A 70,825-nucleotide genomic window follows, 5' to 3' on the forward strand; every position below is an offset into this window, starting at 1 on the left:
AAGACGAGCCTGCATTGAAGTCACTGCAGGGATATCAGGCCTTATTTCGAGTCAGGGCATTGCGGTGTCCATTCCACTTGAGGCCCCAAACTCAGGGTCCCTCTCACATACCTAGAGCTGAGAGAAGCCTCCTCTTGAGGTGCTTGTCGTAAGGTGGTATTCCTCTGGAGACGAATCCAGGGACTAACCTGTCTTTTCGAGTTGATTTTTGGTCCACAGATTTCTTTCGTGTTGCTACAGTGACCTCAGGATCCCTCTATCCTTGAAACAGTGTTCTTGGGGTTTCTCTGGAGTGCCATCAAGGAAATCAAGGCTCCTTTCATGTGTGATGTGCAGGACGGAATTGCTCTGCACGCAGTACAGGGGAATCGGGCCTCATCTCGCATCGAGGGGGAAGTCTCATGGTTTTTCTCGAGTTGCGGCGGGAACCTGGGGTATATTCACGAGTTACGACGGGGATGGCCCTTCCACACACGTGTTTGTTCAGCCACGTCAGGACTCTTGCCTAGTTGCGAGACACAACTCGGGATTCTCCTCGAGGCTTGGCAAGGCAATTGGGACGCCTCTCCAGCTGAGGCGGGAGACCAAGGGTCCCTTTCCACGTGCCACAGGAATCCTGGGACTCCTATCAAGTTTCACGAGGAGTCAGGCATCGTCTCCTTTGGAGGCACTGATCTCCGCGTACCTCTGGAGTTTTCAAAGGATGTGAGGCCTCCGGTCGCGATGAGGTGGGGAACTAGGTCTTTCTCTGTGGTCTCCACAGGGGATTCAGACATCCTTTCATCTTGGGAGATGCAAGACGAGCCTGCATTCAAGTCACTGCAGGCATATCCGGCCTTATTTCGAGTCAGGGCATCGCGGTGTCCATTCCACTTGAGGCCGCAAACTCAGGGTCCCTCTCACATACCTAGAGCTGAGAGAAGCCTCCTCTTGAGGTCCTTGTGGTAAGGTTGTATTCCTCTGGAGTCGAAGCCAGGGACTAACCTCTCATCTCGAGTTGGTTTTTGGTCCACGGAGCTCTTTCGTGTTGCTACAGTGACCTCAGGATCCCTCTAGCCTTGAAACAGTGTTCTTGGGGTTTCTCTGAAGTGCCATGAAGGAAATCAAGGCTCCTTTCATGTGTGATGTGCAACACAGAATTGCTCTGCACGCAGTGCAGGGGAATCGGGCCTCATCTCGCGGCGAGGGGGAAGTCTCATGGTTTTTCTCGAGTTGCGGCGGGAACCTGGGGTATATTCTCGAGTTACGACGGGGATGGCCTTTACACACACGTGTTTGTTCAGCCACATCAGGACTCTTGCCTAGTTGCGAGACACAACTCGGGATTCTCCTCGAGGCTTGGCAAGGCAATTCGGACGCCTCTCCAGCAGAGGCGGGAGACCAAGGGTCCCTTTCCACGTGCCACAGGAATCCTGGGACTCCTATCAAGTTTCACGAGGAGTCAGGCATCGTCTCCTTTGGAGGCACTGATCTCCGCGTACCTCGGGAGTTTTCAAAGGATGTGAGGCCTCCGGTCGCGATGAGGTGGGGAACTAGGTCTTTCTCTGTGGTCTCCAAAGGGGATTCAGACATCCTTTCATCTTGGGAGATGCAAGACGAGCCTGCATTCAAGTCACTGCAGGGATATCCAGCCTTATTTCACGTCAGGGTATCGCGGTGTCCATTCCACTTGAGGCCGCAAACTCAGGGTCCCTCTCACATACCTAGAGCTGAGAGAAGCCTCCTCTTGAGGTGCTTGTGGTAAGGTGGTATTCCTCTGGAGACGAATCCAGGGACTAACCTCTCTTTTCGAGTTGATTTTTGGTCCACAGAGTTCTTTTGTGTTGCTACAGTGACTTCAGGATCCCTCTATCCTTGAAACAGTGTTCTTGGGGTTTCTCTGGAGTGCCATCAAGGAAATCAAGGCTCCTTTCATGTGTGATGTGCAAGACGGAATTGCTCTGCACGCAGTACAGGGGAATCGGGCCTCATCTCGCATCGAGGGGGAAGTCTCATGGTTTTTCTCGAGTTGCGGCGGGAACCTGGGGTATATTCTCGAGTTACGACTGGGATGGCCCTTCCACCCACGTGTTTGTTCAGCCACGTCAGGACTCCTGCCTAGTTGCGAGGGACAACTCGGGATTCTCCTCGAGGCTTGGCAGGGCAATTGGAACGCCTCTCCAGTTGAGACGGGAGACCAAGGGTCCCTTTCTACGTACCACAAGAATCCTGGGACTCCTATCAAGTTTCACGAGAAGTCAGGCATCGTCTCCTTTGGAGGCACTGATCTCCGCGTACCTCTGGAGTTTTCAAAGGATGTGAGGCCTGCGGTCGCGATGAGGTGGGGAACTAGGTCTTTCTCTGTGGTCTCCACAGGGGATTCAACATCCTTTCTTCTTGGGAGATGCAAGACGAGCCTGCATTCAAGTCACTGCCGGGATATACGGCCTTATTTCGAGTCAGGGCATCACGGTGTCCATTCCACTTGAGGCCGCAAACTCAGGATCCCTCTCACATACCTAGAGCTGAGAGAAGCCTCCTCTTGAGGTGCTTGTGGTAAGGTGGTATTCCTCAGGAGTCGAAGCCAGGGACTAACCTCTCATCTCGTGTTGATTCTTGGTCCACGGAGCTCTTTCGTGTTGCTACAGTGACCTCAGGATGCCTCTAGCCTTGAAACAGTGTTCTTGGGGTTTCTCTGGAGTGCCATGAAGGAAATCAAGGCTCCTTTCATGTGTGATGTGCAACACGGAATTGCTCTGCATGCAGTGCAGGGGAATCGGGCCTCATCTCGCGGCGAGGGGGAAGTCTCATGGTTTTTCTCGAGTTGCGGCGGGAACCTGAGGTATATTCTCGAGTTACGACGGGGATGGCCCTTCCACACCCGTGTGTTTTCAGCCATGTCAGGACTCCTGCCTAGTTGCGAGGGACAACTCGGGATTCTCCTCGAGGCTTTGCAGGGCAATTGGGACGCCTCTCCAGCTGAGGCGGGAGACCAAGGGTCCCTTTCCACGTGCCACAGGAATCCTGGGTCTCCTATCAAGTTTCACGAGGAGTCAGGCATCGTCTCCTTTGGAGGCACTGATCTCCGCATACCTCTGGAGTTTTCAAAGGATTTGAGGCCTCCTGTCGCGATGAGGTGGGGAACTAGGTCTTTCTCTGTGGTCTCCACAGGGGATTCAGACACCCTTTCGTCTTGGGAGATGCAAGACGAGACTGCATTCCAGTCACTGCAGGGATATCCGGCCTTATTTCGAGTCAGGGCATCGCGGTGTCCATTCCACTTGAGGCCGCAAACTCAGGGTCCCTCTCACATACCTAGAGCTGAGAGAAGCCTCCTCTTGAGGTGCTTGTGGTAAGGTGGTATTCCTCTGGAGTCGAAGCCAGGGACTAACCTCTCATCTCGAGTTGATTTTTGGTCCACGGAGCTCTTTCGTGTTGCTACAGTGACCTCAGGATCCCTCTAGCCTTGAAACAGTGTTCTTGGGGTTTCTCTGGAGTGCCATCAAGGAAATCAAGGTTCCTTTCATGTGTGATGTGCAACACAGAATTGCTCTGCACGCAGTGCAGGGGAATCGGGCCTCATCTCGCGGCGAGGGGGAAGTCTCATGGTTTTTCTCGAGTTGCGGCGGGAACCTGGGGTATATTCTCGAGTTACGACGGGGATGGCCCTTCCACACACGTGTTTGTTCAGCCACGTCAGGACTCTTGCCTAGTTGCGAGACACAACTCGGGATTCTCCTCGAGGCTTGGCAAGGCAATTGGGAGGCCTCTCCAGCTGAGGCGGGAGACCAAGTGTCCCTTTCCACGTGCCACAGGAATCCTGGGACTCCTATCAAGTTTCTCGAGGAGTCAGGCATCGTCTCCTTTGGAGGCACTGATCTCCGTGTACCTCTGGAGTTTTCAAAGGATGTGAGGCCTCCGGTCGCGATGAGGTGGGGAACTAGGTCTTTCTCTGTGGTCTCCACAGGGGATTCAGACATCCTTTCATCTTGGGAGATGCAAGACGAGCCTGCATTCAAGTCACTGCAGGGATATCCAGCCTTATTTCGCGTCAGGGCTTCGCGGTGTCCATTCCACTTGAGGCCGCAAACTCAGGGTCCCTCTCACATACCTAGAGCTGAGAGAAGCCTCCTCTTGAGGTGCTTGTGGTAAGGTGGTATTCCTCTGGAGACGAATCCAGGGACTAACCTCTCTTTTCGAGTTGATTTTTGGTCCACAGAGTTCTTTCGTGTTGCTACAGTGACCTCCGGATCCCTCTATCCTTGAAACAGTGTTCTTGGGGTTTCTCTGGAGTGCCATCAAGGAAATCAAGGCTCCTTTCATGTGTGATGTGCAAGACGGAATTGCTCTGCACGCAGTACAGGGGAATTGGGCCTCATCTCGCATCGAGGGGGAAGTCTCATGGTTTTTCTCGAGTTGCGGCGGGAACCTGGGGTATATTCTCGAGTTACGACGGGGATGGCCCTTCCACCCACGTGTTTGTTCAGCCACGTCAGGACTCCTGCCTTGTTGCGAGGGACAACTCGGGATTCTCCTCGAGGCTTGGCAGGGCAATTGGAACGCCTCTCCAGCTGAGGCGGGAGACCAAGGGTCCCTTTCCACGTGCCACAGGAATCCTGGGACTCCTATCAAGTTTCACGAGGAGTCAGGCATCGTCTCCTTTGGAGGCACTGATCTCCGCGTACCTCTGGAGTTTTCAAAGGATGTGAGGCCTCCGGTCGCGATGAGGTGGGGAACTAGGTCTTTCTCTGTGGTCTCCACAGGGGATTCAGACATCCTTTCTTCTTGGGAGATGCAAGACGAGCCTGCATTCAAGTCACTGCAGGGATATCCGGCCTTATTTCGAGTAAGGGCATCGCGGTGTCCGTTCCATTTGAAGCCGCAAACTCAGGATCCCTTTCACATACTTAGAGCTGAGAGAAGCCTCCTCTTGAGGTGCTTGTGGTAAGGTGGTATTCCTCAGGAGTCGAAGCCAGGGACTAACCTCTCATCTCGTGTTGATTCTTGGTCCACGGAGCTCTTTCCTGTTGCTACAGTGACCTCAGGATCCCTCTAGCCTTGAAACAGTGTTCTTGGGGTTTCTCTGGATTGCCATCAAGGAAATAAAGGCTCCTTTCATGTGTGATGTGCAACACGGAATTGCTCTGTACGCAGTGCAGGGGAATCGGGCCTCATCTCGCGGCGAGGGGGAAGTCTCATGGTTTTTCTCGAGTTGCGGCGGGAACCTGTGGTATATTCTCGAGTTACGACGGGGATGGCCCATCCACACACGTGTGTGTTCAGCCATGTCAGGACTCCTGCCTAGTTGCGAGGGACAACTCGGGATTCTCCTCGAGGCTTTGCAGGGCAATTGGGACGCCTCTCCAGCTGAGACGGGAGACCAAGGGTCCCTTTCCACGTGCCACAGGAATCCTGGGTCTCCTATCAAGTTTCACGAGGAGTCAGGCATCGTCTCCTTTGGAGGCACTGATCTCCACATACCTCTGGAGTTTTCAAAGGATTTGAGGCCTCCTGTCGCGATGAGGTGGGGAACTAGGTCTTTCTCTGTGGTCTCCACAGGGGATTCAGACACCCTTTCGTCATGGGAGATGCAAGACAAGCCTGCATTCCAGTCACTGCAGGGATATCCGGCCTTATTTCGAGTCAGGGCATCGCGGTGTCCATTCCACTTGAGGCCGCAAACTCAGGGTCCCTCTCACATACCTAGAGCTGAGAGAAGCCTCCTCTTGAGGTGCTTGTGGTAAGGTGGTATTCCTCTGGAGTCGAAGCCAGGGACTAAGCTCTCATCTCGAGTTGATTTTTGGTCCACGGAGCTCTTTCGTGTTGCTACAGTGACCTCAGGATCCCTCTATCCTTGAAACAGTGTTCTTGGGGTTTCTCTGGAGTGCCATGAAGGAAATCAAGGCTCCTTTCATGTGTGATGTGCAAGACGGAATTGCTCTGCACGCAGTGCAGGGGAATCGGGCCTCATCTCGCGGCGAGGGGGAAGTCTCATGGTTTTTCTCGAGTTGCGGTGGGAACCTGGGGTATATTCTCGAGTTACGACGGGGATGGCCCTTCCACACACGTGTTTGTTCAGCCACGTCAGGACTCTTGCCTAGTTGCGAGACACAACTCGGGATTCTCCTCGAGGCTTGGCAAGGCAATTGGGAGGCCTCTCCAGCTGAGGCGGGAGACCAAGTGTCCCTTTCCAAGTGCCACAGGAATCCTGGGACTCCTATCAAGTTTCACGAGGAGTCAGGCATCGTCTCCTTTGGAGGCACTGATCTCCGCGTACCTCTGGAGTTTTCAAAGGATGTGAGGCCTCCGGTCGCGATGAGGTGGGGAACTAAGTCTTTCTCTGTGCTTTCCACAGGGGATTCAGACATCCTTTCGTCCTGGGAGATGCAAGACGAGCCTGCATTGAAGTCACTGCAGGGATATCCGGCCTTATTTCGAGTCAGGGCATCGCGGTGTCCATTCCACTTGAGGCCGCAAACTCAGGGTCCCTCTCACATACCTAGAGCTGAGAGAAGCCTCCTCTTGAGGTGCTTGTGGTAAGGTGGTATTCCTCTGGAGACGAATCCAGGGACTAACCTCTCTTTTCGAGTTGATTTTTGGTCCACAGAGTTCTTTCGTGTTGCTACAGTGACCTCAGGATCCCTCTAGCCTTGAAACAGTGTTCTTGGGGTTTCTCTGGAGTGCCATCAAGGAAATCAAGGCTCCTTTCATGTGTGATGTGCAAGACGGAATTGCTCTGCACGCAGTACAGGCGAATCGGGCCTCATCTCGCATCGAGGGGGAAGTCTCATGGTTTTTCTCGAGTTGCGGCGGGAACCTGTGGTATATTCTCGAGTTACGACGGGGATGGCCCTTCCACCCAGGTGTTTGTTCAGCCACGTCAGGACTCCTGCCTAGTTGCGAGGGACAACTCGGGATTCTCCTCGAGGCTTGGCAGGGCAATTGGAACGCCTCTCCAGCTGAGGCGGGAGACCAAGGGTCCCTTTCCACGTGCCACAAGAATCCTGGGACTCCTATCAAGTTTCACGAGGAGTCAGGCATCGTCTCCTTTGGAGGCACTGATCTCCGCGTACCTCTGGAGTTTTCAAAGGATGTGAGGCCTCCGGTCGCGATGAGGTGGGGAACTAGGTCTTTCTCTGTGGTCTCCACAGGGGATTCAGACATCCTTTCTTCTTGGGAGATGCAAGACGAGCCTGCATTCAAGTCACTGCAGGGATATCCGGCCTTATTTCGAGTCAGGGCATCGCGGTGTCCATTCCACTTGAGGCCGCAAACTCAGGGTCCCTCTCACATACCTAGAGCTGAGAGAAGCCTCCTCTTGAGGTGCTTGTGGTAAGGTGGTATTCCTCAGGAGTCGAAGCCAGGGACTAACCTCTCATCTCGTGTTGATTCTTGGTCCACGGAGCTCTTTCGTGTTGCTACAGTGACCTCAGGATCCCTCTAGCCTTGAAACAGTGTTCTTGGGGTTTCTCTGGAGTGCCATCAAGGAAATCAAGGCTCCTTTCATGTGTGATGTGCAACACGGAATTGCTCTGCATGCAGTACAGGGGAATCGGGCCTCATCTCGCATCGAGGGGGAAGTCTCATGGTTTTTCTCGAGTTGCGGCGGGAACCTGGGGTATATTCTCGAGTTACGACGGGGATGGCCCTTCCACCCACGTGTTTGTTCAGCCACGTCAGGACTCCTGCCTAGTTGCGAGGGACAACTCGGGATTCTCCTCGAGGCTTGACAGGGCAATTGGAACGCCTCTCCAGCTGCGGCGGGAGACCAAGGGTCCCTTTCCACGTGCCACAAGAATCCTGGGACTCCTATCAAGTTTCACGAGGAGTCAGGCATCGTCTCCTTTGGAGGCACTGATCTCCGCGTACCTCTGGAGTTTTCAAAGGATGTGAGGCCTCCGGTCGCGATGAGGTGGGAAACTTGGTGTTTCTCTGCGGTCTCCACAGGGGATTCAGACATCCTTTCTTCTTGGGAGATGCAAGACGAGCCTGCATTGAAGTCACTGCAGGGATATCCGGCCTTATTTCGAGTCAGGGCATCGCGATGTCCATTCCACTTGAGGCCGCAAACTCAGGGTCCCTCTCACATACCTAGAGCTGAGAGAAGCCTCCTCTTGAGGTGCTTGTGGTAAGGTGGTATTCCTCTGGAGTCGAAGCCAGGGACTAACCTCTCATCTCGAGTTGACTTTTGGTCCACGGAGCTCTTTCGTGTTGCTACAGTGACCTCAGGATCCCTCTATCCTTGAAACAGTGTTCTTGGGGTTTCTCTGGAGTGCCATCAAGGAAATCAAGGCTCCTTTCATGTGTGATGTGCAACACAGAATTGCTCTGCACGCAGTGCAGGGGAATCGGGCCTCATCTCGCGGCGAGGGGGAAGTCTCATGGTTTTTCTCGAGTTGCGGCGGGAACCTGGGGTATATTCTCGAGTTACGACGGGGATGGCCCTTCCACACACGTGTCTGTTCAGCCACGTCAGGACTCTTGCCTAGTTGCGAGACACAACTCGGGATTCTCCTCGAGGCTTGGCAAGGCAATTGGGACACCTCTCCAGCTGAGGCGGGAGACCAAGGGTCCCTTTCCACGTGCCACAGGAATCCTGGGACTCCTATCAAGTTTCACGAGGAGTCAGGCATCGTCTCCTTTGGAGGCACTGATCTCCGCGTACCTCTGGAGTTTTCAAAGGATGTGAGGCTATCGGTCGCGATGAGGTGGGGAACTAAGTCTTTCTCTGTGCTTTCCACAGGGGATTCAGACATCCTTTCGTCCTGGGACATGCAAGACGAGCCTGCATTGAAGTCACTGCAGGGATATCCAGCCTTATTTCGCGTCAGGGCATCGTGGTGTCCATTCCACTTGAGGCCGCAAACTCAGGGTCCCTCTCACATACCTAGAGCTGAGAGAAGCCTCCTCTTGAGGTGCTTGTGGTAAGGTGGTATTCCTCTGGAGACGAATCCAGGGACTAACCTCTCTTTTCGAGTTGATTTTTGGTCCACAGAGTTCTTTCGTGTTGCTACAGTGACCTCAGGATCCCTCTATCCTTGAAACAGTGTTCTTGGGGTTTCTCTGGAGTGCCATCAAGGAAATCAAGGCTCCTTTCATGTGTGATGTGCAAGACGGAATTGCTCTGCACGCAGTACAGGGGAATCGGGCCTCATCTCGCATCGAGGGGGAAGTCTCATGGTTTTTCTCGAGTTGCGGCGGGAACCTGGGGTATATTCTCGAGTTACGACGGGGATGGCCCTTCCACCCACGTGTTTGTTCAGCCACGTCAGGACTCCTGCCTTGTTGCGAGGGACAACTCGGGATTCTCCTCGAGGCTTGGCAGAGCAATTGGAACGCCTCTCCATCTGAGGCGGGAGACCAAGGGTCCCTTTCCACGTGCCACAAGAATCCTGGGACTCCTATCAAGTTTCACGAGGAGTCAGGCATCGTCTCCTTTGGAGGCACTGATCTCCGCGTACCTCTGGAGTTTTCAAAGGATGTGAGGCTTCCGGTAGCGATGCCGTGGGGAACTAGGTGTTTCTCTGTGGTCTCCACAGGGGATTCAGACATCCTTTCTTCTTGGGAGATGCAAGACGAGCCTGCATTCAAGTCACTGCAGGGATATCCGGCCTTATTTCGAGTCAGGGCATCGCGGTGTCCATTCCACTTGAGGCCGCAATCTCAGGATCCCTCTCACATACCTAGAGCTGAGAGAAGCCTCCTCTTGAGGTGCTTGTGGTAAGGTGGTATTCCTCAGGAGTCGAAGCCAGGGACTAACCTCTCATCTCGTGTTGATTCTTGGTCCACGGAGCTCTTTCGTGTTGCTACAGTGACCTCAGGATCCCTCTAGCCTTGAAACAGTGTTCTTGGGGTTTCTCTGGAGTGCCATCAAGGAAATCAAGGCTCCTTTCATGTGTGATGTGCAACACGGAATTGCTCTGCATGCAGTACAGGGGAATCGGGCCTCATCTCGCATCGAGGGGGAAGTCTCATGGTTTTTCTCGAGTTGCGGCGGGAACCTGGGGTATATTCTCGAGTTACGACGGGGATGGCCCTTCCACCCACGTGTTTGTTCAGCCACGTCAGGACTCCTGCCTAGTTGCGAGGGACAACTCGGGATTCTCCTCGAGGCTTGACAGGGCAATTGGAACGCCTCTCCAGCTGAGGCGGGAGACCAAGGGTCCCTTTCCACGTGCCACAAGTATCCTGGAACTCCTATCAAGTTTCACGAGGAGTCAGGCACCGTCTCCTTTGGAGGCACTGATCTCCGCGTACCTCTGGAGTTTTCAAAGGATGTGAGGCCTCCGGTCGCGATGAGGTGGGGAACTAGGTGTTTCTCTGCGGTCTCCACAGGGGATTCAGACATCCTTTCTTCTTGGGAGATGCAAGACGTGCCTGCATTGAAGTCACTGCAGGGATATCCGGCCTTATTTCGAGTCAGGGCATCGCGATGTCCATTCCACTTGAGGCCGCAAACTCAGGGTCCCTCTCACATACCTAGAGCTGAGAGAAGCCTCCTCTTGAGGTGCTTGTGGTAAGGTGGTATTCCTCTGGAGTCGAAGCCAGGGACTAACCTCTCATCTCGAGTTGATTTTTGGTCCACGGAGCTCTTTCGTGTTGCTACAGTGACCTCAGGATCCCTCTAGCCTTGAAACAGTGTTCTTGGGGTTTCTCTGGAGTGTCATCAAGGAAATCAAGGCTCCTTTCATGTGTGATGTGCAACACGGAATTGCTCTGCACGCAGTGCTGGGGAATCGGGCCTCATCTCGCGGCGAGGGGGAAGTCTCATGGTTTTTCTCGAGTTGCGGCGGGAACCTGGGGTATATTCTCGAGTTACGACGGGGATGGCCTGTCCACACACGTGTTTGTTCAGCAACGTCAGGACTCTTGCCTAGTTGCGAGACACAACTCGGGATTCTCCTCGAGGCTTGGCAAGGCAATTGGGACGCCTCTCCAGCTGAGGCGGGAGACCAAGGGTCGCTTTCCACGTGCCACAGGAATCCTGGGACTCCTATCAAGTTTCACGAGGAGTCAGGCATCGTCTCCTTTGGAGGCACTGATCTCCGCGTACCTCTGGAGTTTTCAAAGGATGTGAGGCCTCCGGTCGCGATGAGGTGGGGAACTAGGTCTTTCTCTGTGGTCTCCACAGGGGATTCAGACATCCTTTCATCTTGGGAGATGCAAGACGAGCCTGCATTCAAGTCACTGCAGGGATATCCAGCCTTATTTCGCGTCAGGGCATCCCGGTGTCCATTCCACTTGAGGCCGCAAACTCAGGGTCCCTCTCACATACCTAGAGCTGAGAGAAGCCTCCTCTTGAGGTGCTTGTGGTAAGGTGGTATTCCTCTGGAGACGAATCCAGGGACTAACCTCTCTTTTCGAGTTGATTTTTGGTCCACAGAGTTCTTTCGTGTTGCTACAGTGACCTCAGGATCCCTCTATCCTTGAAACAGTGTTCTTGGGGTTTCTCTGGAGTGCCATCAAGGAAATCAAGGCTCCTTTCATGTGTGATGTGCAAGACGGAATTGCTCTGCACGCAGTACAGGGGAATCGGGCCTCATCTCGCATCGAGGGGGAAGTCTCATGGTTTTTCTCGAGTTGCGGCGGGAACCTGTGGTATATTCTCGAGTTACGACGGGGATGGCCCTTCCACCCACGTGTTTGTTCAGCCACGTCAGGACTCCTGCCTAGTTGCGAGGGACAACTCGGGATTCTCCTCGAGGCTTGGCAGGGAAATTGGAACGCCTCTCCAGCTGAGGCGGGAGACCAAGTGTCCCTTTCCACGTGCCACAAGAATCCTGGGACTCCTATCAAGTTTCACGAGGAGTCAGGCATCGTCTCCTTTGGAGGCACTGATCTCCGCGTACCTCTGGAGTTTTCAAAGGATGTGAGGCTTCCGGTAGCGATGCCGTGGGGAACTAGGTGTTTCTCTGTGGTCTCCACTGGGGATTCAGACATCCTTTCTTCTTGGGAGATGCAAGACGAGCCTGCATTCAAGTCACTGCAGGGATATCCGGCCTTATTTCGAGTCAGGGCATCGCGGTGTCCATTCCACTTGAGGCCGCAAACTCAGGGTCCCTCTCACATACCTAGAGCTGAGAGAAGCCTTCTCTTGAGGTGCTTGTGGTAAGGTGGTATTCCTCAGGAGTCGAAGCCAGGGACTAACCTCTCATCTCGTGTTGATTCTTGGTCCACGGAGCTCTTTCCTGTTGCTACAGTGACCTCAGGATCCCTCTAGCCTTGAAACAGTGTTCTTGGGGTTTCTCTGGAGTGCCATCAAGGAAATCAAGGCTCCTTTCATGTGTGATGTGCAACACGGAATTGCTCTGCATGCAGTACAGGGGAATCGGGCCTCATCTCGCATCGAGGGGGAAGTCTCATGGTTTTTCTCGAGTTGCGGCGGGAACCTGGGGTATATTCTCGAGTTACGACGGGGATGGCCCTTCCACACACGTGTTTGTTCAGCCACGTCAGGACTCTTGCCTAGTTGCGAGACACAACTCGGGATTCTCCTCGAGGCTTGGCAAGGCAATTGGGACACCTCTCCAGCTGAGGCGGGAGACCAAGGGTCCCTTTCCACGTGCCACAGGAATCCTGGGACTCCTATCAAGTTTCACGAGGAGTCAGGCATCGTCTCCTTTGGAGGCACTGATCTCCGCGTACCTCTGGAGTTTTCAAAGAATGTGAGGCCTCCGGTCGCGATGAGGTGGGGAACTAGGTGTTTCTCTGCGGTCTCCACAGGGGATTCAGACATCCTTTCTTCTTGGGAGATGCAAGACGAGCCTGCATTGAAGTCACTGCAGGGATATCCGGCCTTATTTCGAGTCAGGGCATCGCGATGTCCATTCCACTTGAGGCCGCAAACTCAGGGTCCCTCTCACATACCTAGAGCTGAGAGAAGCCTCCTCTTGAGGTGCTTGTGCTATGGTGGTATTCCTCTGGAGTCGAAGCCAGGGACTAACCTCTCATCTCGAGTTGATTTTTGGTCCACGGAGCTCTTTCGTGTTGCTACAGTGACCTCAGGATCCCTCTATCCTTGAAACAGTGTTCTTGGGGTTTCTCTGGAGTGTCATCAAGGAAATCAAGGCTCCTTTCATGTGTGATGTGCAACACGGAATTGCTCTGCACGCAGTGCTGGGGAATCGGGCCTCATCTCGCGGCGAGGGGGAAGTCTCATGGTTTTTCTCGAGTTGCGGCGGGAACCTGGGGTATATTCTCGAGTTACGACGGGGATGGCCTGTCCACACACGTGTTTCTTCAGCGACGTCAGGACTCCTGCCTAGTTGCGAGGGACAACTCTGGATTCTCCTCGAGGCTTGGCAGGGCAATTGGGACGCCTCTCCAGCTGAGGCGGGAGACCAAGTGTCCCTTTCCAAGTGCCACAGGAATCCTGGGACTCCTATCAAGTTTCACGAGGAGTCAGGCATCGTCTCCTTTGGAGGCACTGATCTCCGCGTACCTCTGGAGTTTTCAAAGGATGTGAGGCTATCGGTCGCGATGAGGTGGGGAACTAAGTCTTTCTCTGTGCTTTCCACAGGGGATTCAGACATCCTTTCGTCCTGGGAGATGCAAGACGAGCCTGCATTGAAGTCACTGCAGGGATATCTGGCCTTATTTCGAGTCAGGGCATCGCGGTGTCCATTCCACTTGAGGCCGCAAACTCAGGGTCCCTCTCACATACCTAGAGCTGAGAGAAGCCTCCTCTTGAGGTGCTTGTGGTAAGGTGGTATTCCTCTGGAGTCGAATCCAGGGACTAACCTCTCTTTTCGAGTTGATTTTTGGTCCACAGAGTTCTTTCGTGTTGCTACAGAGACCTCAGGATCCCTCTAGCCTTGAAACAGTGTTCTTGGGTTTTCTCTGGAGTGCCATCAAGGAAATCAAGGCTCCTTTCATGTGTGATGTGCAAGACGGAATTGCTCTGCACGCAGTAAGGGGAATCGGGCCTCATCTCGCATCGAGGGGGAAGTCTCATGGTTTTTCTCGAGTTGCGGCGGGAACCTGGGGTATATTCTCGAGTTACGACGGGGATGGCCCTTCCACCCACGTGTTTCTTCAGCCACGTCAGGACTCCTGCCTAGTTGCGAGACACAACTCGGGATTCTCCTCGAGGCTTGGCAGGGCATTTGGAACGCCTCTCCAGCTGACGCGGGAGACCAAGTGTCCGTTTCCACGTGCCACAAGAATCCTGGGACTCCTATCAAGTTTAACGAGGAGTCAGGCATCGTCTCCTTTGGAGGCACTGATCTCCGCATACCTCTGGAGTTTTCAAAGGATGTGAGGCCTCCGGTCGCGATGAGGTGGGGAACTAGGTGTTTCTCTGTGGTCTCCACAGGGGATTCAGACATCCTTTCTTCTTGGGAGATGCAAGACGAGCCTGCATTGAAGTCACTGCAGGGATATCCGGCCTTATTTCGAGTCAGGGCATCGCGGTGTCCATTCCACTTGAGGCCGCAAACTCAGGGTCCCTCTCACATACCTAGAGCTGAGAGAAGCCTCCTCTTGAGGTGCTTGTGGTAAGGTGGTATTCCTCTGGAGACGAATCCAGGGACTAACCTCTCTTTTCGAGTTGATTTGTGGTCCACAGAGTTCTTTCGTGTTGCTACAGTGACCTCAGGATCCCTCTATCCTTGAAACAGTGTTCTTGGGGTTTCTCTGGAGTGCCATCAAGGAAATCAAGGCTCCTTTCATGTGTGATGTGCAAGACGGAATTGCTCTGCACGCAGTACAGGGGAATCGGGCCTCATCTCGCATCGAGGGGTAAGTCTCATGGTTTTTCTCGAGTTGCGGCGGGAACCTGGGGTATATTCTCGAGTTACGACGGGGATGGCCCTTCCACCCACGTGTTTGTTCAGCCACGTCAGGACTCCTGCCTTGTTGCGAGGGACAACTCGGGATTCTCCTCGAGGCTTGGCAGGGCAATTGGAACGCCTCTCCAGCTGAGGCGGGAGACCAAGGGTCCCTTTCCACGTGCCACAAGAATCCTGGGACTCCTATCAAGTTTCACGAGGAGTCAGACATCGTCTCCTTTGGAGGCACTGATCTCCGCGTACCTCTGGAGTTTTCAAAGGATGTGAGGCCTCCGGTCGCGATGAGGTGGGCAACTAGGTGTTTCTCTGTGGTCTCCACAGGGGATTCAGACATCCTTTCTTCTTGGGAGATGCAAGACGAGCCTGCATTCAAGTCACTGCAGGGATATCCGGCCTTATTTCGAGTCAGGGCATCGCGGTGTCCATTCCACTTGAGGCCGCAAACTCAGGATCCCTCTCACATACCTAGAGCTGAGAGAAGCCTCCTCTTGAGGTGCTTGTGGTAAGGTGGTATTCCTCAGGAGTCGAAGCAGGGACTAACCTCGCATCTCGTGTTGATTCTTGGTCCACGGAGCTCTTTCGTGTTGCTACAGTGACCTCAGGATCCCTCTAGCCTTGAAACAGTGTTCTTGGGGTTTCTCTGGAGTGCCATCAAGGAAATCAAGGCTCCTTTCATGTGTGATGTGCAACACAGAATTGCTCTGCACGCAGTGCAGGGGAATCGGGCCTCATCTCGCGGCGAGGGGGAAGTCTCCTGGTTTTTCTCGAGTTGCGGCGGGAACCTGGGGTATATTCTCGAGTTACGACGGGGATGGCCCTTCCACACACGTGTGTGTTCAGCCATGTCAGGACTCCTGCCTAGTTGCGAGGGACAACTCTGGATTCTCCTCGAGGCTTGGCAGGGCAATTGGGACGCCTCTCCAGCTGAGACGGGAGACCAAGGGTCCCTTTCCACGTGCCACAGGAATCCTGGGTCTCCTATCAGGTTTCACGAGGAGTCAGGCATCGTCTCCTTTGGAGGCACTGATCTCCGCATACCTCTGGAGTTTTCAAAGGATTTGAGGCCTCCTGTCGCGATGAGGTGGGGAACTAGGTCTTTCTCTGTGGTCTCCACAGGGGATTCAGACACCCTTTCGTCTTGGGAGATGCAAGACGAGCCTGCATTCCAGTCACTGCAGGGATATCCGGCCTTTTTTCGAGACAGGGCATCGCGGTGTCCATTCCACTTGAGGCCACAAACTCAGGGTCCCTCTCACATACCTAGAGCTGAGAGAAGCCTCCTCTTGAGGTGCTTGTGGTAAGGTGGTATTCCTCTGGAGTCGAAGCCAGGGACTAACCTCTCATCTCGAGTTGATTTTTGGCCCACGGAGCTCTTTCGTGTTGCTACAGTGACCTCAGGATCCCTCTAGCCTTGAAACAGTGTTCTTGGGGTTTCTCTGGAGTGCCATGAAGGAAATCAAGGCTCCTTTCATGTGTGATGTGCAACACAGAATTGCTCTGCACGCAGTGCAGGGGAATCGGGCCTCATCTCGCGGCGAGGGGGAAGTCTCATGGTTTTTCTCGAGTTGCGGCGGGAACCTGGGGTATATTCTCGAGTTACGACGGGGATGGCCCTTCCACACACGTGTTTGTTCAGCCACGTCAGGACTCTTGCCTAGTTGTGAGACACAACTCGGGATTCTCCTCGAGGCTTGGCAAGGCAATTGGGACACCTCTCCAGCTGAGGCGGGAGACCAAGGGTCCCTTTCCACGTGCCACAGGAATCCTGGGACTCCTATCAAGTTTCACGAGGAGTCAGGCATCGTCTCCTTTAGAGGCACTGATCTCCGCGTACCTCTGAAGTTTTCAAAGGATGTGAGGCTATCGGTCGCGATGAGGTGGGGAACTAAGTCTTTCTCTTTGCTTTCCACAGGGGATTCAGACATCCTTTTGTCCTGGGAGATGCAAGACGAGCCTGCATTGAAGTCACTGCAGGGATATCCGGCCTTATTTCGAGTCAGGGCATCGCGGTGTCCATTCCACTTGAGGCCGCAAACTCAGGGTCCCTCTCACATACCTAGAGCTGAGAGAAGCCTCCTCTTGAGCTGCTTGTGGTAAGGTGGTATTACTCAGGATTCGAAGCCAGGGACTAACCTCTCATCTCGTGTTGATTCTTGGTCCACGGAGCTCTTTCGTGTTGCTACAGTGACCTCAGGATCCCTCTAGCCTTGAAACAGTGTTCTTGGGGTTTCTCTGGAGTGCCATGAAGGAAATCAAGGCTCCTTTCATGTGTGATGTGCAAGACGGAATTGCTCTGCACGCAGTACAGGGGAATCGGGCCTCATCTCGCATCGAGGGGGAAGTCTCATGGTTTTTCTCGAGTTGCGGCGGGAACCTGGGGTATATTCTCGAGTTACGACGGGGATGGCCCTTCCACCCACGTGTTTCTTCAGCGACGTCAGGACTCCTGCCTAGTTGCGAGGGACAACTCTGGATTCTCCTCGAGGCTTGGCAGGGCAATTGGGACGCCTCTCCAGCTGAGGCGGGAGACCAAGTGTCCCTTTCCAAGTGCCACAGGAATCCTGGGACTCCTATCAAGTTTCACGAGGAGTCAGGCATCGTCTCCTTTGGAGGCACTGATCTCCCCATACCTCTGGAGTTTTCAAAGGATTTGAAGCCTCCTGTCGCGATGAGGTGGGGAACTAAGTCTTTCTCTGTGGTCTCCACAGGGGATTCAGACACCCTTTCGTCTTGGGAGATGCAAGACGAGCCTGCATTCCAGTCACTGCAGGGATATCCGGCCTTATTTCGAGTCAGGGCATCGCGGTGTCCATTCCACTTGAGGCCGCAAACTCAGGGTCCCTTTCACATACCTAGAGCTGAGAGAAGCCTCCTCTTGAGGTGCTTGTGGTAAGGTGGTATTCCTCTGGAGACGAATCCAGGGACTAACCTCTCTTTTCGAGTTGATTTTTGGTCCACAGAGTTCTTTCGTGTTGCTACAGTGACCTCAGGATCCCTCTATCCTTGAAACAGTGTTCTTGGGGTTTCTCTGGAGTGCCATGAAGGAAATCAAGGCTCCTTTCATGTGTGATGTGCAAGACGGAATTGCTCTGCACGCAGTACAGGGGAATCGGGCCTCATCTCGCATCGAGGGGGAAGTCTCATGGTTTTTCTCGAGTTGCGGCGGGAACCTGGGGTATATTCTCGAGTTACGACGGGGATGGCCCTTCCACCCACGTGTTTGTTCAGCCACGTCAGGACTCCTGCCTTGTTGCGAGGGACAACTAGGGATTCTCCTCGAGGCTTGGCAGGGCAATTGGAACGCCTCTCCAGCTGAGGCGGGAGACCAAGTGTCCCTTTCCAAGTGCCACAGGAATCCTGGGACTCCTATCAAGTTTCACGAGGAGTCAGGCATCGTCTCCTTTGGAGGCACTGATCTCCGCGTACCTCTGGAGTTTTCAAAGGATGTGAGGCTATCGGTCGCGATGAGGTGGGGAACTAAGTCTTTCTCTGTGCTTTCCACAGGGGATTCAGACATCCTTTCGTCCTGGGAGATGCAAGACGAGCCTGCATTGAAGTCACTGCAGGGATATCCGGCCTTATTTCGAGTCAGGGCATCGCGGTGTCCATTCCACTTGAGGCCGCAAACTCAGGGTCCCTCTCACATACCTAGAGCTGAGAGAAGCCTCCTCTTGAGGTGCTTGTGGTAAGGTGGTATTCCTCTGGAGTCGAATCCAGGGACTAACCTCTCTTTTCGAGTTGATTTTTGGTCCACAGAGTTCTTTCGTGTTGCTACAGAGACCTCAGGATCCCTCTAGCCTTGAAACAGTGTTCTTGGGTTTTCTCTGGAGTGCCATCAAGGAAATCAAGGCTCCTTTCATGTGTGATGTGCAAGACGGAATTGCTCTGCACGCAGTACAGGGGAATCGGGCCTCATCTCGCATCGAGGGGGAAGTCTCATGGTTTTTCTCGAGTTGCGGCGGGAACCTGGGGTATATTCTCGAGTTACGACGGGGATGGCCCTTCCACCCACGTGTTTCTTCAGCCACGTCAGGACTCCTGCCTAGTTGCGAGGGACAACTCGGGATTCTCCTCGAGGCTTGGCAGGGCATTTGGAACGCCTCTCCAGCTGACGCGGGAGACCAAGTGTCCGTTTCCACGTGCCACAAGAATCCTGGGACTCCTATCAAGTTTAACGAGGAGTCAGGCATCGTCTCCTTTGGAGGCACTGATCTCCGCATACCTCTGGAGTTTTCAAAGGATGTGAGGCCTCCGGTCGCGATGAGGTGGGGAACTAGGTGTTTCTCTGTGGTCTCCACAGGGGATTCAGACATCCTTTCTTCTTGGGAGATGCAAGACGAGCCTGCATTGAAGTCACTGCAGGGATATCCGGCCTTATTTCGAGTCAGGGCATCGCGGTGTCCATTCCACTTGAGGCCGCAAACTCAGGGTCCCTCTCACATACCTAGAGCTGAGAGAAGCCTCCTCTTGAGGTGCTTGTGGTAAGGTGGTATTCCTCTGGAGACGAATCCAGGGACTAACCTCTCTTTTCGAGTTGATTTGTGGTCCACAGAGTTCTTTCGTGTTGCTACAGTGACCTCAGGATCCCTCTATCCTTGAAACAGTGTTCTTGGGGTTTCTCTGGAGTGCCATCAAGGAAATCAAGGCTCCTTTCATGTGTGATGTGCAAGACGGAATTGCTCTGCACGCAGTACAGGGGAATCGGGCCTCATCTCGCATCGAGGGGTAAGTCTCATGGTTTTTCTCGAGTTGCGGCGGGAACCTGGGGTATATTCTCGAGTTACGACGGGGATGGCCCTTCCACCCACGTGTTTGTTCAGCCACGTCAGGACTCCTGCCTTGTTGCGAGGGACAACTCGGGATTCTCCTCGAGGCTTGGCAGGGCAATTGGAACGCCTCTCCAGCTGAGGCGGGAGACCAAGGGTCCCTTTCCACGTGCCACAAGAATCCTGGGACTCCTATCAAGTTTCACGAGGAGTCAGACATCGTCTCCTTTGGAGGCACTGATCTCCGCGTACCTCTGGAGTTTTCAAAGGATGTGAGGCCTCCGGTCGCGATGAGGTGGGGAACTAGGTGTTTCTCTGTGGTCTCCACAGGGGATTCAGACATCCTTTCTTCTTGGGAGATGCAAGACGAGCCTGCATTCAAGTCACTGCAGGGATATCCGGCCTTATTTCGAGTCAGGGCATCGCGGTGTCCATTCCACTTGAGGCCGCAAACTCAGGATCCCTCTCACATACCTAGAGCTGAGAGAAGCCTCCTCTTGAGGTGCTTGTGGTAAGGTGGTATTCCTCAGGAGTCGAAGCCAGGGACTAACCTCGCATCTCGTGTTGATTCTTGGTCCACGGAGCTCTTTCGTGTTGCTACAGTGACCTCAGGATCCCTCTAGCCTTGAAACAGTGTTCTTGGGGTTTCTCTGGAGTGCCATCAAGGAAATCAAGGCTCCTTTCATGTGTGATGTGCAACACAGAATTGCTCTGCACGCAGTGCAGGGGAATCGGGCCTCATCTCGCGGCGAGGGGGAAGTCTCCTGGTTTTTCTCGAGTTGCGGCGGGAACCTGGGGTATATTCTCGAGTTACGACGGGGATGGCCCTTCCACACACGTGTGTGTTCAGCCATGTCAGGACTCCTGCCTAGTTGCGAGGGACAACTCTGGATTCTCCTCGAGGCTTGGCAGGGCAATTGGGACGCCTCTCCAGCTGAGACGGGAGACCAAGGGTCCCTTTCCACGTGCCACAGGAATCCTGGGTCTCCTATCAGGTTTCACGAGGAGTCAGGCATCGTCTCCTTTGGAGGCACTGATCTCCGCATACCTCTGGAGTTTTCAAAGGATTTGAGGCCTCCTGTCGCGATGAGGTGGGGAACTAGGTCTTTCTCTGTGGTCTCCACAGGGGATTCAGACACCCTTTCGTCTTGGGAGATGCAAGACGAGCCTGCATTCCAGTCACTGCAGGGATATCCGGCCTTTTTTCGAGACAGGGCATCGCGGTGTCCATTCCACTTGAGGCCACAAACTCAGGGTCCCTCTCACATACCTAGAGCTGAGAGAAGCCTCCTCTTGAGGTGCTTGTGGTAAGGTGGTATTCCTCTGGAGTCGAAGCCAGGGACTAACCTCTCATCTCGAGTTGATTTTTGGCCCACGGAGCTCTTTCGTGTTGCTACAGTGACCTCAGGATCCCTCTAGCCTTGAAACAGTGTTCTTGGGGTTTCTCTGGAGTGCCATGAAGGAAATCAAGGCTCCTTTCATGTGTGATGTGCAACACAGAATTGCTCTGCACGCAGTGCAGGGGAATCGGGCCTCATCTCGCGGCGAGGGGGAAGTCTCATGGTTTTTCTCGAGTTGCGGCGGGAACCTGGGGTATATTCTCGAGTTACGACGGGGATGGCCCTTCCACACACGTGTTTGTTCAGCCACGTCAGGACTCTTGCCTAGTTGTGAGACACAACTCGGGATTCTCCTCGAGGCTTGGCAAGGCAATTGGGACACCTCTCCAGCTGAGGCGGGAGACCAAGGGTCCCTTTCCACGTGCCACAGGAATCCTGGGACTCCTATCAAGTTTCACGAGGAGTCAGGCATCGTCTCCTTTGGAGGCACTGATCTCCGCGTACCTCTGAAGTTTTCAAAGGATGTGAGGCTATCGGTCGCGATGAGGTGGGGAACTAAGTCTTTCTCTTTGCTTTCCACAGGGGATTCAGACATCCTTTTGTCCTGGGAGATGCAAGACGAGCCTGCATTGAAGTCACTGCAGGGATATCCGGCCTTATTTCGAGTCAGGGCATCGCGGTGTCCATTCCACTTGAGGCCGCAAACTCAGGGTCCCTCTCACATACCTAGAGCTGAGAGAAGCCTCCTCTTGAGCTGCTTGTGGTAAGGTGGTATTACTCAGGATTCGAAGCCAGGGACTAACCTCTCATCTCGTGTTGAATCTTGGTCCACGGAGCTCTTTCGTGTTGCTACAGTGACCTCAGGATCCCTCTAGCCTTGAAACAGTGTTCTTGGGGTTTCTCTGGAGTGCCATGAAGGAAATCAAGGCTCCTTTCATGTGTGATGTGCAAGACGGAATTGCTCTGCACGCAGTACAGGGGAATCGGGCCTCATCTCGCATCGAGGGGGAAGTCTCATGGTTTTTCTCGAGTTGCGGCGGGAACCTGGGGTATATTCTCGAGTTACGACGGGGATGGCCCTTCCACCCACGTGTTTCTTCAGCGACGTCAGGACTCCTGCCTAGTTGCGAGGGACAACTCTGGATTCTCCTCGAGGCTTGGCAGGGCAATTGGGACGCCTCTCCAGCTGAGGCGGGAGACCAAGTGTCCCTTTCCAAGTGCCACAGGAATCCTGGGACTCCTATCAAGTTTCACGAGGAGTCAGGCATCGTCTCCTTTGGAGGCACTGATCTCCCCATACCTCTGGAGTTTTCAAAGGATTTGAAGCCTCCTGTCGCGATGAGGTGGGGAACTAAGTCTTTCTCTGTGGTCTCCACAGGGGATTCAGACACCCTTTCGTCTTGGGAGATGCAAGACGAGCCTGCATTCCAGTCACTGCAGGGATATCCGGCCTTATTTCGAGTCAGGGCATCGCGGTGTCCATTCCACTTGAGGCCGCAAACTCAGGGTCCCTCTCACATACCTAGAGCTGAGAGAAGCCTCCTCTTGAGGTGCTTGTGGTAAGGTGGTATTCCTCTGGAGACGAATCCAGGGACTAACCTCTCTTTTCGAGTTGATTTTTGGTCCACAGAGTTCTTTCGTGTTGCTACAGTGACCTCAGGATCCCTCTATCCTTGAAACAGTGTTCTTGGGGTTTCTCTGGAGTGCCATCAAGGAAATCAAGGCTCCTTTCATGTGTGATGTGCAAGACGGAATTGCTCTGCACGCAGTACAGGGGAATCGGGCCTCATCTCGCATCGAGGGGGAAGTCTCATGGTTTTTCTCGAGTTGCGGCGGGAACCTGGGGTATATTCTCGAGTTACGACGGGGATGGCCCTTCCACCCACGTGTTTGTTCAGCCACGTCAGGACTCCTGCCTTGTTGCGAGGGACAACTAGGGATTCTCCTCGAGGCTTGGCAGGGCAATTGGAACGCCTCTCCAGCTGAGGCGGGAGACCAAGGGTCCCTTTCCACGTGCCACAAGAATCCTGGGACTCCTATCAAGTTTCACGAGGAGTCAGGCATCGTCTCCTTTGGAGGCACTGATCTTCGCGTACCTCTGGAGTTTTCAAAGGATGTGAGGCTTCCGGTAGCGATGCCGTGGGGAACTAGGTGTTTCTCTGTGGTCTCCACTGGGGATTCAGACATCCTTTCTTCTTGGGAGATGCAAGACGAGCCTGCATTCAAGTCACTGCAGGGATATCCGGCCTTATTTCGAGTCAGGGCATCGCGGTGTCCATTCCACTTGAGGCCGCAATCTCAGGATCCCTCTCACATACCTAGAGCTGAGAGAAGCCTCCTCTTGAGGTGCTTGTGGTAAGGTGGTATTCCTCAGGAGTCGAAGCCAGGGACTAACCTCACATCTCGTGTTGATTCTTGGTCCACGGAGCTCTTTCCTGTTGCTACAGTGACCTCAGGATCCCTCTAGCCTTGAAACAGTGTTCTTGGGGTTTCTCTGGAGTGCCATCAAGGAAATCAAGGCTCCTTTCATGTGTGATGTGCAACACGGAATTGCTCTGCATGCAGTACAGGGGAATCGGGCCTCATCTCGCATCGAGGGGGAAGTCTCATGGTTTTTCTCGAGTTGCGGCGGGAACCTGGGGTATATTCTCGAGTTACGACGGGGATGGCCCTTCCACCCACGTGTTTGTTCAGCCACGTCAGGACTCCTGCCTAGTTGCGAGGGACAACTCGGGATTCTCCTCGAGGCTTGACAGGGCAATTGGAACGCCTCTCCAGCTGAGGTGGGAGACCAAGGGTCCCTTTCCACGTGCCACAAGAATCCTGGGACTCCTATCAAGTTTCACGAGGAGTCAGGCATCGTCTCCTTTGGAGGCACTGATCTCCGCGTACCTCTGGAGTTTTCAAAGAATGTGAGGCCTCCGGTCGCGATGAGGTGGGGAACTAGGTGTTTCTCTGCGGTCTCCACAGGGGATTCAGACATCCTTTCTTCTTGGGAGATGCAAGACGAGCCTGCATTCCAGTCACTGCAGGGATATCCGGCCTTATTTCGAGTCAGGGCATCGCGATGTCCATTCCACTTGAGGCCGCAAACTCAGGGTCCCTCTCACATACCTAGAGCTGAGAGAAGCCTCCTCTTGAGGTGCTTGTGCTATGGTGGTATTCCTCTGGAGTCGAAGCCAGGGACTAACCTCTCATCTCGAGTTGATTTTTGGTCCACGGAGCTCTTTCGTGTTGCTACAGTGACCTCAGGATCCCTCTATCCTTGAAACAGTGTTCTTGGGGTTTCTCTGGAGTGTCATCAAGGAAATCAAGGCTCCTTTCATGTGTGATGTGCAACACAGAATTGCTCTGCACGCAGTGCTGGGGAATCGGGCCTCATCTCGCGGCGAGGGGGAAGTCTCATGGTTTTTCTCGAGTTGCGGCGGGAACCTGGGGTATATTCTCGAGTTACGACGGGGATGGCCTGTCCACACACGTGTTTCTTCAGCGACGTCAGGACTCCTGCCTAGTTGCGAGGGACAACTCTGGATTCTCCTCGAGGCTTGGCAGGGCAATTGGGACGCCTCTCCAGCTGAGGCGGGAGACCAAGTGTCCCTTTCCAAGTGCCACAGGAATCCTGGGACTCCTATCAAGTTTCACGAGGAGTCAGGCATCGTCTCCTTTGGAGGCACTGATCTCCGCGTACCTCTGGAGTTTTCAAAGGATGTGAGGCTATCGGTCGCGATGAGGTGGGGAACTAAGTCTTTCTCTGTGCTTTCCACAGGGGATTCAGACATCCTTTCGTCCTGGGAGATGCAAGACGAGCCTGCATTGAAGTCACTGCAGGGATATCCGGCCTTATTTCGAGTCAGGGGATCGCGGTGTCCATTCCACTTGAGGCCGCAAACTCAGGGTCCCTCTCACATACCTAGAGCTGAGAGAAGCCTCCTCTTGAGGTGCTTGTGGTAAGGTGGTATTCCTCTGGAGTCGAATCCAGGGACTAACCTCTCTTTTCGAGTTGATTTTTGGTCCACAGAGTTCTTTCGTGTTGCTACAGAGACCTCAGGATCCCTCTAGCCTTGAAACAGTGTTCTTGGGTTTTCTCTGGAGTGCCATCAAGGAAATCAAGGCTCCTTTCATGTGTGATGTGCAAGACGGAATTGCTCTGCACGCAGTACAGGGGAATCGGGCCTCATCTCGCATCGAGGGGGAAGTCTCATGGTTTTTCTCGAGTTGCGGCGGGAACCTGGGGTATATTCTCGAGTTACGACGGGGATGGCCCTTCCACCCACGTGTTTGTTCAGCCACGTCAGGACTCCTGCCTTGTTGCGAGGGACAACTCGGGATTCTCCTCGAGGCTTGGCAGGGCAATTGGAACGCCTCTCCAGCTGAGGCGGGAGACCAAGGGTCCCTTTCCACGTGCCACAAGAATCCTGGGACTCCTATCAAGTTTCACGAGGAGTCAGACATCGTCTCCTTTGGAGGCACTGATCTCCGCGTACCTCTGGAGTTTTCAAAGGATGTGAGGCCTCCGGTCGCGATGAGGTGGGGAACTAGTTGTTTCTCTGTGGTCTCCACAGGGGATTCAGACATCCTTTCTTCTTGGGAGATGCAAGACGAGCCTGCATTCAAGTCACTGCAGGGATATCCGGCCTTATTTCGAGTCAGGGTATCGCGGTGTCCATTCCACTTGAGGCCGCAAACTCAGGATCCCTCTCACATACCTAGAGCTGAGAGAAGCCTCCTCTTGAGGTGCTTGTGGTAAGGTGGTATTCCTCAGGAGTCGAAGCCAGGGACTAACCTCTCCTCTCGTGTTGATTCTTGGTCCACGGAGCTCTTTCGTGTTGCTACAGTGACCTCAGGATCCCTCTAGCCTTGAAACAGTGTTCTTGGGGTTTCTCTGGAGTGCCATCAAGGAAATCAAGGCTCCTTTCATGTGTGATGTGCAACACAGAATTGCTCTGCACGCAGTGCAGGGGAATCGGGCCTCATCTCGCGGCGAGGGGGAAGTCTCCTGGTTTTTCTCGAGTTGCGGCGGGAACCTGGGGTATATTCTCGAGTTACGACGGGGATGGCCCTTCCACACACGTGTGTGTTCAGCCATGTCAGGACTCCTGCCTAGTTGCGAGGGACAACTCGGGATTCTCCTCGAGGCTTGGCAGGGCAATTGGGACGCCTCTCCAGCTGAGACGGGAGACCAAGGGTCCCTTTCCACGTGCCACAGGAATCCTGGGTCTCCTATCAAGTTTCACGAGGAGTCAGGCATCGTCTCCTTTGGAGGCACTGATCTCCGCATACCTCTGGAGTTTTCAAAGGATTTGAGGCCTCCTGTCGCGATGAGGTGGGGAACTAGGTCTTTCTCTGTGGTCTCCACAGGGGATTCAGACACCCTTTCGTCTTGGGAGATGCAAGACGAGCCTGCATTCCAGTCACTGCAGGGATATCCGGCCTTTTTTCGAGACAGGGCATCGCGGTGTCCATTCCACTTGAGGCCACAAACTCAGGGTCCCTCTCACATACCTAGAGCTGAGAGAAGCCTCCTCTTGAGGTGCTTGTGGTAAGGTGGTATTCCTCTGGAGTCGAAGCCAGGGACTAACCTCTCATCTCGAGTTGATTTTTGGCCCACGGAGCTCTTTCGTGTTGCTACAGTGACCTCAGGATCCCTCTAGCCTTGAAACAGTGTTCTTGGGGTTTCTCTGGAGTGCCATGAAGGAAATCAAGGCTCCTTTCATGTGTGATGTGCAACACAGAATTGCTCTGCACGCAGTGCAGGGGAATCGGGCCTCATCTCGCGGCGAGGGGGAAGTCTCATGGTTTTTCTCGAGTTGCGGCGGGAACCTGGGGTATATTCTCGAGTTACGACGGGGATGGCCCTTCCACACACGTGTTTGTTCAGCCACGTCAGGACTCTTGCCTAGTTGTGAGACACAACTCGGGATTCTCCTCGAGGCTTGGCAAGGCAATTGGGACACCTCTCCAGCTGAGGCGGGAGACCAAGGGTCCCTTTCCACGTGCCACAGGAATCCTGGGACTCCTATCAAGTTTCACGAGGAGTCAGGCATCGTCTCCTTTGGAGGCACTGATCTCCGCGTACCTCTGAAGTTTTCAAAGGATGTGAGGCTATCGGTCGCGATGAGGTGGGGAACTAAGTCTTTCTCTTTGCTTTCCACAGGGGATTCAGACATCCTTTTGTCCTGGGAGATGCAAGACGAGCCTGCATTGAAGTCACTGCAGGGATATCCGGCCTTATTTCGAGTCAGGGCATCGCGGTGTCCATTCCACTTGAGGCCGCAAACTCAGGGTCCCTCTCACATACCTAGAGCTGAGAGAAGCCTCCTCTTGAGCTGCTTGTGGTAAGGTGGTATTACTCAGGATTCGAAGCCAGGGACTAACCTCTCATCTCGTGTTGATTCTTGGTCCACGGAGCTCTTTCGTGTTGCTACAGTGACCTCAGGATCCCTCTAGCCTTGAAACAGTGTTCTTGGGGTTTCTCTGGAGTGCCATGAAGGAAATCAAGGCTCCTTTCATGTGTGATGTGCAAGACGGAATTGCTCTGCACGCAGTACAGGGGAATCGGGCCTCATCTCGCATCGAGGGGGAAGTCTCATGGTTTTTCTCGAGTTGCGGCGAGAACCTGGGGTATATTCTCGAGTTACGACGGGGATGGCCCTTCCACCCACGTGTTTCTTCAGCGACGTCAGGACTCCTGCCTAGTTGCGAGGGACAACTCTGGATTCTCCTCGAGGCTTGGCAGGGCAATTGGGACGCCTCTCCAGCTGAGGCGGGAGACCAAGTGTCCCTTTCCAAGTGCCACAGGAATCCTGGGACTCCTATCAAGTTTCACGAGGAGTCAGGCATCGTCTCCTTTGGAGGCACTGATCTCCCCATACCTCTGGAGTTTTCAAAGGATTTGAAGCCTCCTGTCGCGATGAGGTGGGGAACTAAGTCTTTCTCTGTGGTCTCCACAGGGGATTCAGACACCCTTTCGTCTTGGGAGATGCAAGACGAGCCTGCATTCCAGTCACTGCAGGGATATCCGGCCTTATTTCGAGTCAGGGCATCGCGGTGTCCATTCCACTTGAGGCCGCAAACTCAGGGTCCCTCTCACATACCTAGAGCTGAGAGAAGCCTCCTCTTGAGGTGCTTGTGGTAAGGTGGTATTCCTCTGGAGACGAATCCAGGGACTAACCTCTCTTTTCGAGTTGATTTTTGGTCCACAGAGTTCTTTCGTGTTGCTACAGTGACCTCAGGATCCCTCTATCCTTGAAACAGTGTTCTTGGGGTTTCTCTGGAGTGCCATCAAGGAAATCAAGCCTCCTTTCATGTGTGATGTGCAACATGGAATTGCTCTGCACGCAGTGCAGGGGAATCGGGCCTCATCTCGCAGCGAGGGGGAAGTCTCATGGTTTTTCTCGAGTTGCGGCGGGAACCTGGGGTATATTCTCGAGTTACGACGGGGATGGCCCTTCCACACACGTGCTTGTTCAGCCACGTCAGGACTCCTGCCTAGTTGCGAGGGACAACTCGGGATTCTCCTCGAGGCTTGGCAGGGCAATTGGAACGCCTCTCCAGCTGAGGCGGGAGACCAAGGGTCCGTTTCCACGTGCCACAAGAATCCTTGGACTCCTATCAAGTTTCACGAGGAGTCAGGCATCGTCTCCTTTGGAGGCACTGATCTCCGCATACCTCTGGAGTTTTCAAAGGATGTGAGGCCTCCGGTCGCGATGAGGTGGGGAACTAGGTGTTTCTCTGTGGTCTCCACAGGGGATTCAGACATCCTTTCATCTTGGGAGATGCAAGACGAGCCTGCATTCAAGTCACTGCAGGGATATCCGGCCTTATTTCGAGTCAGGGCATCGCGGTGTCCATTCCACTTGAGGCCGCAAACTCAGGATACCTCTCACATACCTAGAGCTGAGAGAAGCCTCCTCTTGAGCTGCTTGTGGTAAGGTGGTATTCCTCAGGAGTCGAAGCCAGGGACTAACCTCTCATCTCGTGTTGATTCTTGCTCCACGGAGCTCTTTCGTGTTGCTACAGTGACCTCAGGATCCCTCTAGCCTTGAAACAGTGTTCTTGGGGTTTCTCTGGAGTGCCATCAAGGAAATCAAGGCTCCTTTCATGTGTGATGTGCAACACGGAATTGCTCTGCACGCAGTGCAGGGGAATCGGGCCTCATCTCGCGGCGAGGGGGAAGTCTCATGGTTTTTCTCGAGTTGCGGCGGGAACCTGGGGTATATTCTCGAGTTACGACGGGGATGGCCCTTCCACCCACGTGTTTGTTCAGCCACGTCAGGACTCCTGCCTAGTTGCGAGGGACAACTCTGGATTCTCCTCGAGGCTTGGCAGAGCAATTGGAACGCCTCTCCAGCTGAGGCTGGAGACCAAGGGTTCCTTTCCACGTGCCACAAGAATCCTGGGACTCCTATCAAGTTTCACGAGGAGTCAGGCATCGTCTCCTTTGGAGGCACTGATCTCCGCGTACCTCTGGAGTTTTCAAAGGATGTGAGGCCTCCGGTCGCAATGAGGTGGGGAACTAGGTCTTTCTCTGTGGTCTCCACAGGGGATTCAGACATCCTTTCTTCTTGGGAGATGCAAGACGAGCCTGCATTCAAGTCACTGCAGGGATATCCGGCCTTATTTCGAGTCAGGGCATCGCGGTGTCCATTCCACTTGAGGCCACAAACTCAGGATCCCTCTCACATACCTAGAGCTGAGAGAAGCCTCCTCTTGAGGTGCTTGTGGTAAGGTTGTATTCCTCAGGAGGCGAAGCCAGGGACTAACCTCTCATCTCGTGTTGATTCTTGGTCCACGGAGCTCTTTCGTGTTGCTACAGTGACCTCAGGATCCCTCTAGCCTTGAAACAGTGTTCTTGGGGTTTCTCTGGAGTGCCATCAAGGAAATCAAGGCTCCTTTCATGTCTGATGTGCAACACGGAATTGTTCTGCACGCAGTGCAGGGGAATCGGGCCTCATCTCGCGGCGAGGGGGAAGTCTCATGGTTTTTCTCGAGTTGCGGAGGGAACCTGGGGTATATTCTCGAGTTACGACGGGGATGGCCCTTCCACCCACGTGTGTGTTCAGCCATGTCAGGACTCCTGCCTACTTGCAAGGGACAACTCGGGATTCTCCTCGAGGGTTTGCAGGGCAATTCGGACGCCTCTCCAGCTGAGACGGGAGACCAAGGGTCCCTTTCCACGTGCCACAGGAATCCTGGGTCTCCTATCAAGTTTCTCAAGGAGTCAGGCATCGTCTCCTTTGGAGGCACTGATCTCCGCATACCTCTGGAGTTTTCAAAGGATTTGAGGCCTCCTGTCGCGATGAGGTGGGGAACTAGGTCTTTCTCTGTGCTTCCCACAGGGGATTCAGACATCCTTTGGTCCTGTGAGATGCAAGACGAGCCTGCATTGAAGTCACTGCAGGTATATCCGGCCTTATTTTGAGTCAGGGCATCGCGGTGTCCATTCCACTTGAGGCCGCAAACTCAGGGTCCCTCTCACATACCTAGAGCTGAGAGAAGCCTCCTCTTGAGGTGCTTGTGGTAAGGTGGTATTCCTCTGGAGACGAATCCAGGGACTAACCTCTCTTTTCGAGTTGATTTTTGGTCCACAGAGTTCTTTCGTGTTGCTACAGTGACCTCAGGATCCCTCTATCCTTGAAACAGTGTTCTTGGGGTTTCTCTGGAGTGCCATCAAGGAAATCAAGGCTCCTTTCATGTGTGATGTGCAAGACGGAATTGCTCTGCACGCAGTACAGGGGAATCGGGCCTCATCTCGCATCGAGGGGGAAGTCTCATGGTTTTTCTCGAGTTGCGGCGGGAACCTGGGGTATATTCTCGAGTTACGACGGGGATGGCCCTTCCACCCACGTGTTTCTTCAGCCACGTCAGGACTCCTGCCTAGTTGTGAGGGACAACTCGGGATTCTCCTCGAGGCTTGGCAGGGCAATTGGAACGCCTCTTCAGCTGAGGCAGGAGACCAAGTGTCCCTTTCCAAGTGCCACAAGAATCCTGGGACTCCTATCAAGTTTCACGAGGAGTCAGGCATCGTCTCCTTTGGAGGCACTGATCTCCGCGTACCTCTGGAGTTTTCAAAGGATGTGAGGCCTGCGGTCGCGATGAGGTGGGGAACTAGGTGTTTCTCTGTGGTCTCCACAGGGGATTCAGACATCCTTTCTTCTTGGGAGATGCAAGACGAGCCTGCATTCAAGTCACTGCAGGGATATCCGGCCTTATTTCGAGGCAGGGCATCGCGTTGTCCATTCCACTTGAGGCCGCAAACTCAGGATCCCTCTCACATACCTAGAGCTGAGAGAAGCCTCCTCTTGAGGTGCTTGTGGTAAGGTGGTATTCCTCAGGAGTCGAAGCCAGGGACTAACCTCTCATCTCGTGTTGATTCTTGGTCCACGGAGCTCTTTCGTGTTGCTACAGTGACCTCAGGATCCCTCTAGCCTTGAAACAGTGTTCTTGGGGTTTCTCTGGAGTGCCGTCAAGGAAATCAAGGCTCCTTTCATGTGTGATGTGCAACACGGAATTGCTCTGCACGCAGTGCAGGGGAATCGGGCCTCATCTCGCGGCGAGGGGGAAGTCTCATGGTTTTTCTCGAGTTGCGGCGGGAACCTGGGGTATATTCTCGAGTTACGACGGGGATGGCCCTTCCACACACGTGTGTGTTCAGCCACGTCAGGACTCCTGCCTAGTTGCGAGGAACCACTCTGGATTCTCCTCGAGGCTTTGCAGGGCAATTGGGACACCTCTCCAGCTGAGGCGGGAGACCAAGTGTCCCTTTCCAAGTGCCACAGGAATCCTGGGACTCCTATCAAGTTTCACGAGGAGTCAGGCATCGTCTCCTTTGGAGGCACTGATCTCCGCGTACCTCTGGAGTTTTCAAAGGATGTGAGGCGATCGGTCGCGATGAGGTGGGGAACTAGGTCTTTCTCTGTGCTTTCCACAGGGGATTCAGACATCCTTTCGTCCTGGGAGATGCAAGACGAGCCTGCATTGAAGTCACTGCAGGGATATCCGGCCTTATTTCGAGTCAGGGCATTGCGGTGTCCATTCCACTTGAGGCCGCAAACTCAGGGTCCCTCTCACATACCTAGAGCTGAGAGAAGCCTCCTCTTGAGGTGCTTGTGGTAAGGTGGTATTCCTCTGGAGTCGAAGCCAGGGACTAACCTCTCATCTCGAGTTGATTTTGGGTCCACGGAGCTCTTTCGTGTTGCTACAGTGACCTCAGGATCCCTCTAGCCTTGAAACAGTGTTCTTGGGGTTTCTCTGGAGTGCCATCGAGGAAATCAAGGCTCCTTTCATGTGTGATGTGCAACACAGAATTGCTCTGCACGCAGTGCAGGGGAATCGGGCCTCATCTCGCGGCGAGGGGGAAGTCTCATGGTTTTTCTCGAGTTGCGGCGGGAACCTGGGGTATATTCTCGAGTTACGACGGGGATGGCCCTTCCACACACGTGTGTGTTCAGCCATGTCAGGACTCCTGCCTAGTTGCGAGGGACAACTCTGGATTCTCCTCGAGGCTTGGCAGGGCAATTGGGACGCCTCTCCAGCTGAGGCGGGAGACCAAGTGTCCCTTTCCAAGTGCCACAGGAATCCTGGGACTCCTATCAAGTGTCACGAGGAGTCAGGCATCGTCTCCTTTGGAGGCACTGATCTCCGCATACCTCTGGAGTTTTCAAAGGATGTGAGGCTATCGGTCGCGATGAGGTGGGGGAACTAAGTCTTTCTCTGTGCTTTCCACAGGGGATTCAGACATCCTTTCGTCCTGGGAGATGCAAGACGAGCCTGCATTGAAGTCACTGCAGGGATATCCGGCCTTATTTCGAGTCAGGGCATCGCGGTGTCCATTCCACTTGAGGCCGCAAACTCAGGGTCCCTCTCACATACCTAGAGCTGAGAGAAGCCTCCTCTTGAGGTGCTTGTGGTAAGGTGGTATTCCTCTGGAGACGAATCCAGGGACTAACCTCTCTTTTCGAGTTGATTTTTGGTCCACAGAGTTCTTTCGTGTTGCTACAGTGACCTCAGGATCCCTCTATCCTGGAAACAGTGTTCTTGGGGTTTCGCTGGAGTGCCATCAAGGAAATCAAGGCTCCTTTCATGTGTGATGTGCAAGACGGAATTGCTCTGCACGCAGTACAGGGGAATCGGGCCCCATCTCGCATCGAAGGGGAAGTCTCATGGTTTTTCTCGAGTTGCGGCGGAAACCTGGGGTATATTCTCGAGTTACGACGGGGATGGCCCTTCCACACACGTGTTTCTTCAGCCACGTCAGGACTCCTGCCTAGTTGCGAGGGACAACTCGGGATTCTCCTCGAGGCTTGGCAAGGCAATTGGGACGCCTCTCCATCTGAGGCGGGAGACCAAGGGTCCCTTTCCACGTGCCACAGGAATCCTGGGACTCCTATCAAGTTTCACGAGGAGTCAGGCATCGTCTCCTTTGGAGGCACTGATCTCCGCGTACCTCTGGAGTTTTCAAAGGATGTGAGGCCTCCGGTCGCGATGAGGTGGGGAACTAGGTCTTTCTCTGTGGTCTCCACAGGGGATTCAGACATCCTTTCATCTTGGGAGAGCAAGACGAGCCTGCATTCAAGTCACTGCAGGGATATCCGGCCTTATTTCGCGTCAGGCCATCGCGGTGTCCATTCCACTTGAGGCCGCAAACTCAGGGTCCCTCTCACATACCTAGAGCTGAGAGAAGCCTCCTCTTGAGGTGCTTGTGGTAAGGTGGTATTCCTCTGGAGTCGAAGCCAGGGACTAACCTCTCATCTCGAGTTGATTTTTGGCCCACGGAGCTCTTTCGTGTTGCTACAGTGACCTCAGGATCCCTCTAGCCTTGAAACAGTGTTCTCGGGGTTTATCTGGAGTGCCATCAAGGAAATCAAGGCTCCTTTCATGTGTGATGTGCAACACGGAATTGCTCTGCACGCAGTGCAGGGGAATCGGGCCTCATCTCGCGGCGAGGGGGAAGTCTCATGGTTTTTCTCGAGTTGCGGCGGAAACCTGGGGTATATTCTCGAGTTACGACGGGGATGGCCCTTCCACCCACGTGTTTCGTCAGCGACGTCAGGACTCCTGCCTAGTTGCGAGGGACAACTCGGGATTCTCCTCGAGGCTTTGCAGGGCAATTGGGATGCCTCTCCAGCTGAGGCGGGAGACCAAGTGTCCCTTTCCAAGTGCCACAGGAATCCTGGGACTCCTATCAAGTTTCACGAGGAGTCAGGCATCGTCTCCTTTGGAGGCACTGATCTCCGCGTACCTCTGGAGTTTTCAAAGGATGTGAGGCTATCGGTCGAGATGAGGTGGGGAACTAAGTCTTTCTCTGTGCTTTCCACAGGGGATTCAGACATCCTTTCGTCCTGGGAGATGCAAGACGAGCCTGCATTGAAGTCACTGCAGGGATATCCGGCCTTATTTCGAGTCAGGGCATCGCGGTGTCCATTCCACTTGAGGCCGCAAACTCAGGGTCCCTCTCACATACCTAGAGCTGAGAGAAGCCTCCTCTTGAGGTGCTTGTGGTAAGGTGGTATTCCTCTGGAGACGAATCCAGGGACTAACCTCTCTTTTCGAGTTGATTTTTGGTCCACAGAGTTCTTTCGTGTTGCTACAGTGACCTCAGGATCCCTCTATCCTGGAAACAGTGTTCTTGGGGTTTCGCTGGAGTGCCATCAAGGAAATCAAGGCTCCTTTCATGTGTGATGTGCAAGACGGAATTGCTCTGCACGCAGTACAGGGGAATCGGGCCCCATCTCGCATCGAAGGGGAAGTCTCATGGTTTTTCTCGAGTTGCGGCGGAAACCTGGGGTATATTCTCGAGTTACGACGGGGATGGCCCTTCCACACACGTGTTTCTTCAGCCACGTCAGGACTCCTGCCTAGTTGCGAGGGACAACTCGGGATTCTCCTCGAGGCTTGGCAAGGCAATTGGGACGCCTCTCCATCTGAGGCGGGAGACCAAGGGTCCCTTTCCACGTGCCACAGGAATCCTGGGACTCCTATCAAGTTTCACGAGGAGTCAGGCATCGTCTCCTTTGGAGGCACTGATCTCCGCGTACCTCTGGAGTTTTCAAAGGATGTGAGGCCTCCGGTCGCGATGAGGTGGGGAACTAGGTCTTTCTCTGTGGTCTCCACAGGGGATTCAGACATCCTTTCATCTTGGGAGAGCAAGACGAGCCTGCATTCAAGTCACTGCAGGGATATCCGGCCTTATTTCGAGTCAGGGCATCGCGGTGTCCATTCCACTTGAGGCCCCAAATTCAGGGTCCCTCTCACTTACCTAGAGCTCAGAGAAGCCTCCTCTTGACGTGCTTGTGGTAAGGTGGTATTCCTCTGGAGTCGAAGCCAGGGACTAACCTCTCATCTCGAGTTGATTTTGGGTCCACGGAGCTCTTTCGTGTTGCTACAGTGACCTCAGGATCCCTCTAGCCTTGAAACAGTGTTCTTGGGGTTTCTCTGGAGTGCCATGAAGGAAATCAAGGCTCCTTTCATGTGTGATGTGCAATACAGAATCGCTCTGCATGCAGTGCAGGGGAATCGGGCCTCATCTCGCAGCGAGGGGGAAGTCTCATGGTTTTTCTCGAGTTGCGGCGGGAACCTGGGGTATATTCTCGAGTTACGACGGGGATGGCCCTTCCACACACGTGTTTGTTCAGCCACGTCAGGACTCTTGCCTAGTTGCGAGACACAACTCGGGATTCTCCTCGAGGCTTGGCAAGGCAATTGGGACGCCTCTCCAGCTGAGGCGGGAGACCAAGGGTCCCTTTCCACGTGCCACAGGAATCCTGGGACTCCTATCAAGTTTCACGAGGAGTCAGGCATCGTCTCCTTTGGAGGCACTGATCTCCGCGTACCTCTGGAGTTTTCAAAGGATGTGAGGCCTCCGGTCGCGATGCGGTGGGAAACTAGGTCTTTCTCTGTGGTCTCCACAGGGGATTCAGACATCCTTTCATCTTGGGAGATGCAAGACGAGCCTGCATTCAAGTCACTGCAGGGATATCCACCCTTATTTCGCGTCAGGGCATCGCGGTGTCCATTCCACTTGAGGCCGCAAACTCAGGATCCCTCTCACATACCTAGAGCTGAGAGAAGCCTCCTCTTGAGGTGCTTGTGGTAAGGTGGTATTCCTCTGGAGTCGAAGCCAGGGACTAACCTCTCATCTCGAGTTGATTTTTGGCCCACGGAGCTCTTTCGTGTTGCTACAGTGACCTCAGGATCCCTCTAGCCTTGAAACAGTGTTCTTGGGGTTTCTCTGGAGTGCCATGAAGGAAATCAAGGCTCCTTTCATGTGTGATGTGCAACACGGAATTGCTCTGCATGCAGTGCAGGGGAATCGGGCCTCATCTCGCGGCGAGGGGGAAGTCTCATGGTTTTTCTCGAGTTGCGGCGGGAACCTGGGGTATATTCTCGAGTTACGATGGGGATGGCCCTTCCACCCACGTGTTTCTTCAGTGACGTCAGGACTCCTGCCTAGTTGCGAGGGACAACTCTGGATTCTCCTCGAGGCTTGGCAGGGCAATTGGGACGCCTCTTCAGCTGAGGCGGGAGACGAAGTGTCCCTTTCCAAGTGCCACAGGAATCGTGGGACTCCTATCAAGTTTCACGAGGAGTCAGGCATCGTCTCCTTTGGAGGCACTGATCTCCGCGTACCTCTGGAGTTTGCAAAGGTTGTGAGGCCTCCGGTCGCGATGAGGTGGGGAACTAAGTCTTTCTCTGTGCTTTCCATAGGGGATTCAGACATCCTTTCGTCCTGGGAGATGCAAGACGAGCCTACATTGAAGTCACTGCAGGGATATCCGGCCTTATTTCGAGTCAGGGCATCGTGGTGTCCATTCCACTTGAGGCCGCAAACTCAGGGTCCCTCTCACATACCTAGAGCTGAGAGAAGCCTCCTCTTGAGGTGCTTGTCGTAAGGTGGTATTCCTCTGGAGACGAATCCAGGGACTAACCTCTCTTTTCGAGTTGATTTTTGGTCCACAGAGTTCTTTCGTGTTGCTACAGTGACCTCAGGATCCCTCTATCCTTGAAACAGTGTTCTTGGGGTTTCTCTGGAGTGCCATGAAGGAAATCAAGGTTCCTTTCATGTGTGATGTGCAAGACGGAATTGCTCTGCACGCAGTATAGGGGAATCGGGCCTCATCTCGCATTGAGGGGGAAGTCTCATGGTTTTTCTCGAGTTGCGGCGGGAACCTGGGGTATATTCTCGAGTTACGACGGGGATGGCCCTTCCACCCACGTGTTTGTTCAGCCACGTCAGGACTCCTGCCTAGTTGCGAGGGACAACTCGGGATTCTCCTCGAGGCTTGGCAGGGCAATTGGAACGCCTCTCCAGCTGAGGCGGGAGACCAAGGGTCCCTTTCCACGTGCCACAAGAATCCTGGGACTCCTATCAAGTTTCACGAGGAGTCAGGCATCGTCTCCTTTGGAGGCACTGATCTCCGCGTACCTCTGGAGTTTTCAAAGGATGTGAGGCCTCCAGTCGCGATGAGGTGGGGAACTAGGTCTTTCTCTGTGGTCTCCACAGGGGATTCAGACATCCTTTCTTCTTGGGAGATGCAAGACGAGCCTGCATTCAAGTCACTGCAGGGATATCCGGCCTTATTTCGAGTCAGGGCATCGCGGTGTCCATTCCACTTGAGGCCGCAAACTCAGGATCCCTCTCACATACCTAGAGCTGAGAGAAGCCTCCTCTTGAGGTGCTTGTGGTAAGGTGGTATTCCTCAGGAGTCGAAGCCAGGGACTAACCTCTCATCTCGTGTTGATTCTTGGTCCACGGAGCTCTTTCGTGTTGCTACAGTGACCTCAGGATCCCTCCAACCTTGAAACAGTGTTCTTGGGGTTTCTCTGGAGTGCCATCAAGGAAATCAAGGCTCCTTTCATGTGTGATGTGCAACACGGAATTGCTCTGCACGCAGTGCAGGGGAATCGGGCCTCATCTCGCGGCGAGGGGGAAGTCTCATGGTTTTTCTCGAGTTGCGGCGGGAACCTGGGGTATATTCTCGAGTTACGATGGGGATGGCCCTTCCACCCACGTGTTTCTTCAGCGACGTCAGGACTCCTGCCTAGTTGCGAGGGACAAATCGGGATTCTCCTCGAGGCTTTGCAGGGCAATTGGGACGCCTCTCCAGCTGAGACGGGAGACCAAGTGTCCCTTTCCACGTGCCACAGGAATCCTGGGACTCCTATCAAGTTTCACGAGGAGTCAGGCATCGTTTCCTTTGGAGGCACTGATCTCCGCGTACCTCTGGAGTTTTCAAAGGATTTGAGGCCTCCTGTTGCGATGAGGTGGGGAACTAGGTCTTTCTCTGTGGTCTCCACAGGGGATTCAGACACCCTTTCGTCTTGGGAGATGCAAGACGAGCCTGCATTCCAGTCACTGCAGGGATATCCGGCCTTATTTCGAGTCAGGGCATCGCGGTGTCCATTCCACTTGAGGCCGCAAACTCAGGGTCCCTCTCACATACCTAGAGCTGAGAGAAGCCTTCTCTTGAGGTGCTTGTGGTAAGGTGGTATTCCTCTGGAGTCGAAGCCAGGGACTAACCTCTCATCTCGAGTTGATTTTTGATCCACGGAGATCTTTCGTGTTGCTACAGTGACCTCAGGATCCCTCTAGCCTTGAAACAGTGTTCTTGGGGTTTCTCTGGAGTGCCATGAAGGAAATCAAGGCTCCTTTCATGTGTGATGTGCAACACGGAATTGCTCTGCACGCAGTGCAGGGGAATCGGGCCTCATCTCGCGGCGAGAGGGAAGTCTCATGGTTTTTCTCGAGGTGCGGCGGGAACCTGGGGTATATTCTCGAGTTACAACGGGGATGGCCCTTCCACACACGTGTTTGTTCAGCCACGTCAGGACTCTTGCCTAGTTGCGAGACACAACTCGGAATTCTCCTCGAGGCTTGGCAAGGCAATTGGGACGCCTCTCCAGCTGAGGCGGGAGACCAAGGGTCCCTTTCCACGTGCCACAGGAAACCTGGGACTCCTATCAAGTTTCACGAGGAGTCAGGCATCGTCTCCTTTGGAGGCACTGATCTCCGCGTACCTCTGGAGGTTTCAAGGGATGTGAGGCTATCGGTCGCGATGAGGTGGGGAACTAAGTCTTTCTCTGTGCTTTCCACAGGTGATTCAGACATCTTTTCGTCCTTGGAGATGCAAGACGAGCCTGCATTGAAGTCACTGCAGGGATATCCGGCCTTATTTCGAGTCAGGGCATCGCGGTGTCCATTCCACTTGAGGCCGCAAACTCAGGGTCCCTCTCACATACCTAGAGCTGAGAGAAGCCTCCTCTTGTGGTGCTTGTGGTAAGGTGGTATTCCTCTGGAGACGAATCCAGGGACTAACCTCTCTTTTCGAGTTGATTTTTGGTCCACAGAGTTCTTTCGTGTTGCTACAGTGACCTCAGGATCCCTCTAGCCTTGAAACAGTGTTCTTGGGGTTTCTCTGGAGTGCCATCAAGGAAATCAAGGCTCCTTTCATGTGTGATGTGCAAGACGGAATTGCTCTGCACGCAGTGCAGGGGAATCAGGCCTCATCTCGCGGCGAGGGGGAAGTCTCATGGTTTTTCTCGAGTTGCGGCGGGAACCTGGGGTATATTCTCGAGTTACGACGGGGATGGCCCTTCCACCCACGTGTTTGTTCAGCCACGTCAGGACTCCTGCCTAGTTGCGAGGGACAACTCGGGATTCTCCTCGAGGCTTGGCAGGGCAATTGGAACGCCTCTCCAGCTGAGGCGGGAGACCAAGGGTCCCTTTCCACGTGCCACAAGAATCCTGGGACTCCTATCAAGTTTCACGAGGAGTCAGGCATCGTCTCCTTTGGAGGCACTGATCTCCGCGTACCTCTGGAGTTTTCAAAGGATGTGAGGCCTGCGGTCGCGATGAGGTGGGGAACTAGGTCTTTCTCTGTGGTCTCCACAGGGGATTCAGACATGCTTTCTTCTTGGGAGATGCAAGACGAGCCTGCATTCAAGTCACTGCAGGGATATCCGGCCTTATTTTGAGTCAGGGCATCGCGGTGTCCATTCCACTTGAGGCCGCAAACTCAGGGTCCCTCTCACATACCTAGAGCTGAGAGAAGCCTCCTCTTGAGGTGCTTGTGGTAAGGTGGTATTCCTCAGGAGTCGAAGCCTGGGACTAACCTCTCATCTCCTGTTGATTCTTGGTCCACGGAGCTCTTTCGTGTTGCTACAGGGACCTCAGGATCCCTCTAGCCTTGAAACAGTGATCTTGGGGTTTCTCTGGAGTGCCATCAAGGAAATCAAGGCTCCTTTAATATGTGATGTGCAACACGGAATTGCTCTGCACGCAGTGCAGGGGAATCGGGCCTCATCTCGCGGCGAGGGGGAAGTCTCATGGTTTTTCTCGAGTTGCGGCGGGAACCTGGGGTATATTCTCGAGTTACGACGGGGATGGCCCTTCCACACACGTGTGTGTTCAGCCATGTCAGGACTCCTGCCTAGTTGCGAGGGACAACTCGTGATTCTCCTCGAGGCTTGGCAGGGCAATTGGGACGCCTCTCCAGCTGAGGCGGGAGACCAAGGGTCCCTTTCAATGTGCCACAGGAATACTGGGTCTCCTATCAAGTTTCAGAAGGAGTCAGGCATCGTCTCCTTTGGAGGCACTGATCTCCGCATACCTCTGGAGTTTTCAAAGGATTTGAGGCCTCCTGTCGCGATGAGGTGGGGAACTAGGTCTTGCTCTGTGGTCTCCACAGGGGATTCAGACACCCTTTCGTCTTGGGAGATGCAAGACGAGCCTGCATTCCAGTCACTGCAGGGATATCCGGCCTTATTTCGAGTCAGGGCATCGCGGTGTCCATTCCACTTGAGGCCCCAAACTCAGGGTCCCTCTCACATACCTAGAGCTGAGAGAAGCCTCCTCTTGAGGTGCTTGTGGTAAGGTGGTATTCCTCTGGAGTCGAAGCCAGGGACTAACCTCTCATCTCGAGTTGATTTTTGGCCCACGGAGCTCTTTCGTGTTGCTACAGTGACCTCAGGATCCCTCTAGCCTTGAAACAGTGTTCTTGGGGTTTCTCTGGAGTGCCATGAAGGAAATCAAGGCTCCTTTCATGTGTGATGTGCAACACGGAATTGCTCTGCATGCAGTGCAGGGGAATCGGGCCTCATCTCGCGGCGAGGGGGAAGTCTCATGGTTTTTCTCGAGTTGCGGCGGGAACCTGGGGTATATTCTCGAGTTACGATGGGGATGGCCCTTCCACACACGTGTTTGTTCAGCCACGTCAGGACTCCTGCCTAGTTGCGAGGGACAACTCTGGATTCTCCTCGAGGCTTGGCAGGGGAATTGGGACGCCTCTTCAGCTGAGGCGGGAGACGAAGTGTCCCTTTCCAAGTGCCACAGGAATCGTGGGACTCCTATCAAGTTTCACGAAGAGTCAGGCATCGTCTCCTTTGGAGGCACTGATCTCCGCGTACCTCTGGAGTTTTCAAAGGATGTGAGGCCTGCGGTCGCGATGAGGTGGGGAACTAGGTCTTTCTCTGTGGTCTCCACAGGGGATTCAGACATGCTTTCTTCTTGGGACATGCAAGACGAGCCTGCATTCAAGTCACTGCAGGGATATCCGGCCTTATTTTGAGTCAGGGCATCGCGGTGTCCATTCCACTTGAGGCCGCAAACTCAGGGTCCCTCTCACATACCTAGAGCTGAGAGAAGCCTCCTCTTGAGGTGCTTGTGGTAAGGTGGTATTCCTCAGGAGTCGAAGCCTGGGACTAACCTCTCATCTCCTGTTGATTCTTGGTCCACGGAGCTCTTTCGTGTTGCTACAGGGACCTCAGGATCCCTCTAGCCTTGAAACAGTGTTCTTGGGGTTTCTCTGGAGTGCCATCAAGGAAATCAAGGCTCCTTTAATATGTGATGTGCAACACGGAATTGCTCTGCACGCAGTGCAGGGGAATCGGGCCTCATCTCGCGGCGAGGGGGAAGTCTCATGGTTTTTCTCGAGTTGCGGCGGGAACCTGGGGTATATTCTCGAGTTACGACGGGGATGGCCCTTCCACACACGTGTGTGTTCAGCCATGTCAGGACTCCTGCCTAGTTGCGAGGGACAACTCGTGATTCTCCTCGAGGCTTGGCAGGGCAATTGGGACGCCTCTCCAGCTGAGGCGGGAGACCAAGGGTCCCTTTCCATGTGCCACAGGAATCCTGGGTCTCCTATCAAGTTTCAGAAGGAGTCAGGCATCGTCTCCTTTGGAGGCACTGATCTCCGCATACCTCTGGAGTTTTCAAAGGATTTGAGGCCTCCTGTCGCGATGAGGTGGGGAACTAGGTCTTGCTCTGTGGTCTCCACAGGGGATTCAGACACCCTTTCGTCTTGGGAGATGCAAGACGAGCCTGCATTCCAGTCACTGCAGGGATATCCGGCCTTATTTCGAGTCAGGGCATCGCGGTGTCCATTCCACTTGAGGCCCCAAACTCAGGGTCCCTCTCACATACCTAGAGCTGAGAGAAGCCTCCTCTTGAGGTGCTTGTGGTAAGGTGGTATTCCTCTGGAGTCGAAGCCAGGGACTAACCTCTCATCTCGAGTTGATTTTTGGCCCACGGAGCTCTTTCGTGTTGCTACAGTGACCTCAGGATCCCTCTAGCCTTGAAACAGTGTTCTTGGGGTTTCTCTGGAGTGCCATGAAGGAAATCAAGGCTCCTTTCATGTGTGATGTGCAACACGGAATTGCTCTGCATGCAGTGCAGGGGAATCGGGCCTCATCTCGCGGCGAGGGGGAAGTCTCATGGTTTTTCTCGAGTTGCGGCGGGAACCTGGGGTATATTCTCGAGTTACGATGGGGATGGCCCTTCCACCCACGTGTTTCTTCAGTGACGTCAGGACTCCTGCCTAGTTGCGAGGGACAACTCTGGATTCTCCTCGAGGCTTGGCAGGGCAATTGGGACGCCTCTTCAGCTGAGGCGGGAGACGAAGTGTCCCTTTCCAAGTGCCACAGGAATCGTGGGACTCCTATCAAGTTTCACGAGGAGTCAGGCATCGTCTCCTTTGGAGGCACTGATCTCCGCGTACCTCTGGAGTTTGCAAAGGTTGTGAGGCCTCCGGTCGCGATGAGGTGGGGAACTAAGTCTTTCTCTGTGCTTTCCATAGGGGATTCAGACATCCTTTCGTCCTGGGAGATGCAAGACGAGCCTGCATTGAAGTCACTGCAGGGATATCCGGCCTTATTTCGAGTCAGGGCATCGTGGTGTCCATTCCACTTGAGGCCGCAAACTCAGGGTCCCTCTCACATACCTAGAGCTGAGAGAAGCCTCCTCTTGAGGTGCTTGTCGTAAGGTGGTATTCCTCTGGAGACGAATCCAGGGACTAACCTCTCTTTTCGAGTTGATTTTTGGTCCACAGAGTTCTTTCGTGTTGCTACAGTGACCTCAGGATCCCTCTATCCTTGAAACAGTGTTCTTGGGGTTTCTCTGGAGTGCCATGAAGGAAATCAAGGTTCCTTTCATGTGTGATGTGCAAGACGGAATTGCTCTGCACGCAGTGCAGGGGAATCGGGCCTCATCTCGCGGCGAGAGGGAAGTCTCATGGTTTTTCTCGAGGTGCGGCGGGAACCTGGGGTATATTCTCGAGTTACGACGGGGATGGCCCTTCCACACACGTGTTTGTTCAGCCACGTCAGGACTCTTGCCTAGTTGCGAGACACAACTCGGAATTCTCCTCGAGGCTTGGCAAGGCAATTGGGACGCCTCTCCAGCTGAGGCGGGAGACCAAGGGTCCCTTTCCACGTGCCACAGGAAACCTGGGACTCCTATCAAGTTTCACGAGGAGTCAGGCATCGTCTCCTTTGGAGGCACTGATCTCCGCGTACCTCTGGAGTTTTCAAGGGATGTGAGGCTATCGGTCGCGATGAGGTGGGGAACTAAGTCTTTCTCTGTGCTTTCCACAGGGGATTCAGACATCTTTTCGTCCTGGGAGATGCAAGACGAGCCTGCATTGAAGTCACTGCAGGGATATCCGGCCTTACTTCGAGTCAGGGCATCGCGGTGTCCATTCCACTTGAGGCCGCAAACTCAGGGTCCCTCTCACATACCTAGAGCTGAGAGAAGCCTCCTCTTGAGGTGCTTGTGGTAAGGTGGTATTCCTCTGGAGACGAATCCAGGGACTAACCTCTCTTTTCGAGTTGATTTTTGGTCCACAGAGTTCTTTCGTGTTGCTACAGTGACCTCAGGATCCCTCTAGCCTTGAAACAGTGTTCTTGGGGTTTCTCTGGAGTGCCATCAAGGAAATCAAGGCTCCTTTCATGTGTGATGTGCAAGACGGAATTGCTCTGCACGCAGTACAGGGGAATCGGGCCTCATCTCGCATCGAGGGGGAAGTCTCATGGTTTTTCTCGAGTTGCGGCGGGAACCTGGGGTATATTCTCGAGTTACGACGGGGATGGCCCTTCCACCCACGTGTTTGTTCAGCCACGTCAGGACTCCTGCCTAGTTGCGAGGGACAACTCGGTATTCTCCTCGAGGCTTGGAAGGGCAATTGGAACGCCTCTCCAGCTGAGGCGGGAGACCAAGGGTCCCTTTCCACGTGCCACAAGAATCCTGGGACTCCTATCAAGTTTCACGAGGAGTCAGGCATCGTCTCCTTTGGAGGCACTGATCTCCGCGTACCTCTGGAGTTTTCAAAGGATGTGAGGCCTGCGGTCGCGATGAGGTGGGGAACTAGGTCTTTCTCTGTGGTCTCCACAGGGGATTCAGACACCCTTTCGTCTTGGGAAATGCAAGACGAGCCTGCATTCAAGTCACTGCAGGGATATCCGGCCTTATTTTGAGTCAGGGCATCGCGGTGTCCATTCCACTTGAGGCCGCAAACTCAGGGTCCCTCTCACATACCTAGAGCTGAGAGAAGCCTCCTCTTGAGGTGCTTGTGGTAAGGTGGTATTCCTCAGGAGTCGAAGCCTGGGACTAACCTCTCATCTCCTGTTGATTCTTGGTCCACGGAGCTCTTTCGTGTTGCTACAGGGACCTCAGGATCCCTCTAGCCTTGAAACAGTGTTCTTGGGGTTTCTCTGGAGTGCCATCAAGGAAATCAACGCTCCTTTAATATGTGATGTGCAACACGGAATTGCTCTGCACGCAGTGCAGGGGAATCGGGCCTCATCTCGCGGCGAGGGGGAAGTCTCATGGTTTTTCTCGAGTTGCGGCGGGAACCTGGGGTATATTCTCGAGTTACGACGGGGATGGCCCTTCCACACACGTGTGTGTTCAGCCATGTCAGGACTCCTGCCTAGTTGTGAGGGACAACTCGTGATTCTCCTCGAGGCTTGGCAGGGCAATTGGGACGCCTCTCCAGCTGAGGCGGGAGACCAAGGGTCCCTTTCCATGTGCCACAGGAATCCTGGGTCTCCTATCAAGTTTCAGAAGGAGTCAGGCATCGTCTCCTTTGGAGGCACTGATCTCCGCATACCTCTGGAGTTTTCAAAGGATTTGAGGCCTCCTGTCGCGATGAGGTGGGGAACTAGGTCTTGCTCTGTGGTCTCCACAGGGGATTCAGACACCCTTTCGTCTTGGGAGATGCAAGACGAGCCTGCATTCCAGTCACTGCAGGGATATCCGGCCTTATTTCGAGTCAGGGCATCGCGGTGTCCATTCCACTTGAGGCCCCAAACTCAGGGTCCCTCTCACATACCTAGAGCTGAGAGAAGCCTCCTCTTGAGGTGCTTGTGGTAAGGTGGTATTCCTCTGGAGTCGAAGCCAGGGACTAACCTCTCATCTCGAGTTGATTCTTGGTCCACGGAGCTCTTTCGTGTTGCTACAGTGACCTCAGGATCCCTCTAGCCTTGAAACAGTGTTCTTGGGGTTTCTCTGGAGTGCCATGAAGGAAATCAAGGCTCCTTTCATGTGTGATGTGCAACACGGAATTGCTCTGCATGCAGTGCAGGGGAATCGGGCCTCATCTCGCGGCGAGGGGGAAGTCTCATGGTTTTTCTCGAGTTGCGCCGGGAACCTGGGGTATATTCTCGAGTTACGACGGGGATGGCCCTTCCACCCACGTGTTTGTTCAGCCACGGCAGGACTCTTGCCTAGTTGCGAGACACAACTCGGGATTCTCCTCGAGGCTTGGCAAGGCAATTGGGACGCCTCTCCAGCTGAGGCGGGAGACCAAGGGTCCCTTTCCACGTGCCACAGGAATCCTGGGACTCCTATCAAGTTTCACGAGGAGTCAGGAATCGTCTCCTTTGGAGGCACTGATCTCCGCGTACCTCTGGAGTTTTCAAAGGATGTGAGGCCTCCGGTCTCGATGAGGTGGGGAACTAGGTCTTTCTCTGTGGTCTCCACAGGGGATTCAGACATCCTTTCATCTTGGGAGATGCAAGACGAGCCTGCATTCAAGTCACTGCAGGGATATCCAGCCTTATTTCGCGTCAGGGCATCGCGGTGTCCATTCCACTTGAGGCCGCAAACTCAGTGTCCCTCTCACATACCTAGAGCTGAGAGAAGCCTCCTCTTGAGGTGCTTGTGGTAAGGTGGTATTCCTCTGGAGTCGAAGCCAGGGACTAACCTCTCATCTCGAGTTGATTTTTGGCCCACGGAGCTGTTTCGTGTTGCTACAGTGACCTCAGGATCCCTCTAGCCTTGAATCAGTGTTCTTGGGGTTTCTCTGGAGTGCCATCAAGGAAATCAAGGCTCCTTTCATGTGTGATGTGCAACACGGAATTGCTCTGCACGCAGTGCAGGGGAATCGGGCCTCATCTCGCGGCGAGGGGGAAGTCTCATGGTTTTTCTCGAGTTGCGGCGGGAACCTGGGGTATATTCTCGAGTTACGACGGGGATGGCCCTTCCACCCACGTGTTTCATCAGCGACGTCAGGACTCCTACCTAGTTGCGAGGGACAACTCGGGATTCTCCTCAAGGCTTTGCAGGGCAATTGGGACGCCTCTCCAGCTGAGGCGGGAGACCAAGTGTCCCTTTCCAAGTGCCACAGGAATCCTGGGACTCCTATCAAGTTTCACGAGGAGTCAGGCATCGTCTCCTTTGGAGGCACTGATCTCCGCGTACCTCTGGAGTTTTCAAAGGATGTGAGGCTATCGGTCGCGATGAGGTGGGGAACTAAGTCTTTCTCTGTGCTTTCCACAGGGGATTCAGACATCCTTTCGTCCTGGCAGATGCAAGACGAGCCTGCATTGAAGTCACTGCAGGGATATCCGGCCTTATTTCGAGTCAGGGCATCGCGGTGTCCATTCCACTTGAGGCCGCAAACTCAGGGTCCCTCTCACATACCTAGAGCTGAGAGAAGCCTCCTCTTGAGGTGCTTGTGGTAAGGTGGTATTCCTCTGGAGACGAATCCAGGGACTAACCTCTCTTTTCGAGTTGATTTTTGGTCCACAGAGTTCTTTCGTGTTGCTACAGTGACCTCAGGATCCCTCTATCCTTGAAACAGTGTTCTTGGGGTTTCTCTGGAGTGCCATCAAGGAAATCAAGGCTCCTTTCATGTGTGATGTGCAAGACGGAATTGCTCTGCACGCAGTACAGGGGAATCGGGCCTCATCTCGCATCGAGGGGGAAGTCTCATGGTTTTTCTCGAGTTGCGGCGGGAACCTGGGGTATATTCTCGAGTTACGACGGGGATGGCCCTTCCACCCACGTGTGTGTTCAGCCATGTCAGGACTCCTGCCTAGTTGCGAGGGACAACTCGGGATTCTCCTCGAGGCTTTGCAGGGCAATTGGGACGCCTCTCCAGCTGAGGCGGGAGACCAAGGGTCCCTTTCCACGTGCCACAGGAATCCTGGGACTCCTATCAAGTTTCACGAGGAGTCAGGCATCGTCTCCTTTGGAGGCACTGATCTCCGCGTACCTCTGGAGTTTTCAAAGGATGTGAGGCCTCCGGTCGCGATGAGGTGGGGAACTAGGTCTTTCTCTGTGGTCTCCACAGGGGATTCAGACATCCTTTCATCTTGGGAGATGCAAGACGAGCCTGCATTCAAGTCACTGCAGGGATATCCAGCCTTATTTCGCGTCAGGGCATCGCGGTGTCCATTCCACTTGAGGCCGCAAACTCAGGGTCCCTCTCACATACCTAGAGCTGAGAGAAGCCTCCTCTTGAGGTGCTTGTGGTAAGGTGGTATTCCTCTGGAGTCGAAGCCAGGGACTAACCTCTCATCTCGAGTTGATTTTTGGCCCACGGAGCTCTTTCGTGTTGCTACAGTGTCCTCAGGATCCCTCTAGCCTTGAAACAGTGTTCTTGGGGTTTCTCTGGAGTGCCATCAAGGAAATCAAGGCTCCTTTCATGTGTGATGTGCAACACGGAATTGCTCTGCACGCAGTGCAGGGGAATCGGGCCTCATCTCGCGGCGAGGGGGAAGTCTCATGGTTTTTCTCGAGTTGCGGCGGGAACCTGGGGTACATTCTCGAGTTACGACGGGGATGGCTCTTCCACTCACGTGTTTCTTCAGCGACGTCAGGACTCCTGCGTAGTTGAGAGGGACAACTCTGGATTCTCCTCGAGGCTTGGCAGGGCAATTGGGACGCCTCTCCAGCTGAGGCGGGAGACCAAGTGTCCCTTTCCAAGTGCCACAGGAATCCTGGGACTCCTATCAAGTTTCACGAGGAGTCAGGCATCGTCTCCTTTGGAGGCACTGATCTCCGCGTACCTCTGGAGTTTTCAAAGGATGTGAGGCTATCGGTCGCGATGAGGTGGGGAACTAAGTCTTTCTCTGTGCTTTCCACAGGGGATTCAGACATCCTTTCGTCCTGGGAGATGCAAGACGAGCCTGCATTCAAGTCACTGCAGGGATATCCGGCCTTATTTCGAGTCAGGGCATCGCGGTGTCCATTCCACTTGAGGCCGCAAACTCAGGGTCCCTCTCACATACCTAGAGCTGAGAGAAGCCTCCTCTTGAGGTGCTTGTGGTAAGGTGGTATTCCTCTGGAGACGAATCCAGGGACTAACCTCTCTTTTCGAGTTGATTTTTGGTCCACAGAGTTCTTTCGTGTTGCTACAGTGACCTCAGGATCCCTCTATCCTTGAAACAGTGTTCTTGGGGATTCTCTGGAGTGCCATCAAGGAAATCAAGGCTCCTTTCATGTGTGATGTGCAACACGGAATTGCTCTGCACGCAGTGCAGGGGAATCGGGCCTCATCTCGCGGCGAGGGGGAAGTCTCATGGTTTTTCTCGAGTTGCGGCGGGAACCTGGGGTATAGTCTCGAGTTACGACGGGGATGGCCCTTCCACCCACGTGTTTGTTCAGCCATGTCAGGACTCCTGCCTAGTTGCGAGGGACAACTCGGGATTCTTCTCGAGGCTTGGCAGGGCAATTGGAACGCCTCTCCAGCTGAGGCGGGAGACCAAGGGTCCCTTTCCACGTGCCACAAGAATCCTGGGACTCCTATCAAGTTTCACGAGGAGTCAGGCATCGTCTCCTTTGGAGGCACTGATCTCCGCGTACCTCTGGAGTTTTCAAAGGATGTGAGGCCTCCGGTCGCGATGAGGTGGGGAACTAGGTGTTTCTCTGTGGTCTCCACAGGGGATTCAGACATCCTTTCTTCTTGGGAGATGCAAGACGAGCCTGCATTCAAGTCACTGCAGGGATATCCGGCCTTATTTCGAGTCAGGGCATCGCGGTGTCCATTCCAATTGAGGCCGCAAACTCAGGATCCCTCTCACATACCTAGAGCTGAGAGAAGCCTCCTCTTGAGGTGCTTGTGGTAAGGTGGTATTCCTCAGGAGTCGAAGCCAGGGACTAACCTCTCATCTCGTGTTGATTCTTGGTCCACGGAGCTCTTTCGTGTTGCTACAGTGACCTCAGGATCCCTCTAGCCTTGAAACAGTGTTCTTGGGGTTTCTCTGGAGTGCCATGAAGGAAATCAAGGCTCCTTTCATGTGTGATGTGCAACACGGAATTGTTCTGCACGCAGTGCAGGGGAATTGGGCCTCATCTCGCGGCGAGGGGGAAGTCTCATGGTTTTTCTCGAGTTGCAGCGGGAACCTGGGGTATATTCTCGAGTTATGACGGGGATGGCACTTCCACACACGTGTGTGTTCAGCCATGTCAGGACTCCTGCCTAGTTGCGAGGGACATCTCGGGATTCTCCTCGAGGCTTTGCAGGGCAATTGGGACGCCCCTCCAGCTGAGGCGGGAGACCAAGGGTCCCTTTCCACGTGCCGCAAGAATCCTGGGTCTCCTATCAAGTTTCGCGAGGAGTCAGGCATCGTCTCCTTTGGAGGCACTGATCTCCGCATACCTCTGGAGTTTTCAAAGGATTTGAGGCCTCCTGTCGCGATGAGGTGGGGAACTAGGTCTTTCTCTGTGGTCTCCACAGGGGATTCAGACACCCTTTCGTCTTGGGAGATGCAAGACGAGCCTGCATTCTAGTCACTGCAGGGATATCCGGCCTTATTTCGAGTCAGGGCATCGTGGTGTCCATTCCACTTGAGGCCGCAAACTCAGGGTCCCTCTCACATACCTAGAGATGAGAGAAGCCTCCTCTTGAGGTGCTTGTGGTAAGGTGGTATTCCTCTGGAGTCGAAGCCAGGAACTAACCTCTCATCTCGAGTTGATTTTTGGTCCACGGAGCTCTTTCGTGTTGCTACAGTGACCTCAGGATCCCTCTAGCCTTGAAACAGTGTTCTTGGGGTTTCTCTGGAGTGCCATGAAGGAAATCAAGGCTCCTTTCATGTGTGATGTGCAACACAGAATTGCTCTGCACGCAGTGCAGGGGAATCGGGCCTCATCTCGCGGCGAGGGGGAAGTCTCATGGTTTTTCTCGAGTTGCGGCGGGAACCTGGGGTATATTCTCGAGTTACGACGGGGATGGCCTTTCCACACACGTGTTTGTTCAGCCACGTCAGGACTCTTGCCTACTTGCGAGACACAACTCGGGATTCTCCTCGAGGCTTGGCAAGGCAATTGAGACGCCTCTCCAGCTGAGGCGGGAGACCAAGGGTCCCTTTCCACGTGCCACAGGAATCCTGGGACTCCTATCAAGTTTCACGAGGAGTCAGGCATCGTCTCCTTTGGAGGCACTGATCTCCGCGTACATCTGGAGTTTTCAAAGGATGTGAGGCCTCCGGTCGCGATGAGGTGGGGAACTAGGTCTTTCTCTGTGGTCTCCACAGGGGATTCAGACATCCTTTCATCTTGGGAGATGCAAGACGAGCCTGCATTCAAGTCACTGCAGGGATATCCGGCCTTATTTCGAGTCAGGGCATCGCGGTGTCCATTCCACTTGAGGCCGCAAACTCAGGGTCCCTCTCACATACCTAGAGCTGAGAGAAGCCTCCTCTTGAGGTGCTTGTGGTAATGTGGTATTCCTCTGGAGTCGAAGCCAGGGACTAACCTCTCATCTCGAGTTGATTTTTGGCCCACGGAGCTCTTTCGTGTTGCTACAGTGACCTCAGGATCCCTCTAGCCTAGAAACAGTGTTCTTGGGGTTTCTCTGGAGTGCCATCAAGGAAATCAAGTCTCCTTTCATGTGTGATGTGCAACACGGAATTGCTCTGCACGCAGTACAGGGGAATCGGGCCTCATCTCGCATCGAGGGGGAAGTCTCATGGTTTTTCTAGAGTTGCGGTGGGAACCTGGGGTATATTCTCGAGTTACGACGGGGATGGCCCTTCCATCCACGTGTTTGTTCAGCCACGTCAGGACTCCTGCCTAGTTGCGAGGGACAACTCGGGATTCTCCTCGAGGCTTGGCAGGGCAATTGGAACGCCTCTCCAGCTGAGGCGGGAGACCAAGGGTCCCTTTCCACGTGCCACAAGAATCCTGGGACGCCTATCAAGTTTCACGAGGAGTCAGGCATCGTCTCCTTTGGAGGCACTGATCTCCGCGTACCTCTGGAGTTTTCAAAGGATGTGAGGCCTCCTGTCGCGATGAGGTGGGGAACTAAGTGTTTCTCTGTGATCTCCACAGGGGATTCAGACATCCTTTCTTCTTGGGAGATGCAAGACGAGCCTGCATTCAAGTCACTGCAGGGATATCCGGCCTTATTTCGAGTCAGGGCATCACGGTGTCCATTCCACTTGAGGCCGCAAACTCAGGATCCCTCTCACATACCTAGAGCTGAGAGAAGCCTCCTCTTGAGGTGCTTGTGGTAAGGTGGTATTCCTCAGGAGTCGAAGCCAGGGACTAACCTCTCATCTCGTGTTGATTCTTGGTCCACGGAGCTCTTTCGTGTTGCTACAGTGACCTCAGGATCCCTCTAGCCTTGAAACAGTGTTCTTGGGGTTTCTCTGGAGTGCCATGAAGGAAATCAAGGCTCCTTTCATGTGTGATGTGCAACACGGAATTGCTCTGCACGCAGTGCAGGGGAATCGGGCCTCATCTCGCGGCGAGGGGGAAGTCTCATGGTTTTTCTCGAGTTGCGGCGGGAACCTGGGGTATATTCTCGAGTTACGACGGGGATGGCCCTTCCACCCACGTGTTTCTTCAGCGACGTCAGGACTCCTGCCTAGTTGTGAGGGACAACTCGGGATTCTCCTCGAGGCTTTGCAGGGCAATTGGGACGCCTCTCCAGCTGAGACGGGAGACCAAGTGTCCCTTTCCACGTGCCACAGGAATCCTGGGTCTCGTATCAAGTTTCACGAGGAGTCAGGCATCGTCTCCTTTGGAGGCACTGATCTCCGCATACCTCTGGAGTTTTCAAAGGATTTGAGGCCTCCTGTCGCGATGAGGTGGGGAACTAGGTCTTTCTCTGTGGTCTCCACAGGGGATTCAGACACCCTTTCGTCTTGGGAGATGCAAGACGAGCCTGCATTCTAGTCACTGCAGGGATATCCGGCCTTATTTCGAGTCAGGGCATCGTGGTGTCCATTCCACTTGAGGCCGCAAACTCAGGGTCCCTCTCACATACCTAGAGATGAGAGAAGCCTCCTCTTGAGGTGCTTGTGGTAAGGTGGTATTCCTCTGGAGTCGAAGCCAGGAACTAACCTCTCATCTCGAGTTGATTTTTGGTCCACGGAGCTCTTTCGTGTTGCTACAGTGACCTCAGGATCCCTCTAGCCTTGAAACAGTGTTCTTGGGGTTTCTCTGGAGTGCCATGAAGGAAATCAAGGCTCCTTTCATGTGTGATGTGCAACACAGAATTGCTCTGCACGCAGTGCAGGGGAATCGGGCCTCATCTCGCGGCGAGGGGGAAGTCTCATGGTTTTTCTCGAGTTGCGGCGGGAACCTGGGGTATATTCTCGAGTTACGACGGGGATGGCCTTTCCACACACGTGTTTGTTCAGCCACGTCAGGACTCTTGCCTACTTGCGAGACACAACTCGGGATTCTCCTCGAGGCTTGGCAAGGCAATTGAGACGCCTCTCCAGCTGAGGCGGGAGACCAAGGGTCCCTTTCCACGTGCCACAGGAATCCTGGGACTCCTATCAAGTTTCACGAGGAGTCAGGCATCGTCTCCTTTGGAGGCACTGATCTCCGCGTACATCTGGAGTTTTCAAAGGATGTGAGGCCTCCGGTCGCGATGAGGTGGGGAACTAGGTCTTTCTCTGTGGTCTCCACAGGGGATTCAGACATCCTTTCATCTTGGGAGATGCAAGACGAGCCTGCATTCAAGTCACTGCAGGGATATCCGGCCTTATTTCGAGTCAGGGCATCGCGGTGTCCATTCCACTTGAGGCCGCAAACTCAGGGTCCCTCTCACATACCTAGAGCTGAGAGAAGCCTCCTCTTGAGGTGCTTGTGGTAATGTGGTATTCCTCTGGAGTCGAAGCCAGGGACTAACCTCTCATCTCGAGTTGATTTTTGGCCCACGGAGCTCTTTCGTGTTGCTACAGTGACCTCAGGATCCCTCTAGCCTAGAAACAGTGTTCTTGGGGTTTCTCTGGAGTGCCATCAAGGAACTCAAGTCTCCTTTCATGTGTGATGTGCAACACGGAATTGCTCTGCACGCAGTACAGGGGAATCGGGCCTCATCTCGCATCGAGGGGGAAGTCTCATGGTTTTTCTAGAGTTGCGGTGGGAACCTGGGGTATATTCTCGAGTTACGACGGGGATGGCCCTTCCATCCACGTGTTTGTTCAGCCACGTCAGGACTCCTGCCTAGTTGCGAGGGACAACTCTGGATTCTCCTCGAGGCTTGGCAGGGCAATTGGAACGCCTCTCCAGCTGAGGCGGGAGACCAAGGGTCCCTTTCCACGTGCCACAAGAATCCTGGGACTCCTATCAAGTTTCACGAGGAGTCAGGCATCGTCTCCTTTGGAGGCACTGATCTCCGCGTACCTCTGGAGTTTTCAAAGGATGTGAGGCCTCCTGTCGCGATGAGGTGGGGAACTAAGTGTTTCTCTGTGATCTCCACAGGGGATTCAGACATCCTTTCTTCTTGGGAGATGCAAGACGAGCCTGCATTCAAGTCACTGCAGGGATATCCGGCCTTATTTCGAGTCAGGGCATCGCGGTGTCCATTCCACTTGAGGCCGCAAACTCAGGATCCCTCTCACATACCTAGAGCTGAGAGAAGCCTCCTCTTGAGGTGCTTGTGGTAAGGTGGTATTCCTCAGGAGTCGAAGCCAGGGACTAACCTCTCATCTCGTGTTGATTCTTGGTCCACGGAGCTCTTTTGTGTTGCTACAGTGACCTCAGGATCCCTCGAGCCTTGAAACAGTGTTCTTGGGGTTTCTCTGGAGTGCCATGAAGGAAATCAAGGCTCCTTTCATGTGTGATGTGCAACACGGAATTGCTCTGCACGCAGTGCAGGGGAATCGGGCCTCATCTCGCGGCGAGGGGGAAGTCTCATGGTTTTTCTCGAGTTGCGGCGGGAACCTGGGGTATATTCTCGAGTTACGACGGGGATGGCCCTTCCACCCACGTGTTTCTTCAGCGACGTCAGGACTCCTGCCTAGTTGTGAGGGACAACTCGGGATTCTCCTCGAGGCTTTGCAGGGCAATTGGGACGCCTCTCCAGCTGAGACGGGAGACCAAGTGTCCCTTTCCACGTGCCACAGGAATCCTGGGTCTCGTATCAAGTTTCACGAGGAGTCAGGCATCGTCTCCTTTGGAGGCACTGATCTCCGCATACCTCTGGAGATTTCAAAGGATTTGAGGCCTCCTGTCGCGATGAGGTGGGGAACTAGGTCTTTCTCTGTGGTCTCCACAGGGGATTCAGACACCCTTTCGTCTTGGGAGATGCAAGACGAGCCTGCATTCCAGTCACTGCAGGGATATCCGGCCTTATTTCGAGTCAGGGCATCGCGGTGTCCATTCCACTTGAGGCCGCAAACTCAGGTTCCCTCTCACATACCTAGAGCTGAGAGAAGCCTCCTCTTGAGGTGCTTGTGGTAAGGTGGTATTCCTCTGGAGACGAATCCAGGGACTAACCTCTCTTTTCGAGTTGATTTTTGGTCCACAGAGTTCTTTCGTGTTGCTACAGTGACCTCAGGATCCCTCTAGCCTTGAAACAGTGTTCTTGGGGTTTCTCTGGAGTGCCATCAAGGAAATCAAGGCTCCTTTCATGTGTGATGTGCAAGACGGAATTGCTCTGCACGCAGTACAGGGGAATCGGGCCTCATCTCGCATCGAGGGGGAAGTCTCATGGTTTTTCTCGAGTTGCGGCGGTAACCTGGGGTATATTCTCGAGTTACGACGGGGATGGCCCTTCCACCCACGTGTTTGTTCAGCCACGTCAGGACTCCTGCCTAGTTGCGAGGGACAACTCGGGATTCTCCTCGAGGCTTGGCAGGGCAATTGGAACGCCTCTCCAGCTGAGGCGGGAGACCAAGGGTCCCTTTCCACGTGCCACAGGAATCCTGGGTCTCCTATCAAGTTTCACGAGGAGTCAGGCATCGTCTCCTTTGGAGGCACTGATCTCCGCGTACCTCTGGAGTTTTCAAAGAATGTGAGGCCTCCGGTCGCGATGAGGTGGGGAACTAGGTGTTTCTCTGTGGTCTCCACAGGGGATTCAGACACCCTTTCGTCTTGGGAGATGCAAGACGAGCCTGCATTCCAGTCACTGCAGGGATATCCGGCCTTATTTCGAGTCAGGGCATCGCGGTGTCCATTCCACTTGAGGCCGCAAACTCAGGGTCCCTCTCACATACCTAGAGCTGAGAGAAGCCTCCTCTTGAGGTGCTTGTGGTAAGGTGGTATTCCTCTGGAGTCGAAGCCAGGGACTAACCTCTCATCTCGAGTTGATTTTTGGTCCACGGAGCTCTTTCCTGTTGCTACAGTGACCTCAGGATCCCTCTAGCCTTGAAACAGTGTTCTTGGGGTTTCTCTGGAGTGCCATGAAGGAAATCAAGGCTCCTTTCATGTGTGATGTGCAACACAGAATTGCTCTGCACGCAGTGCAGGGGAATCGGGCCTCATCTCGCGGCGAGGGGGAAGTCTCATGGTTTTTCTCGAGTTGCGGCGGGAACCTGGGGTATATTCTCGAGTTACGACGGGGATGGCCCTTCCACACACGTGTTTGTTCAGCCACGTCAGGACTCTTGCCTAGTTGCGAGACACAACTCGGGATTCTCCTCGAGGCTTGGCAAGGCAATTGGGACGCCTCTCCAGCTGAGGCGGGAGACCAAGGGTCCCTTTCCACGTGCCACAGGAATCCTGGGACTCCTATCAAGTTTCACGAGGAGTCAGGCATCGTCTCCTTTGGAGGCACTGATCTCCGCGTACCTCTGGAGTTTTCAAAGGATGTGAGGCCTCCGGTCGCGATGAGGTGGGGAACTAGGTCTTTCTCTGTGGTCTCCACAGGGGATTCAGACATCCTTTCATCTTGGGAGATGCAAGACGAGCCTGCATTCAAGTCACTGCAGGGATATCCAGCCTTATTTCGCGTCAGGGCATCGCGGTGTCCATTCCACTTGAGGCCGCAAACTCAGGGTCCCTCTCACATACCTAGAGCTGAGAGAAGCCTCCTCTTGAGGTGCTTGTGGTAAGGTGGTATTCCTCTGGAGTCGAAGCCAGGGACTAACCTCTCATCTCGTGTTGATTCTTGGTCCACGGAGCTCTTTCGTGTTGCTACAGTGACCTCAGGATCCCTCTAGCCTTGAAACAGTGTTCTTGGGGTTTCTCTGGAGTGCCATCAAGGAAATCAAGGCTCCTTTCATGTGTGATGTGCAACACAGAATTGGTCTGCACGCAGTGGAGGGGAATCGGGCCTCATCTCGCAGCGAGGGGGAAGTCTCATGGTTTTTCTCGAGTTGCGGCGGGAACCTGGGGTATATTCTCGAGTTACGACGGGGATGGCCCTTCCACCCATGTGTTTCTTCAGCGACGTCAGGACTCCTGCCTAGTTGCGAGGGACAACTCGGGATTCTCCTCGAGGCTTGGCAGGGCAATTGGGACGCCTCTCCAGCTGAGGCGGGAGACCAAGGGTCCCTTTCCAAGTGCCACAGGAATCCTGGGACACCTATCAAGTTTCACGAGAAGTCAGGCATCGTCTCCTTTGGAGGCACTATTCTCCGCATACCTCTGGAGTTTTCAAAGGATTTGAGGCCTCCTGTCGCGATGAGGTGGGGAACTAGGTCTTTCTCTGTGGTCTCCACAGGGGATTCAGACACCCTTTCGTCTTGGGAGATGCAAGACGAGCCTGCATTCCAGTCACTGCAGGGATATCCGGCCTTATTTCGAGTCAGGGCATCGCGGTGTCCATTCCACTTGAGGCCGCAAACTCAGGGTCCCTCTCACATACCTAGAGCTGAGAGAAGCCTCCTCTTGAGGTGCTTGTGGTAAGGTGGTATTCCTCTGGAGTCGAAGCCAGGGACTAACCTCTCATCTCGAGTTGATTTTTGGTCCACGGAGCTCTTTCATGTTGCTACAGTGACCTCAGGATCCCTCTATCCTTGAAACAGTGTTCTTGGGGTTTCTCTGGAGTGCCATGAAGGAAATCAAGGCTCCTTTCATGTGTGATGTGCAACACAGAATTTCTCTGCACGCAGTGCAGGGGAATCGGGCCTCATCTCGCTGCGAGGGGGAAGTCTCATGGTTTTTCTCGAGTTGCGGCGGGAACCTGGGGTATATTCTCGAGTTACGACGGGGATGGCCCTTCCACACACGTGTTTGTTCAGCCACGTCAGGACTCTTGCCTAGTTGCGAGACACAACTCGGGATTCTCCTCGAGGCTTGGCAAGGCAATTGGGACGCCTCTCCAGCTGAGGCGGGAGACCAAGGGTCCTTTTCCACGTGCCACAGGAATCCTGGGACTCCTATCAAGATTCACGAGGAGTCAGGCATCGTCTCCTTTGGAGGCACTGATCTCCGCGTACCTCTGGAGTTTTCAAAGGATGTGAGGCCTCCGGTCGCGATGAGGTGGGGAACTAGGTCTTTCTCTGTGGTCTCCACAGGGGATTCAGACATCCTTTCATCTTGGGAGATGCAAGACGAGCCTGCATTTAAGTCACTGCAGGGATATCCAGCCTTATTTCGCGTCAGGGCATCGCGGTGTCCATTCCACTTGAGGCCGCAAACTCAGGGTCCCTCTCACATACATAGAGCTGAGAGAAGCCTCCTCTTGAGGTGCTTGTGGTAAGGTGGTATTCCTCAGGAGTCGAAGCCAGGGACTAACCTCTCATCTCGAGTTGATTTTTGGCCCACGGAGCTCTTTCGTGTTGCTACAGTGACCTCAGGATCCCTCTAGCCTTGAAACAGTGTTCTTGGGGTTTCTCTGGAGTGCCATCAAGGAAATCAAGGCTCCTTTCATGTGTGATGTGCAACACGGAATTGCTCTGCACGCAGTGCAGGGGAATCGGGCCTCATCTCGCATCGAGGGGGAAGTCTCATGGTTTTTCTCGAGTTGCGGCGGGAACCTGGGGTATATTCCCGAGTTACGACGGGGATGGCCCTTCCACCCACGTGTTTCTTCAGCGACGTCAGGACTCCTGCCTAGTTGCGAGGGACAACTCTGGATTCTCCTCGAGGCTTGGCAGGGCAATTGGGACGCCTCTCCAGCTGAGGCGGGAGACCAAGTGTCCCTTTCCAAGTGCCACAGGAATCCTGGGACTCCTAACAAGTTTCATGAGAAGTCAGGCATCGTCTCCTTTGGAGGTACTGATCTCCGCGTACCTCTGGAGTTTTCAAAGGATGTGAGGCCATCGGTCGCGATGAGGTGGGGAACTAAGTCTTTCTCTGTGCTTTCCACAGGGGATTCAGACATCCTTTCGTCTTGGGAGATGCAAGACGAGCCTGCATTCAAGTCACTGCAGGGATATCCGGCCTTATTTCGAGTCAGGGCATCGCGGTGTCCATTCCACTTGAGGCCGCAAACTCAGGGTCCCTCTCACATACCTAGAGCTGAGAGAAGCCTCCTCTTGAGGTGCTTGTGGTAAGGTGGTATTCCTCTGGAGACGAATCCAGGGACTAACCTCTCTTTTCGAGTTGTTTTGTGGTCCACAGAGTTCTTTCGTGTTGCTACAGTGACCTCAGGATCCCTCTAGCCTTGAAACAGTGTTCTTGGGGTTTCTCTGGAGTGCCATCAAGGAAATCAAGGCTCCTTTCATGTGTGATGTGCAAGACGGAATTGCTCTGCACGCAGTACAGGGGAATCGGGCCTCATCTCGCATCGAGGGGGAAGTCTCATGGTTTTTCTCGAGTTGCGGCGGGAACCTGGGGTATATTCTCGAGTTACGACGGGGATGGCCCTTCCACACATGTGTTTGTTCAGCCACGTCAGGACTCCTGCCTAGTTGCGAGGGACAACTCGGGATTCTCCTCGAGGCTTGGCAGGGCAACTGGAACGCCTCTCGAGCTGAGGCGGGAGACCAAGGGTCCCTTTCCACGTGCCACAAGAATCCTGGGACTCCTATCAAGTTTCACGAGGAGTCAGGCATCGTCTCCTTTGGAGGCACTGATCTCCGCGTACCTCTGGAGTTTTCAAAGAATGTGAGGCCTCCGGTCGCGATGAGGTGGGGAACTAGGTCTTTCTCTGTGGTCTCCACAGGGGATTCAGACATCCTTTCTTCTTGGGAGATGCAAGACGAGCCTGCATTCAAGTCACTGCAGGGATATCCGGCCTTATTTCGAGTCAGGGCATCGCGGTGTCCATTCCACTTGAGGCCGCAAACTCAGGATCCCTCTCACATACCTAGAGCTGCGAGAAGCCTCCTCTTGAGGTGCTTGTGGTAAGGTGGTATTCCTCAGGAGTCGAAGCCAGGGACTAACCTCTCATCTCGTGTTGATTCTTGGTCCACGGAGCTCTTTCGTGTTGCTACAGTGACCGCAGGATCCCTCTATCCTTGAAACAGTGTTCTTGGGGTTTCTCTGGAGTGCTATCAAGGAAATCAAGGCTCCTTTCATGTGTGATGTGCAAGACGGAATTGCTCTGCACGCAGTACAGGGGAATCGGGCCTCATCTCGCGGCGAGGGGGAAGTCTCATGGTTTTTCTCGAGTTGCGGCGGGAACCTGGGGTATATTCTCGAGTTACGACGGGGATGGCCCTTCCACCCACGTGTTTCTTCATCGACGTCAGGACTCCTGCCTAGTAGCGAGGGAAAACTCGGGATTCTCCTCGAGGCTTTGCAGGGCAATTGGGACGCCTCTCCAGCTGAGACGGGAGACCAAGGGTCCCTTTCCACGTGCCACAGGAATACTGGGTCTCCTATCAAGTTTCACGAGGAGTCAGGCATCGTCTCCTTTGGAGGCACTGATCTCCGCATACCTCTGGAATTTTCAAAGGATTTGAGGCCTAGTGTCGCGATGAGGTGGGGAACTAGGTCTTTCTCTGTGGTCTCCACAGGGAATTCAGACACCCTTTCGTCTTGGGAGATGCAAGACGAGCCTGCATTCCAGTCACTGCAGGGATATCCGGCCTTATTTCGAGTCAGGGCATCGCGGTGTCCATTCCACTTGAGGCCGCAAACTCAGGGTCCCTCTCACATACCTAGAGCTGAGAGAAGCCTCCTCTTGAGGTGCTTGTGGTAAGGTGGTATTCCACTGGAGTCGAAGCCAGGGACTAACCTCTCATCTCGAGTTGATTTTTGGTCCACGGAGCTCTTTCGTGTTGCTACAGTGACCTCAGGATCCCTCTAGCCTTGAAACAGTGTTCTTGGGGTTTCTCTGGAGTGCCATGAAGGAAATCAAGGCTCCTTTCAGGTGTGATGTGCAACACAGAATTGCTCTGCACGCAGTGCAGGGGCATCGGGCCTCATCTCGCGGCGAGGGGGAAGTCTCATGGTTTTTCTCGAGTTGCGGCGGGAACTTGGGGTATATTCTCGAGTTACGACGGGGATGGCCCTTCCACCCACGTGTTTCTTCAGCGACGTCAGGACTCCTGCCTAGTTGCGAGGGACAACTCTGGATTCTCCTCGAGGCTTGGCAGGGCAATTGGGACGCCTCTCCAGCTGAGGCGGTAGACCAAGTGTCCCTTTCCAAGTGCCACAGGAATCCTGGGACTCCTATCAAGTTTCACGAGAAGTCAGGCATCGTCTCCTTTGGAGGCACTGATCTCCGCGTACCTCTGGAGTTTTCAAAGGATGTGAGGCTATCGGTCGCGATGAGGTGGGGAACTAAGTCTTTCTCTGTGCTTTCCACAGGGGATTCAGACATCCTTTCGTCTTGGGAGATGCAAGACGAGCCTGCATTGAAGTCACTGCAGGGATATCCGGCCTTATTTCGAGTCAGGGCATCGCGGTGTCCATTCCACTTGAGGCCGCAAACTCAGGGTCCCTCTCACATACCTAGAGCTGAGAGAAGCCTCCTCTTGAGGTGCTTGTGGTAAGGTGGTATTCCTCTGGAGACGAATCCAGGGACTAACCTCTCTTTTCGAGTTGATTTGTGGTCCACAGGGTTCTTTCGTGTTGCTACAATGACCTCAGGATCCCTCTAGCCTTGAAACAGTGTTCTTGGGGTTTCTCTGGAGTGCCATCAAGGAAATCAAGGCTCCTTTCATGTGTGATGTGCAACACGGAATTGCTCTGCACGCAGTACAGGGGAATCGGGCCTCATCTCGCATCGAGGGGGAAGTCTCATGGTTTTTCTCGAGTTGCGGCGGGAACCTGGGGTATATTCTCGAGTTACGACGGGGATGGCCCTTCCACCCACGTGTTTGTTCAGCCACGTCAGGACTCCTGCCTAGTTGCGAGGGACAACTCGGGATTCTCCTCGAGGCTTGGCAGGGCAATTGGAACGCCTCTCCAGCTGAGGCGGGAGACCAAGGGTCCCTTTCCACGTGCCACAAGAATCCTGGGACTCCTATCAAGTTTCACGAGGAGTCAGGCATCGTCTCCTTTGGAGGCACTGATCTCCGCGTACCTCTGGAGTTTTCAAAGGATGTGAGGCCTCCGGTCGCGATGAGGTGGGGAACTAGGTGTTTCTCTGTGGTCTCCACAGGGGATTCAGACATCCTTTCTTCTTGGGAGATGCAAGACGAGCCTGCATTCAAGTCACTGCAGGGATATCCGGCCTTATTTCGGTCAGGGCATCGCGGTGTCCATTCCACTTGAGGCCGCAAACTCAGGATCCCTCTCACATACCTAGAGCTGAGAGAAGCCTCCTCTTGAGGTGCTTGTGGTAAGGTGGTATTCCTCAGGAGGCGAAGCCAGGGACTAACCTCTCATCTCGTGTTGATTCTTGGTCCACGGAGCTCTTTCGTGTTGCTACAGTGACCTCAGGATCCCTCTATCCTTGAAACAGTGTTCTTGGGGTTTCTCTGGAGTGCTATCAAGGAAATCAAGGCTCCTTTCATGTGTGATGTGCAAGACGGAATTGCTCTGCACGCAGTACAGGGGAATCGGGCCTCATCTCGCAGCGAGGGGGAAGTCTCATGGTTTTTCTCGAGTTGCGGCGGGAACCTGGGGTATATTCTCGAGTTACGACGGGGATGGCCCTTCCACCCACGTGTTTCTTCAGCGAAGTCAGGACTCCTGCCTAGTAGCGAGGGAAAACTCGGGATTCTCCTCGAGGCTTTGCAGGGCAATTGGGACGCCTCTCCAGCTGAGACGGGAGACCAAGGGTCCCTTTCCACGTGCCACAGGAATACTGGGTCTCCTATCAAGTTTCACGAGGAGTCAGGCATCGTCTCCTTTGGAGGCACTGATCTCCGCATACCTCTGGAATTTTCAAAGGATTTGAGGCCTCCTGTCGCGATGAGGTGGGGAACTAGGTCTTTCTCTGTGGTCTCCACAGGGAATTCAGACACCCTTTCGTCTTGGGAGATGCAAGACGAGCCTGCATTCCAGTCACTGCAGGGATATCCGGCCTTATTTCGAGTCAGGGCATCGCGGTGTCCATTCCACTTGAGGCCGCAAACTCAGGGTCCCTCTCACATACCTAGAGCTGAGAGAAGCCTCCTCTTGAGGTGCTTGTGGTAAGGTGGTATTCCACTGGAGTCGAAGCCAGGGACTAACCTCTCATCTCGAGTTGATTTTTGGTCCACGGAGCTCTTTCGTGTTGCTACAGTGACCTCAGGATCCCTCTAGCCTTGAAACAGTGTTCTTGGGGTTTCTCTGGAGTGCCATGAAGGAAATCAAGGCTCCTTTCAGGTGTGATGTGCAACACAGAATTGCTCTGCACGCAGTGCAGGGGCATCGGGCCTCATCTCGCGGCGAGGGGGAAGTCTCATGGTTTTTCTCGAGTTGCGGCGGGAACCTGGGGTATATTCTCGAGTTACGACGGGGATGGCCCTTCCACCCACGTGTTTCTTCAGCGACGTCAGGACTCCTGCCTAGTTGCGAGGGACAACTCTGGATTCTCCTCGAGGCTTGGCAGGGCAATTGGGACGCCTCTCCAGCTGAGGCGGTAGACCAAGTGTCCCTTTCCAAGTGCCACAGGAATCCTGGGACTCCTATCAAGTTTCACGAGAAGTCAGGCATCGTCTCCTTTGGAGGCACTGATCTCCGCGTACCTCTGGAGTTTTCAAAGGATGTGAGGCTATCGGTCGCGATGAGGTGGGGAACTAAGTCTTTCTCTGTGCTTTCCACAGGGGATTCAGACATCCTTTCGTCTTGGTAGATGCAAGACGAGCCTGCATTGAAGTCACTGCAGGGATATCCGGCCTTATTTCGAGTCAGGGCATCGCGGTGTCCATTCCACTTGAGGCCGCAAACTCAGGGTCCCTCTCACATACCTAGAGCTGAGAGAAGCCTCCTCTTGAGGTGCTTGTGGTAAGGTGGTATTCCTCTGGAGACGAATCCAGGGACTAACCTCTCTTTTCGAGTTGATTTGTGGTCCACAGGGTTCTTTCGTGTTGCTACAGTGACCTCAGGATCCCTCTAGCCTTGAAACAGTGTTCTTGGGGTTTCTCTGGAGTGCCATCAAGGAAATCAAGGCTCCTTTCATGTGTGATGTGCAACACAGAATTGCTCTGCACGCAGTACAGGGGAATCGGGCCTCATCTCGCATCGAGGGGGAAGTCTCATGGTTTTTCTCGAGTTGCGGCGGGAACCTGGGGTATATTCTCGAGTTACGACGGGGATGGCCCTTCCACCCACGTGTTTGTTCAGCCATGTCAGGACTCCTGCCTAGTTGCGAGGGACAACTCGGGATTCTCCTCGAGGCTTGGCAGGGCAATTGGAACGCCTCTCCAGCTGAGGCGGGAGACCAAGGGTCCCTTTCCACGTGCCACAAGAATCCTGGGACTCCTATCAAGTTTCACGAGGAGTCAGGCATCGTCTCCTTTGGAGGCACTGATCTCCGCGTACCTCTGGAGTTTTCAAAGGATGTGAGGCCTCCGGTCGCGATGAGGTGGGGAACTAGGTGTTTCTCTGTGGTCTCCACAGGGGACTCAGACATCCTTTCATCTTGGGAGATGCAAGACGAGCCCGCATTCAAGTCACTGCAGGGATATCCAGCCTTATTTCGCGTCAGGGCATCGCGGTGTCCATTCCACTTGAGGCCGCAAACTCAGGGTCCCTCTCACATACCTAGAGCTGAGAGAAGCCTCCTCTTGAGGTGCTTGTGGTAAGGTGGTATTCCTCTGGAGTCGAAGCCAGGGACTAACCTCTCATCTCGAGTTGATTTTTGGCCCACGGAGCTCTTTCGTGTTGCTACAGTGACCTCAGGATCCCTCTAGCCTTGAAACAGTGTTCTTGGGGTTTCTCTGGAGTGCCATCAAGGAAATCAAGGCTCCTTTCATGTGTGATGTGCAAGACGGAATTGCTCTGCACGCAGTACAGGGGAATCGGGCCTCATCTCGCATCGAGGGGGAAGTCTCATGGTTTTTCTCGAGTTGCGGCGGGAACCTGGGGTATATTCTCGAGTTACGACGGGGATGGCCCTTCCACCCACGTGTTTGTTCAGCCATGTCAGGACTCCTGCCTAGTTGCGAGGGACAACTCGGGATTCTCCTCGAGGCTTGGCAGGGAAATTGGGACGCCTCTCCAGCTGAGGCGGGAGACCAAGAGTCCCTTTCCACGTTCCACAAGAATCCTGGGACTCCTATCAAGTTTCACGAGGAGTCAGGCATCGTCTCCTTTGGAGGCACTGATCTCCGCGTACCTCTGGAATTTTCAAAGGATGTGAGGCCTCTGGTCGCGATGAGGTGGGGAACTAGGTCTTTCTCTGTGGTCTCCACAGGGGATTCAGACATCCTTTCGTCCTGGGAGATGCAAGACGAGCCTGCATTGAAGTCACTGCCGGGATATACGGCCTTATTTCGAGTCAGGGCATCGCGGTGTCCATTCCACTTGAGGCCGCAAACTCAGGGTCCCTCTCACATACCTAGAGCTGAGAGAAGCCTCCTCTTGAGGTGCTTGTGGTAAGGTGGTATTCCTCTGGAGACGAATCCAGGGACTAACCTCTCTTTTCGAGTTGATTTTTGGTCCACAGAGTTCTTTCGTGTTGCTACAGTGACCTCAGGATCCCTCTATCCTTGAAACAGTGTTCTTGGGGTTTCTCTGGAGTGCCATCAAGGAAATCAAGGCTCCTTTCATGTGTGATGTGCAAGACGGAATTGCTCTGCACGCAGTACAGGGGAATCGGGCCTCATCTCGCGGCGAGGGGGAAGTCTCATGGTTTTTCTCGAGTTGCGGCGGGTACCTGGGGTATATTCTCGAGTTACGACGGGGATGGCCCTTCCACCCACGTGTTTGTTCAGCCATGTCAGGACTCCTGCCTAGTTGCGAGGGACAACTCGGGATTCTCCTCGAGGCTTGGCAGGGCAATTGGAACGCCTCTCCAGCTGACGCGGGAGACCAAGGGTCCCTTTCCACGTGCCACAAGAATCCTGGGACTCCTATCAAGTTTCACGAGGAGTCAGGCATCGTCTCCTTTGGAGGCACTGATCTCCGCGTACCTCTGGAGTTTTCAAAGGATGTGAGGCCTGCGGTCGCGATGAGGTGGGAAACTAGGTCTTTCTCTGTGGTCTCCACAGGGGATTCAGACATCCTTTCTTCTTGGGAGATGCAAGACGAGCCTGCATTCAAGTCACTGCAGGGATATCCGGCCTTATTTCGAGTCAGGGAATCGCGGTGTCCATTCCACTTGAGGCCGCAAACTCAGGATCCCTCTCACATACCTAGAGCTGAGAGAAGCCTCCTCTTGAGGTGCTTGTGGTAAGGTGGTATTCCTCTGGAGTCGAAGCCAGGGACTAACCTCTCATCTCGAGTTGATTTTTGGCCCACGGAGCTCTTTCGTGTTGCTCCAGTGACCTCAGGATCCCTCTAGCCTTGAAACCGTGTTCTTGGGATTTCTCTGGAGTGCCATCAAGGAAATCAAGGCTCCTTTCATGTGTGATGTGCAACACGAAATTGCTCTGCACGCAGTGCAGGGGAATCGGGCCTCATTTCGCGGCGAGGGGGAAGTCTCATGGTTTTTCTCGAGTTGCGGCGGGAACCTGGGGTATATTCTCGAGTTACGACGGGGATGGCCCTTCCACCCACGTGTTTCTTCAGCGACGTCAGGACTCCTGCCTAGTTGCGAGGGACAACTCGGGATTCTCCTCGAGGCTTGGCAGGGCAATTGGGACGCCTCTCCAGCTGAGGCGGGAGACCAAGGGTCCCTTTCCAAGTGCCACAGGAATCCTGGGACACCTATCAAGTTTCACGAGAAGTCAGGCATCGTCTCCTTTGGAGGCACTGATCTCCGCATACCTCTGGAGTTTTCAAAGGATTTGAGGCCTCCTGTCGCGATGAGGTGGGGAACTAGGTCTTTCTCTGTGGTCTCCACAGGGGATTCAGACACCCTTTCGTCTTGGGAGATGCAAGACGAGCCTGCATTCCAGTCACTGCAGGGATATCCGGCCTTATTTCGAGTCAGGGCATCGTGGTGTCCATTCCACTTGAGGCCGCAAACTCAGGGTCCCTCTCACATACCTAGAGCTGAGAGAAGCCTCCTCTTGAGGTGCTTGTGGTAAGGTGGTATTCCTCTGGAGTCGAAGCCAGGGACTAACCTCTCATCTCGAGTTGATTTTTGGTCCACGGAGCTCTTTCATGTTGCTACAGTGACCTCAGGATCCCTCTAGCCTTGAAACAGTGTTCTTGGGGTTTCTCTGGAGTGCCATGAAGGAAATCAAGGCTCCTTTCATGTGTGATGTGCAACACAGAATTGCTCTGCACGCAGTGCAGGGGAATCGGGCCTCATCTCCCGGCGAGGGGGAAGTCTCATGGTTTTTCTCGAGTTGCGGCGGGAACCTGGGGTATATTCTCGAGTTACGATGGGGATGGCCCTTCCACACACGTGTTTGTTCAGCCACGTCAGGACTCTTGCCTAGTTGCGAGACACAACTCGGGATTCTCCTCGAGGCTTGGCAAGGCAATTGGGACGCCTCTCCAGCTGAGGCGGGAGACCAAGGGTCCCTTTCCACGTGCCACAGGAATCCTGGGACTCCTATCAAGATTCACGAGGAGTCAGGCATCGTCTCCTTTGGAGGCACTGATCTCCGCGTACCTCTGGAGTTTTCAAAGGATGTGAGGCCTCCGGTCGCGATGAGGTGGGGAACTAGGTCTTTCTCTGTGGTCTCCACAGGGGATTCAGACATCATTTCATCTTGGGAGATGCAAGACGAGCCTGCATTTAAGTCACTGCAGGGATACCCAGCCTTATTTCGCGTCAGGGCATCGCGGTGTCCATTCCACTTGAGCCCCAAACTCAGGGTCCCTCTCACATACATAGAGCTGAGAGAAGCCTCCTCTTGAGGTGCTTGTGGTAAGGTGGTATTCTTCAGGAGGCGAAGCCAGGGACTAACCTCTCATCTCGAGTTGATTTTTGGCCCACGGAGCTCTTTCGTGTTGCTACAGTGACCTCAGGATCCCTCTAGCCTTGAAACAGTGTTCTTGGGGTTTCTCTGGAGTGCCATCAAGGAAATCAAGGCTCCTTTCATGTGTGATGTGCAACACGGAATTGCTCTGCACGCAGTGCAGGGGAATCGGGCCTCATCTCGCAGCGCGGGGGAAGTCTCATGGTTTTTCTCGAGTTGCGGCGGGAACCTGGGGTATATTCCCGAGTTACGACGGGGATGGCCCTTCCACCCACGTGTTTCTTCAGCGACGTCAGGACTCCTGCCTAGTTGCGAGGGACAACTCTGGATTCTCCTCGAGGCTTGGCAGGGCAATTGGGACGCCTCTCCAGCTGAGGCGGGAGACCAAGTGTCCCTTTCCAAGTGCCACAGGAATCCTGGGACTCCTAACAAGTTTCATGAGAAGTCAGGCATCGTCTCCTTTGGAGGCACTGATCTCCGCGTACCTCTGGAGTTTTCAAAGGATGTGAGGCTATCGGTCGCGATGACGTGGGGAACTAAGTCTTTCTCTGTGCTTTCCACAGGGGATTCAGACATCCTTTCGTCCTGGGAGATGCAAGACGAGCCTGCATTCAAGTCACTGCAGGGATATCCGGCCTTATTTCGAGTCAGGGAATCGCGGTGTCCATTCCACTTGAGGCCGCAAACTCAGGATCCCTCTCACATACCTAGAGCTGAGAAAAGCCTCCTCTTGAGGTGCTTGTGGTAAGGTGGTATTCCTCAGGAGTCGAAGCCAGGGACTAACCTCTCATCTCGTGTTGATTCTTGGTCCACGGAGCTCTTTCGTGTTGCTACAGTGACCTCAGGATCCCTCTAGCCTTGAAACAGTGTTCTTGGGGGTTCTCTGGAGTGCCATGAAGGAAATCAAGGCTCCTTTCATGTGTGATGTGCAACACAGAATTGCTCTGCACGCAGTGCAGGGGAATCGGGCCTCATCTCGCGGCGAGGGGGAAGTCTCATGGTTTTTCTCGAGTTGCGGCGGGAACCTGGGGTATATTCTCGAGTTACGACGGGGATGGCCCTTCCACCCACGTGTGTGTTCAGCCATGTCAGGACTCCTGCCTAGTTGCGAGGGACAACTCGGGATTCTCCTCGAGGCTTTGCAGGGCAATTGGGACACCTCTCCAGCTGAGACGGGAGACCAAGGGTCCCTTTCCACGTGCCACAGGAATCCTGGGTCTCCTATCAAGTTTCACGAGGAGTCAGGCATCGTCTCCTTTGGAGGCACTGATCTCCGCATACCTCTGGAGTTTTCAAAGGATTTGAGGCCTCCTGTCGCAATGAGGTGGGGAACTAGGTCTTTCTCTGTGGTCTCCACAGGGGATTCAGACACCCTTTCGTCTTGGGAGATGCAAGACGAGCCTGCATTCCAGTCACTGCCGGCATATCCGGCCTTATTTCGAGTCAGGGCATCGCGGTGTCCATTCCACTTGAGGCCGCAAACTCAGGGTCCCACTCACATACCTAGAGCTGAGAGAAGCCTCCTCTTGAGGTGCTTGTGGAAAGGTGGTATTCCTCTGGAGTCGAAGCCAGGGACTAACCTCTCATCTCGAGTTGATTTTTGGTCCACGGAGCTCTTTCGTGTTGATACAGTGACCTCAGGATCCCTCTAGCCTTGAAACAGTGTTCTTGGGGTTTCCCTGGAGTTCCATGAAGGAAATAAAGGCTCCTTTCATGTGTGATGTGCAACACAGAATTGCTCTGCACGCAGTGCAGGGGAATCGGGCCTCATCTCGCGGCGAGGGGGAAGTCTCATGGTTTTTCTCGAGTTGCGGCGGGAACCTGGGGTATATTCTCGAGTTACGACGGGGATGGCCCTTCCACCCACGTGTTTGTTCAGCCACGTCAGGACTCCTGCCTAGTTGCGAGGGACAACTCTGGATTCTCCTCGAGGCTTGGCAGGGCAATTGGGACGCCTCTCCAGCTGAGGCGGGAGACCAAGGGTCCCTTTCAAAGTGCCACAGGAATCCTGGGACTCCTATCAAGTTTCACGAGGAGTCAGGCATCGTCTCCTTTGGAGGCACTGATCTCCGCGTACCTCTGGAGTTTTCAAAGGATGTGAGGCCTCCGGTCGCGATGAGGTGGGGAACTAGGTGTCTCTCTGTGGTCTCCACAGGGGATTCAGACATCCTTTCTTCTTGGGAGATGCAAGACGAGCCTGCATTCAAGTCACTGCAGGGATATCCGGCCTTATTTCGAGTCAGGGCATCGCGGTGTCCATTCCACTTGAGGCCGCAAACTCAGGATCCCTCTCACATACCTAGAGCTGAGAGAAGCCTCCTCTTGAGGTGCTTGTGGTAAGGTGGTATTCCTCAGGAGTCGAAGCCAGGGACTAACCTCTCATCTCGTGTTGATTCTTGGTCCACGGAGCTCTTTCGTGTTGCTACAGTGACCTCAGGATCCCTCTAGCCTTGAAACAGTGTTCTTGGGGTTTCTCTGGAGTGCCATGAAGGAAATCAAGGCTCCTTTCATGTGTGATGTGCAACACAGAATTGCTCTGCACGCAGTGCAGGGGAATCGGGCCTCATCTCGCGGCGAGGGGGAAGTCTCATGGTTTTTCTCGAGTTGCGGCGGGAACCTGGGGTATATTCTCGAGTTACGACGGGGATGGCCCTTCCACACACGTGTTTGTTAAGCCACGTTAGGACTCTTGCCTAGTTGTGAGACACAACTCGGGATTCTCCTCGAGGCTTGGCAAGGCAATTGGGACGCCTCTCCAGCTGAGGCGGGAGACCAAGGGTCCCTTTCCACGTGCCACAGGAATCCTGGGACTCCTATCAAGTTTCACGAGGAGTCAGGCATCGTCTCCTTTGGAGGCACTGATCTCCGCGTACCTCTGGAGTTTTCAAAGGATGTGAGGCCTCCGGTCGCGATGAGGTGGGGAACTAGGTCTTTCTCTGTGGTCTCCACAGGGGATTCAGACATCCTTTCA

The sequence above is a fragment of the Cervus elaphus genome, chromosome 20 (genome assembly GCF_910594005.1).
Source record: "Cervus elaphus chromosome 20, mCerEla1.1, whole genome shotgun sequence".
In the NCBI taxonomy this organism is placed as follows: Eukaryota; Metazoa; Chordata; class Mammalia; order Artiodactyla; family Cervidae; genus Cervus; species Cervus elaphus.